General features: G+C 32.9%; 3 protein-coding genes across 3 annotated transcripts; 2 read left to right on the plus strand and 1 right to left on the minus strand.

The window, feature by feature from the left end:
- Nucleotides 1–4,810: 4,810 nt before the first annotated feature.
- Nucleotides 4,811–5,953, minus strand: LOC123467569. Its single transcript, XM_045167440.1, has one exon. The coding sequence runs from the start codon at nucleotides 5,882–5,884 to the stop codon at nucleotides 5,126–5,128; it is 759 nt and encodes a 252-aa protein (XP_045023375.1). The 5' UTR covers nucleotides 5,885–5,953; the 3' UTR covers nucleotides 4,811–5,125.
- Nucleotides 5,954–21,670: 15,717 nt separating this feature from the next.
- On the plus strand, nucleotides 21,671–24,260 carry LOC116933722. Its single transcript, XM_045167443.1, has 2 exons — nucleotides 21,671–23,365; nucleotides 23,487–24,260. Exons 1-2 carry the CDS (start codon nucleotides 21,671–21,673, stop codon nucleotides 24,258–24,260), a joined length of 2,469 nt encoding a protein of 822 aa, XP_045023378.1.
- Nucleotides 24,261–24,409: 149 nt separating this feature from the next.
- Nucleotides 24,410–25,411, plus strand: LOC123467572 (ATP-dependent DNA helicase pfh1-like). Its single transcript, XM_045167444.1, has one exon. The coding sequence runs from the start codon at nucleotides 24,410–24,412 to the stop codon at nucleotides 25,409–25,411; it is 1,002 nt and encodes a 333-aa protein (XP_045023379.1).
- Nucleotides 25,412–72,089: the final 46,678 nt, after the last annotated feature.

Here is a 72,089-nt window from a genome sequence, read left to right on the forward strand (position 1 = left end):
CGGTATCGGGACGTCCATCCATAACATAGTTTCGTACAACGGCTTAAGCCTGTTACAATGCACTAGTTGGCAGTTGTATGAATTGTCTGCTATATCCACTGTGCGGTTGGGGTATACTTTCACGACACGATAAGGTCCTCGGAATTTCGAAGTGAACTTCCTGCTGTCGCCTGTTTGAACAACTCTGACGTCTAGTAAGACTCGATCTCCCGGTTTGTAATCGAAGACTTTCGCCCTTTTGTTATATTGTTGTCTTTGTCGTTCCCTGGCTTTTTCGTTTTCCTCTCGTGCCCGGTGGAAGCTGTATCGTAGTCTTTCTAGGAGTTTGTCCACGTAACCACCTGATGAGGGTACGGCTTCGGGAACTGCCCCTAAAATTTTGTTTATGGGAAAATTGCAATCCCGGCCGTGCATCATGTAGTATGGAGATTCGTTTGTGGAAGAATGGACGGACGCTCGGTATGCAAAATAGATTTCCCCCAGCACATCTTCCCAATTAGGATGTTGGCCGTCGAGGAGTTCTTTTCTTAGCATAGTCGTTAGGGTACGATTAAATCTCTCCGTCTCCCCATTGCTCGCTGGATTGTATGCTGTGGTGAATCTTTGTTCGATGTTGAGTTGCTTGCAGAAGTATTTAAATAACCCGGACGTCGCGGGTGCGTTACATAGACCAAAAGGCATCCTAACAAATTCGTATAGATTATTTTCTACAATAAAAGCAGTTTTTTCTTTAGAGGATTCCTCTAGTTCGATCTGCCAGTATCCTGATGCCAGATCTAAGGTCGTAAAGAATTTTTTTCCATACAGCCTATCGAGGGTGCCGTCGATTCTCGGAAGTGGATAAGAGTCTTTTTTTGTTAAATTATTTAATTTCCTATAGTCAATGCAAAAACGCAATTCCCCCGATTTTTTACAACTAAAATTACTGGAGCTGCCCATGGGGACGTCGAATGTCGTATTACGTTTGCTTGCAGCATTTCTTTTATCTGTTTTTCTAATTCTTCTCTTTGGCCTTGGCCTGTGCGATAGGGTCGAAGTCGAATAGGTTCTTTTCCTTCCGTATTGTAAAGCCAATGTACTTTGTTGCTTAGCGCCGGATGCTAAGAGATGCAAATGTGCGATGTCAATGGACTTTGCCACTGTGGCCGGATGTCAGAGGACTCAAAAGCCCGTCTATGACTGGCCAGAGGAGCAGTACAATGTAGTGATTCAGTCTACTTGTTAGTGCTGTTAGTGCTGTTACTGTGTAATGCTGTGTGTGTGTGTCGTGTAAGCTGTCTATGACTGAATACATCCCTTAAACCCAGTGAATCTGTTACATGGTGGAGATGCTACTGCGTTGTTCACTGATCAGGTACACGTTTTAACTCAGGTAGGCGTTCGCTGTGAGGGGTCTCTGGAAATCGAACTCGGCAATTTATTGCCGGGCACGAGACCACAGCAACGGTCTGGGAGAGCGTGTATTTGGAAGTGGGATCGCAGCGGATCCTCGTGTGAATGTCACACGGGAGAGGTGTGATAATAGACGCTGGGGAAAGGAGCCGTAGACGAGCAGCAGAAGAGGTCGCCAAGGAGATTCAGACCTATTACTCGGGTTTGAGGGCGGCAACACCTCTAGCACAATCTTCTACAGGATTGCAGGCAGCAAGCGCTGCTTCATCTCGGTCAAAGGGCCGTTCGAGAGGCCCTCCTGGAGAAGTGAGTGACCTCACTTTGGGACAGAAAGGTACGTGGTTGTCCAGGGAAGTTTCCCTACCGCGGGAGGTTCCAGATCCGTCACAATTCCAGTCTGATTCCGAGCCACGGGGCGAGGAATTCGAGGACGCACAGAGCTGCCAGGATTCTGGGAATCCGGTAGCAGGGGGTGCTGTGACGGAAGGGGCATACGAGTCCGTAGCTGCACGTAAGCAGCACGAGGGGGCTCGTGAGGTAGGGAACGAAGGAGGGGTTAACGCACGTACCGGGGCGGGTAACGAGAAGCGACAGGAAGTGCGGGTCGTCGATCGTGATCAGGGATCGTGCACGCGTCAGGCGGAGTTCGACGACCGCGAGTCGCTTATCCCGCAGGTGTCAGTCTCCAGTGTCCAGGAAAGGATCGACGAGCAGCGGAGGAAGTCGTACGACCCAAATTCGCTCGGAACGCAGGGGTCGGTGACCGGAAACCGAGAGGTGTGGCAGGGGTCGGCGTGGGCGGAAGCCGCTGCCGACAGAAAACGCATAGTTAGCGTGGAAGCCGATACCTCTGGGGTCATCAACCGATCGTCGGGTAGCGACAGCGGACAGCCGTTGGAAGCGAGGAACGACGAGCAGCGAGGGGTGGGCTTGGAAAGAAGAAGCCTGCGCGAAGGCCTACGGTCTAGAGCGTTTAGTACTCCACAGGAAGCGGTGGCGGTGAGACAGGGACACGGCGGAGTCAGCGTAGGAGGATCGCCAAGCCGACAGTCTCTGGAAGATCCTGAACTCGAGTGGGACCCGTTTTTGGAAGAGGAGGAAGACATGGCGGAACGCCCAATGTTCCACTACAAGGAGCCGGAAAAGTTCCGGGGCACGCCAAAGGAAAACACAATTGAGTGGATAGACCGGTTCGAAAGGATTGGTCGCCATAATCGTTGGTCTAATAACGATCTTGCAAGGGCTATTGATGTATCGCTCGAGGGTGCTGCCTACAAATGGATTGTAGGCCTTGAGGCGAGAAACGCACGCCCGGAGCACTGGGAGGACCGGGAGGTCCAAGCAGCCGGAACTGACGACGAGCCAGCGCACTACAGAGAGGTGCGTGGGCTCAATACGCTTTTCCTGAAGCAGTTCGTGGCGGTAATCCTGAAGCGGCAGACGGAAAGGAAGCTGCGCATGCAGGTTCAAGGGAAGGAGGAAGACATCACGGAATACTGCCATGATGTTATGGATATGTGTCGCATGGTTCAGCCAGACATGGCCGAAGAGGTGCGCATAGACCACCTTTTCAGGGGATTGAGCCCGGCTCTCTACGAGAGGCTTTACGTGTTGGGCATTAAATCGTGTGAAGAATTCCTGGAGGAGGCGAGACTTCACGCAGATGCCGTAAAAACAGCCTATGAGAGGGGGTACGAGGACGCGCGTAGAGAGCGCGAGAAGCCGGCAGTCGGGGCGGTAGGCCTTGACAAGGTGCAAGACCTACAGCGCCAGATTCAAGAACTGAGAGAAGTGAGAGATGACCTAGCCCGGGCAGGAGATCCTTCGAAGAGTAAGGAGAAAGAAGAGGATCAAGGCCAGCCCGGCCCGAATGCAGTCGTTTGAATATTGGTGTTTAACCCGGATTAGTTTTACCAAATGGTAAAGTAGAAAACATAGGGGACTCTATTTGTTATGCCTTGTGGGGTTTGTTATCCAGTTTAGGGAACCCATGTCAGTAGGTAGGAGGGGGGATGTAGCGCCAATGTACTTTGTCGCTTAGCGCCGGATGCTAAGAGATGCAAATGTGCGATGTCAATGGACTTTGCCACTCTGGCCGGATGTCAGAGGACTCAAAAGCCCGTCTATGACTGGCCAGAGGAGCAGTACAATGTAGTGATTCAGTCTACTTGTTAGTGCTGTCAGTGCTGTTACTGTGTAATGCTGTGTGTGTGTGTCGTGTAAGCTGTCTATGACTGAATACATCCCTTAAACCCAGTGAATCTGTTACAGTATCAATAAAATGTTTTATTAATCCTGTACTCCCTAAACCAGAGTCTTTTGTCGCGAATAAATCAGTAAATTCGTTTAGAAGCGCAGCTAACGGTTTTTTATATTGTGGGTCAACATCCACATTAGTTTCAGGAACACACCCTTCAGTGGAAACGGTCTCACGAGAAGCAGAGTCTTGACCTGATGATATTTTGCCTATCAGTTGACAAGAGAATTCTACCTCACCCAGGGGACTATCTCTCGGTAGAGTGTGTGACATATTGGAATTGTTTTCTACAACAATCTGATATTTTCTGTTTTCGTTCGTAGCGTTTACGAAATTGCCTATGTATATTTCCTCTGGTAAATCCAAACTCTGGGAAAATAAAAAGAGAGAGCTAGTGCCTAATTTATCACCCTGCTCTTTTAATGTGGCCTCTACAACTTGAGAAGATCTAGGGGCAATTGAAACCTTCCTAACTAGAGTCATGGCTACGTTGACCGTTGAATCTTGGCTCGTCGGTAATAACCCGTCTTGTTTAACTTCCTGATTACCTTCCAGTTTGTCACGGGCAAGAAATATAGTTTTAGAGCGGCCATCAAAAATAAACTCGTGTTTGTCTGCGGCGTCCAGACCCAATATACATGATTCTGATATACCGTTCGTGACGATAAATTCTTGGTCTAGTAAATTGGCTCCGTAAACGACTGGTAGGGAAACTAACCCTAACGTGAACAATTTTTTGTTGTGCACATCGTATAGTTCTACGTCGGACTCAGAGCAATTCACTTGCTCTTCCAACGCTATCCGATTAAAAATATCTGTATGTAAAAGGCTCCGCGCTGCACCCGTATCGAATAATGCTTTAAACGGAATATCGTGAATTTTCACAGAAAGTCGAGGGGCTGCTGATTTACTGAAAGCTGTAATTTTTGCGACTGATGGTATGGTTTTGGGGTTTAATGACCTATTCTCCGTTAACCCCATTTTACGGCTGGCCTTTATTCGTTTCCCTGGTTCGTTGAAGCGTCAGTTACGTTAGGCTTAATTAAGTTTTTCTTCTCGGGGCAAAATTTCATTACCTACCTGTACAAAAGTAACAGGTAGGTGGCGTCTCTGGTGTCGTTTGCCGTTTTATAAATCGAAAGCAACTTTCGATGCTGTGGTTGGTGAGGCCGCAGTTTGAGCAGCCAGCGGCATTTTGCGTTGCCCTATTTCGTTGGAAAGGTTGCTGACCTGAGTTATTTTCGTTAGGCCTGCCGAAAGTGTTTCCGACTGGTTGTCGGAACCCGTTCATTGGGCCTTGGCGGTTGAAACTGTTTTGGGGGCGTGGTTTGAGAAATTTCCGTGTCTTGATTGGTTCGGGGGATAGCTGAAGTTATTTCTGAGTGGTTGACGTATCTCATTTGTTTGGCGAATGCTAGCCTGCATGATGCTGCCGAGGTTTGTTATGACGTCCGTTAAACGGTCAATTTTTTCGCTCTAGTCGGACGATGTGCTTGTTTCTTGTAGAGCAGGTTCAGTGGTGGCTAATTTCAGGCAGGATGCGATTGAGTTTATGTGTTCACTTTGTTTTTCGATTGCTTGTAGGATAGCTGTTTCGTTTTGAGTGCTAGCTACCGCGTTAACAAATATCCTTTTGTCTTTTTCTATTGTATCCGATTGGACGCGCTTTGCGTACTTCTGTGTGATAGATACAAGTTCTTCGAATGTTGATACCGATTTGTGTCTTACGATGTTTTGAAGTTCTGGTTCCAGTCCTTGCAAAAATTTTTGTCGAAGTAATCTTAGTTGCGTGGTTTTTTCTTCGGGTGTTTCCTGGTTGTTGGAGGGATAGGCACGTGTGTATAGCGTTTTAAGTCTGTAGGCATAATTTAAAATATTTTCTTTTGGCTTCCGTTGTATCTCGTCGAATTGGTTTTGATAAAAGTCAATGTCTTGGGATCCATGGTAGTTTTCTTGAAAGAGTTTCTTGATATCTTCGTATTCGTAAGTATCGCTGGATTCCAAAATATTTTGTAGTAAGTCGTATGCTTCGCCCGACATTTTAGTTGACAGCATACTGATTATTTCTGCGTTGTCCCAGTTTGACATGGCTACGACGTTGTCGAAAAGCTTAATCCAAGGATCGAAGCGAACAGCGGGGCTGCCTGAGAAATTTTGCAGTTGATTCAGCATGGTGATGGCTTCCCTGCCCTTACGGTGGTCATTTTTCCGGTAATAATTTGGGGGTGATGCCATTTCTTGGTTTTTTGTGATGTTTATGTTGTTGATTCCTTTTTCGTTAAATAAACACTCTTGGTCTTCGCTTTTCTTTTCGTCCCGTGTGACGTCAGTGGGTGAGTAATTGGTGCTGTTTACCCAAGCTTCTTTGTGTGTGCTGTTCTCGAGAGTTTGATAGCTCGCTTCTTTCGGGTAAGGCGTATATGCCTCGGTTCGTTTTAGAGTGTCAGCTGGGTTTGTATCAAACCAGAGACGGTGAGGATTTTGTGTCTTTTGTGGGGGGTAATAAACTGGTCCGTACGTATTTGGAAAACGAGGGATCGGATTCTGATCTTCAAGGGTGACGGCAGGGGTGTAACGTGGTTGAGGTCGAACAGGGGTTTGATCAGTTGACGGAATTTTGTACAAAATAGCGTGATCCCGATCCGGTGTTTTGTGTTCAGTGTTATTGCTAGGGTTTCGAGTGGCTGGATGAGAGAGTAGGTTCCTTGTCGTGTCGTGTGTTTGGTACTCGCCTCTTTCCGGAGCGCTGTGGTGTAAGTCTGCGCTACGACCGCGAATTGGCCCGTTATTTTACAAAGTGGAGAATGGATCTTATTTCGTTGACTGCAGCGGTCACAAATGCACACAAAAGGGCTGTCAGCTCGCTCGCTTCGTGCTGCCAGAGTTGTAGAGCTTTCGTGAGTTTCTTCCTTTCCGCGAGTTTGGTTAAGTTGTGCAATAGTTCTGAAAAGTGGGGCTGGAGTGGAAAGTGGGAATGATGGTCGCACGTCTCTAGATATGCACGCTGAATGGCCTGTCGGAGGGGATGGATTTGCTGTTTGGATGGGGTGCTCTTTAGCTCCGTTGTTATCCAATCGATTCTTGCACTGGCTTGTGGATACGCGGGGCGTATGTGTTTAAGCTCTTGCCGGAGTAGATGGGCGTACTGTTTGTGCAATGTCGCAATCCTCGTCGTGGTGTTCCACTTTTCCATGCGCGGAAATTGTTCTTAAAGGGTATTCTATGATATCGGGGCTTATTTCGTCTCCGCCGATAGCGTTGCTGTGTTGGCTTAGGGCTGTCAGGATGTGTTCGATTTCGATGTAGGGCGTGAAAGGTAGGGGATTATTGATGGCGTTTGTGGTGGAGTTGAGCGTGTTAGGTGTAATGTTTCCTTGGGGAGTACTGGTATTTGGTGGTGGAATATGGAGATGCCCTGTGAGACGGTCGACTAATTCGAAAAATGAGTTGCTAGTGGGCGGGGGAAGGTCTGAAGTGTTTGGAATTATGGTCGAGAGTGCTTCTTCGATAGTCTGGTTGTCTACACGATCTTGGTGGAATGTGGTGGCCTCGTTATTTATTACACAGATATTTTGTATTGGCTGGTCGGTGTTAGTTTCGTCGGATGGGTTTGTTGTCGGTGTTATTTGTTATGACCTTGCTGTTTGCTGGGGCCGTTTTTTCACTTACTGAATTGATCGTGGGCGTTGTGTTTGCACTATGTGATTCAGGGATGACAGTAATTTGCGGGGGTTGGGAAATAGTGCTTAATTGCGCATTTATGGTTTCTGTTTTAGTACTGCCTTCGTTGGAGCTTTCGGTACTTATTGATAAATTGGTTAGATTTGTCACTTTTTTGGGTGTAAAAAAAATTTGCAATCCTGGTTATAAGTGACGGATTTACGTTGTCAGTGTTTTGGATGCGTATCTTCTTAGATCGTAAAATAGCCTCAGGATTATCTACTTGCTCTAAAGGTACGTAATTTAGCGTTGAACGAGTAGGTCTCTTATGGGAAGGAGGAAAATTGTGAGGAGTGTACGTATTAGGCTGAGTCAGATCAGCCGTGAAAGGTGGAATTTCAGAGAGTTCAACGGGAGCGTTATCAGTCTTATTAGATTTTTGGAAGAAGGTTCGTCCAGTTTTAGGCTTAGCACCCGTATACAGTGACATTGAAAGTGAGTTCGAAAACCGCTGCCACCAGATGTAAAGGATTACACGATGTTGTCATGTTGTCTCCAATACGGAAAAGTTTAATTTAATGCGGCGTCTTTACTCACAATGTCTTGTATACTTAGCAAGCATAAAACAACACGCACGTAATAAATAAAAAGCCGTGTATTATAAACGATTTGCGACAGGTAGCCGTAGAATAATTAAACAATCTCGTAAATTGAGGGAAGAAGACTCATGACACTTTAAGGTTACCAATGGGTACTAACTTCAAGGCATAGACGTAATAAAGTAATAGTCAATCAGCTACTTAGTGATTACTTAAAGGGTACTTATTCTGCGGCTTGCAAGAGTTACGGTAGCGGGCTCGGCGGGAGAGCTGCAGAGGCCTAAGTTGGCACACGGAGCAGGCAGAGTAGATCTGACTGCCTTTTGGGAGTTTGCGGTGGCTTTTTATATGTTAGTCATCATCCCGTCGGGGACATACGGGACAATGTTAAGGTAAAGGCGGACAAAATCGGGCGGTATCGGGCGAATTTGGACGTCACGAAGAGGTATAGGCGGACAAATTCAAGCGGTATCGGGCGAATTTGGACGATTGTTAAAAATAGGCCGGGCAGTTTCGGGCCGTTTCGGGCAATTCCCAACAGACAAAAATATATCTATTTTTAGCTACGGCAGGTTAAGGCCGTTTTGGGCGGCTTTTGACAAATCATAAAAGTTTCTATTTATAACGGGCGTGCCGAGACTTGTTCTCTCCGCTTGTTATATTTTCTAGAAAGTCTAATAACTAGGTCAACTAGTGGGGGTATTAAGTTAAGGAGAGTTTAAGAAATAAGGTCTTAGTTTAATTAAGCAAAAATAAAAGGGGCAAGAAGGGGCTTCGCTTGGCGTTTCGTTACAATAGTATAACAGTGTATTCACATTGAATACAAGTATATTTGATGCAGTTTACATATAGAAGTAAAAACTCGTGGTATAACAGTGTATTCACATTGAATACAAGTATATTTGATGCTGTTTACATATCGAAGTAAAAACTCGTGGTATAACAGTGTATTATTATTGAATACAAGTATATTTGATGCTGTTTACATATAGAAGTAAAAACTCATAGGACAACGGTGTATTCACATTGAATACAAGTATATTTGATGCAGTATAAATATAGAAGTAAAAACTCATGGTATAACAGTGTATTCACATTGAATACAAGTATATTTGATCCTGTTTACATGTAGAAGTAAATACTCATGGTATAACAGTGTATTGACATTGAATACAAGTATATTTGATCCTGTTCATATATAGAAGTAAAAACTCATAATATAACAGTGTATTCACATTGAATACAAGTATATTTGATGCAGTTTACATATAGAAGTAAAAACTCATGGTATAACAGTGTATTCACATTGAATACAAGTATATTTGATGCAGAATACATAAAGAAGTAAAAACTCGTGGTATAACAGTGTATTCACATTGAATACAAGTATATTTGATGCTGATTACATACACAAGTAAAAACTCATGGTATAACAGTGTATTCACATTGAATACATTATATTTGATCCTGTTTACATATAGAAGTAAAAACTCATGGCATAACAGTGTATTCACATTGAATACAAGTATATTTGATGCTGTTTACATATAGAAGTAAAAACTCATGGTATAACAGTGTATTCACATTGAATACAAGTATATTTGATGCAGTATACATATAGAAGTAAAAACTCATGGTATAACAGTGTTTTTACATTGAATACAAGTATATTTGATGCTGTTTACATATAGAAGTAAAAACTCATGGTATAACAGTGTATTCACATTGAATACAAGTATATTTGATGCAGAATACATATAGAAGTAAAAACTCGTGGTATAACAGTGTATTCACATTGAATACAAGTATATTTGATGCTGATTACATACACAAGTAAAAACTCATGGTATAACAGTGTATTCACATTGAATACTTTATATTTGATCCTGTTTACATATAGAAGTAAAAACTCATGGCATAACAGTGTATTCACATTGAATACAAGTATATTTGATGCTGTTTACATATAGAAGTAAAAACTCATGGTATAACAGTGTATTCACATTGAATACATTATATTTGATGCAGTATACATAAAGAAGTAAAAACTCATGGCATAACAGTGTATTCACATTGAATACAAGTATATTTGATGCTGTTTACATATAGAAGTAAAAACTCATGGTATAACAGTGTATTCACATTGAATACAAGTATATTTGATGCAGTATACATATAGAAGTAAAAACTCATGGTATAACAGTGTTTTTACATTGAATACAAGTATATTTGATGCTGTTTACATATAGAAGTAAAAACTCATGCTATAACAGTGTATTCACATTGAATACAAGTATATTCAATGCAGTTTACATATAGAAGTAAAAACTCATAGTATAACAGTGTATTCACATTGAATACAAGTATATTTGATGCAGTTTACATATAGAAGTAAAAACTCATGGTATAACAGTGTATTCACATTGAATACAAGTATATTTGATGCAGTTTACATATAGAAGTAAAATCTCATGGTATAACAGTGTATTCACATTGAATACAAGTATATTTGATGCAGTTTACATATAGAAGTAAAACCTCATGGTATAACAGTGTATTAACATTGAATACAAGTATATTTGATGCTGTTTACCTATTGAAGTAAAAACTTATGATATAACAGTGTAATCACATTGAATACAAGTATATTTGATGCAGAATACATATAGAAGTAAAAACTCATGGTATAACAGTGTATTCACATTGAATACAAGTATATTTGATACTGTTTACATTTAGAAGTAAAAACTCATGGCATCACAGTGTATTCACATTGAATACAAGTAAATTTGATGCTGTTTACATATAGAAGTAAAAACTCATGGTATAACAGTGTATTCACATTGAATACAAGTATATTTGATGCAGTATACATATAGAAGTAAAAACTCATGGTATAACAGTGTATTCACATTGAATACAAGTATATTTGATGCTGTTTACATATAGAAGTAAAAACTCATGCTATATCAGTGTATTCACATTGAATACATGTATATTCCATGCAGTTTACATATAGAGTAAAAACTCATAGTATAACAGTGTATTCACATTGAATACAAGTATATTTGATGCAGTTTACATATAGAAGTAAAAACTCATGGTATAACAGTGTATTCACATTGAATACAAGTATATTTGATCCTGTTTACATATAGAAGTAAATACTCATGGTATAACAGTGTATTCACATTGAATACAAGTATATTTGATCCTGTTCATATATAGAAGTAAAAACTCATAATATAACAGTGTATTCACATTGAATACAAGTATATTTGATGCAGTTTACATATAGAAGTAAAAACTCATGGTATAACAGTGTATTCACATTGAATACAAGTATATTTGATGCAGTATACATATAGAAGTAAAAACTCATGGTATATCAGTGTATTCACATTGAATACAAGTATATTTGATGCTGTTTACATATACAAGTAAAAACTCATGGTATAACAGTGTATTCACATTGAATACATTATATTTGATCCTGTTTACATATAGAAGTAAAAACTCATGGCATAACAGTGTATTCACATTGAATACAAGTATATTTGATGCTGTTTACATATAGAAGTAAAAACTCATGGTATAACAGTGTATTCACATAGAATACAAGTATATTTGATGCAGTATACATATAGAAGTAAAAACTCATGGTATAACAGTGTTTTTACATTGAATACAAGTATATTTGATGCTGTTTACATATAGAAGTAAAAACTCATGCTATAACAGTGTATTCACATTGAATACAAGTATATTCCATGCAGTTTACATATAGAAGTAAAAACTCATAGTATAACAGTGTATTCACATTGAATACAAGTATATTTGATGCAGTTTACATATAGAAGTAAAAACTCATGGTATAACAGTGTATTCACATTGAATACAAGTATATTTGATGCAGTTTACATATAGAAGTAAAAACTCATGGTATAACAGTGTATTCACATTGAATACAAGTATATTTGATGCTGTTTACCTATTGAAGTAAAAACTTATGATATAACAGTGTAATCACATTGAATACAAGTATATTTGATGCAGAATACATATAGAAGTAAAAACTCATGGTATAACAGTGTATTCACATTGAATACAAGTATATTTGATACTGTTTACATATAGAAGTAAAAACTCATGGTATAACAGTTTATTCACATTGAATACAAGTATATTTGATGAAGTTTACATATAGAACTAAAAACTAATGGTATAACAGTGTATTCACATTGAATATAAGTAAATTTGATGCAGAATACATATAGAAGTAAAAACTCATGGTATAACAGTGTATTCACATTGAATACAAGTATATTTGATACAGTATACATATAGAAGTAAAAACTCATGGTATAACAGTGTATTCCCATTGAATACAAGTATATTTGATGCTAAATACATATAGAACTAAAAACTCATGGTATAACAGTGTATTCACATTGAATACAAGTATATTTGATGCAGTATACATATAGAAGTAAAAACTCATGGTATATCAGTGTATTCACATTGAATACAAGTATATTTGATGGAGAATACATATAGAAGTAAAAACTCATGGTATAACAGTGTATTCACATTGAATACAAGTATATTTGATGCTGTTTACATATAGAGGTAAAAACTCATGGTATAACAGTGTATTCACATTGAATACATTATATTTGATCCTGTTTACATATAGAAGTAAAAACTCATGGCATAACAGTGTATTTACATTAAATACAAGTATATTTGATGCTGTTTACATATAGAAGTAAAAACTCATGGTATAACAGTGAATTCACATTGAATACAAGTATATTTGATGCAGTAGACATATAGAAGTAAAAACTCATGTTATAACAGTGTATTCACATTGAATAAAAGTATATTTGTGCTGTTTACATATAGAAGGAAAAACTCATGCTATAACAGTGTATTCACATTAAATACATGTATATTCCATGCAGTTTACATACAGATGTAAAAACTCATGGTATAACGGTGTATTCACATTGAATACAAGTATATTTGATGCAGTTTACATATAGAAGTAAAAACTCATGGTATAACAGTGTATTCACATTGAATACAATTATATTTGATGCTGTTTACCTATTGAAGTGAAAACTTATGGTATAACAGTGTAATCACATTGAATACTTGTATATTTGATGCAGAATACATATAGAAGTAAAAACTCATGGTATAACGGTGTATTCACATTGAATACAATTATATTTGATACATAATACATATAGAAGTAAAAACTCATGGTATAACAGTGTATTCACATTGAATACAAGTATATTTGATGCTGTTTACATATAGAAGTAAAAACTCATGGTATAACAGTGTATTCACATTGAATACAAGTATATTTGATGCAGTATACATATAGAAGTAAAAACTCATGGTATTACAGTGTATTCACATTGAATACAAGTATATTTGATGCAGAATACATATAGAAGTAAAAAATCATGGTATAACAGTGTATTCACATTGAATACAAGTATATTTGATGCAGAACACATATAGAAGTAAAAACTCATGGTATAACAGTGTATTCACATTGAATACAAGTATATTTGATGCAGAATACATATAGAAGTAAAAACTCATGGTATAACAGTGTATTCACATTGAATACATGTATATTTGATGCTGTTTACATATAGAAGTAAAAACTCATGCTATAACAGTGTATTTACATTGAATACAAGTATATTTGATGCAGTATACATATAGAAGTAAAAACTCATGGTATAACAGTGTATTCACATTGAATGCAAGTATATTTGATGCAGAATACATATAGAAGTAAAAAATCATGGTATAACAATGTATTCACATTGAATACAAGTATATTTGATGCAGAACACATATAGAAGTAAAAACTCATGGTATAACAGTGTATTCACATTGAATACAAGTATATTTGATGCAGAATACATATAGAAGTAAAAACTCATGGTATAACAGTGTATTCACATTGAATACATGTATATTTGATGCTGTTTACATATAGAAGTAAAAACTCATGCTATAACAGTGTATTCACATTGAATACAAGTATATTTGATGCTGTTTACATATAGAAGTAAAAACTTATGGTATAACAGTGTATTCTCATTGAATATAAGTAAATTTGATGCAGAATACATATAGAAGTAAAAACTCATGGTATAACAGTGTATTCACATTGAATACAAGTATATTTGATGCAGTATACATATAGAAGTAAAAACTCATGGTATAACAGTGTATTCAAATTGAATACAAGTATATTTGATGCAAAATACATATAGAAGTAAAAACTCATGGTATAACAGTGTATTCACATTGAATACAAGTATATTTGATGCAGTATACATAAAGAAGTAAAAACTCATGGTATATCAGTGTATTCACATTGAATACAAGTATATTTGATGCTGTTTACATATAGAAGTAAAAACTCATGGTATAACAGTGTATTCACATTGAATACATTATATTTGATGCTGTTTACATATAGAAGTAAAAACTCATGGTATAACAGTGTATTCACATTGAATACATTATATTTGATCCTGTTTACATATAGAAGTAAAAACTCATGGTATAACAGTGTATTCACATTGAATACAAGTATATTTTATGCTGTTTACATATAGAAGTAAAAACTCATGGTATAACAGTGTATTTACATTGAATACAAGTATATTTGATGCAGTATACATATAGAAATATAAACTCATGGTATAACAGTGTATTCACATTGAATACAAGTATATTTGATGCTGTTTACATATAGAAGTAAAAACTCATGGTATAACAGTGTATTCAAATTGAATACAAGTATATTTGATGCAGAATACATATAGAAGTAAAAACTTATGGTATAACAGTGTATTCACATTGAATACAAGTATATTTGATCCTGTTTATATATAGAAGTAAAAACTCATGGTATAACAGTGTATTAACATTGAATACAAGTATATTTGATGAAGTTTACATATAGAACTAAAAACTAATGGTATAACAGTGTATTCACATTGAATACAAGTATATTTGATGCAGAATACATATAGAAGTAAAAACTCATGGTATAACAGTGTATTCACATTGAATACAAGTATATTTGATCAATTTTACATATAGAACTAAAAACTTGTGGTATAACAGTGTATTCACATTGAATACAAGTATATTTGATGCAGAATACATATAGAAGTAAAAACTCATGGTATAACAGTGTATTCACATTGAATACAAGTATATTTGATGCAGAATACATATAGAACTAATAACTCATGGTATAACAGTGTATTCACATTGAATACAAGTATATTTAATGCTGTTTACATATAGAAGTAAAAACTCATGGTATAACAGTGTATTCACATTGAATACAAGTATATTTGATGCAGAATACATATAGAACTAATAACTCATGGTATAACAGTTTATTCACATTGAATACAAGTGTATTCACATTGAATACAAGTGTATTCACATTGAATACAAGTGTATTCACATTGAATACAAGTATATTTGATACAGTATAAATATAGAAGTAAAAACTTATGGTATAACAGTGTATTCAAATTGAATACAAGTTTATTTGATGGTGTTTACATATAGAAGTAAAAACTCATGGTATAACAGAGTATTCACATTGAATACAAGTATATTTGATGCAGTATACATATAGAAGTAAAAACTCATGGTATAATAGTGTATTCACATTGAATACAAGTATATTTGATCATGTTTACATATAGAAGTAAAAACTCATGGTATAACAGTGTATTCACATTGAATACAAGTATTTTTGATGCAGTATACATACAGAAGTAAAAACTCATGGTATAACAGTGTATTCACATTGAATACAAGTATATTTGATGCAGTATTCATATAGAAGTAAAAACTCATGGTATAACAGTCAATTTACATATATACAAGTATATTTGATGCAGTATACATTAGAAGTAAAAACTCATGGTATAACAGTGTATTTACATTGAATACAAGTATATTTGATGCTGTTTACATATAGAAGTAAAAACTCATGGTATAACAGTATAGTCACATTGAATACAAGTATATTTGATGGAGAATACATATAGAAGTAAAAACTCATGGTTTAACAGTGTATTCACATTGAATACAAGTATATTTGATGCTGTTTACGTATAGAAGTAAAAACTCATGGTATAACAGTATAGTCACATTGAATACAAGTATATTTGATGCAGAATAAATATAGAAATAAAAAATCATGGTATAATAGTGTATTCACATTGAATACAAGGATATTTGATGCTGTTTACATATAGAAGTAAAAACTCATGGTATAACAGTGTATTCACATTAAATACAAGTATATTTTATTCTGTTTACATATAGAAGTAAAAACTCATGGTATAACAGTGTATTCACATTGAATACAAGTATATTTGATGCTGTTTACATATAGAAGTAAAAACTCATGGTATAACAGTGTATTCACATTGAATACAAGTATATTTGATGCAGTATCTATACTCTATAAAAATCTAAGGAAAAATGTGGGAGGAGTTTTGGGTCTTTTGCAATGACCGCATCCTGTGATTGGCTGTAAGTTGCCGCCGGCTACTGGCTAAGGTAAATGGCGGGATGAGGCTTTTGGACGACTAATTCTTGGATGCAGTAGACAAGGTTTTGATTAGAAATTGCTGTTTCTAATAAAAATAATATAATCTTTTAAATAATATTCTTTTAACTTTAAGAAAAAATAGTCAAGTGAATCCGAAACATGTATTCATTCAGAAAACATCAATAAATACATAACATTTAACCAAAGGGCAAAAGCATACTTTTATTGACGTGCAGATGCTGCCATCTTTTCTGATTGCTCTAAAGCAGCTCGCCGGCATCTTAGTAGATGAGCATGTTCCCTGGCCATCCCAACTAAGCTCTCCATTGTAACGGCATGATTTTGGACCCTTTAAAAATTTTAAAGTTATAGATTTTTGAAACGAGAAAGAGGTAAGTTTTTTAAGATAGCTTAGTGTATTAAGAAATGTTTTAAATAATTTTTTTTTATTAGTTAGTTAGTTATTATTATTTTTATAGTTTTTTAGTTAGTTATAAATTTCTTTTAGTAAATTAATTTTTTTGAAAGTATCGGTCTCTTGAAATTCTAATGTAAATTTAACACCAAAAACCAAGAAACCAGCAATTTCTATAGATCAAGTTTTCAAAATACAATCTTTAGTTGTGTTATTAATGAAAAACAAGGAACGGTCTCTTGAAAATTTTCTCTTCCTTCAATACTAAATAGGTAATGCAATTTTAAGAGGCCGTTCCCTGCTCTTAAACTCTAACAGAACTAAATGACATTTTTCAAAAGGAAGAGTCAGTTGAAGTTGTTAGTTTTCTGTTTTGATTGTTGATTTTATTCATTTTTTCCAAGAGACCGTTCTTAGATTTTCAGTATTAACACATCTAATTAAGATAGAAACGGTCTCTTTAAATTGTGAAATGAGTTCTACGAATAAAACAAATCAACAATTTCAATAGACCGTTCCTTACAAAAAACATAATTAATTCATGTAATTAATGAGAAATAAGGAACAGTCTCTTGACTTTAACTACATTTTCATTGTGAATAGGAATTTTATAAAAGAAATAATAAAAAAAATTTTAAGTTTGACGTATAAATTTTGATTGTATAATGTTAGTTTTTGAGGGAACGTCCTTTTTCTTGACTGTTAACACAGCTAAATGATATTTTGTGAAAGGAACGGTCCCTTAAAATTAAGGTAAGTAAATACAAGTAAGTAAGTCTAAATACAATTTTGATGGACCGTAGGAAATAATTTTGATTTAATTGAATTTTTCTAAGAATACTTACATTTGCACAGCATTCCTCGCTTCTTGATTTCTTTTCTCAAGCTCATTTAGGATGGAAATAGCTTGATTTTCAGGTAATTTCCTGTAACGTAATAATTCTGCAGCTTCTTTGTTTCTTTGTTCCTCTACATTTTTCTTCTTTTTGATTTCTCTCAACATATACTCTATTTCTCGACTTTCTAGATCTATTTTTCTTTTTTTTTTCTTTTAGTTCATTTTCCAGTTTTCTTTCTTCATTTTTAATTTCTTCTTTTAATTCTTTATTTGTTTCTTTGGTTTTATTTTGGTTTTCATTCATTTTAGGTGTTTTATAAACTTCCTCCGAGTTTATTTCAATGCTGATTTCTCCAATTGAGTCGGTCACAATATATTCGTTGTTATCTTCTGTGAAAGGTATTGGTGACAATATATTATCAATAATACTTTCGTCATCAAAATCATCGTTCGAAACATGTTTCTCAGGAGAAGAAATTACTGGTTCAAAGCTTTGCGACGCCATTATTTATTTTTTTTAATTTTTTTCTTTTCTATATTCTTAGTAAAAGATGCTCAAATTCGCGCCAAAATTCATTTTCCTCTATCGTGTAGTTTTTTTATGTCGCGCCTCATGAAATGATTACTAGATGACGCGCTGGAACGCTCTTGAAACAGGAGACAAGACAATTTACTCTCATGTTCAATAGAATTGGAGATTGATTGCCTTCTGAACACCTTATTCCATTTAAATAAATTCAATTCATTTCATTTGCAAAATTTAAATAGTATTTATCAATACTATTAATTGTCACTAAAACTTGCTGCTGATAATCATTTGGGTAAGTATTATGTTAGCCTACTAATTAATTTTTAGATTATATTTCTCTTAAATATCTATTATACTGTACATCAAATTTTTTGAACGCAGTCAAGTTATTTTTTTAAATCAAATATGAAAATGGGCTGTGTTTCTAATAACTATTGAGAATGTTCCTTTTCCAATAGTAAAACTATGATTATGGTAAATCCAGATTTGAATTATTGGTTGACTGCGTTCCTGAAAATAAAGAGATATTTTCCTTTTTTCTGCCCATATTCATTGATTAAATTACTAATAAGAGATGGTCTCATAAATTTAAAGAATAAAGTCAAGTTATTATTTTTAAGGAATATGCCAATATTGAAACATCCTCTCAAATTTCTGGAACGCAGTCACCAACTATCATTTCAATAAGTAAATTAGACATTGGACTGCGTTCTTATAAATTTGAAAGACTGTTTCTTTTCAATTTGTTTTAACTTGGAAAAATAATTTATGTAGCAATTCATTAAATGGACTGCTTTTTTTGAAAGCTGGGACAATATGTTTTATATCTTTTTTGATATAAGTTTAATTTTTGGAAATGCAACGTATTCAACTTCTTTCTCTCAAATTTTGGAAACGCAGTCATTACTTTTTATTTCAAGAAGAAAATTATGAATTAAACTTCATTCCAATAAATTTATCATGTTATTTTCTCAAGTTTATGGAACACAGTAACTATACTTCATCTAAAAAAAATTAAAATTGGACTGCGTTCCTATAAACTTGAGAGACTGTTCCTTTTCATTAGCATAGATAATAGCATCATTCATTTAGATTTAAGGTTATAAATTGGACTTTATTCTTAAAAACTAAGAAATTGTTTCCTTTTGTACACTTATATATTATACTGAAATAATTGTTATAATTGAACAGTGACTTAAATTTCAAGAACGCAGCCCACTTATTATTTTATTGTGAAATTAGAAGAGATAGGAACGGTCTATCAAATTTTGGGAAACAATCTTTACATTTCTTTTTTAAATGAAATAATATATTGGACTACACCATTACTAATGTGAAAACTGTTCTTATTCTAACGTTGCAATGAATTAAAATTTTGTGATGCTTAGATATTTAAATTTTTACATTTTTATGTTTTATAATTAAAAGTAGATGCTATTTACGAATAAATATATGTTTACATTTTTTTCCTTTATCCATATTAAATTAACAATGTATTTTATTTCCAGTTTTTGGTATTCTTATGTCAAGAAAAATCTGTTATTGGTGCATTAGCGGGAGTTCCAATACTACTACAAAGGGTCTGGATTTACGTCTCCAAAGTAAGGTAGTATTCCAACATCCTTTCCTTTCCCCACCCATCACGTCAACGGGTTAAATCAGCACTGGAGAGCTAACTTTCTTAGCTATCACCTTCCTTTTACCTTACTGACAGGTTATTAATGGCCTGCCGCGAAGCCATACGGTACGCCAAGGCTGGGAGTTCAATGGCAGAGTGAGGTAAAAGCAAAGGCAGCTAATAGAGATATAGCAACGGTGTTGGTCCAGCGACGTGCGTGTTAGTTATTTATTTTATAAGTTTTAGTCATCGTGAAATCATACGGGTAACTGACGTAAAGTGCCGTAAGGTCGAATGGCTTTTAGTATATAATACATTGCTAAGGTATATTAAAATTCTTTTAGGTTCTTCTAAGGTTCTTTTAGTCTTTTCGCTGTTTTTTACGTGTAATAAAAGTGTTTAAGGTTTTTTTGTGTCAGGTTTAATAAAAGTGTTTTAGGTTTTTTTTGTGTCAGGTTTAATAAAAGTGTTTTAGGTGATTTATGTTTTAAATTTTAAGTTCCGTTAAAAGTGTTTTAGGCTATTCTTGATTTTTTAAAAAATGCCTTCAAAACGCACCTCTCTTACCGAAGAACAAAAAGCAGCAAAAAATCTTAAATTGCGTGAAAAAAGAGCTGCAGAATTACCTGATATTAGGGAGAAGAGATTGCTGGATGTACGAGAACGAAGTAAAGTGAAAAGACAAAAATTTCTATCAGAAAGGCAAGATAGTCAGGAACCACGATTGGACGATCAAAAAAATGCCTGCAATATTGGATCTTCTGAACTGACAGCCGCCACGCGTGTGAAACATAGCTTAGAGCTTCAACATGTTTGCGACAATGAAATAATGAATGAAGCGGAAGGAAAGCGAGAAGCTAACAGACAGCAAATGATTAATGATAGACGAATTGAATCTGATAAAGAAATGGAAGAAAATGAAGAAACTAATAGAGTACGGATGGCTCAGATTCTTTTAGGAAACGATGAAGATCAAGAAGAAATGTTGAATTTACGGCAATCAAACGAGGCTCAGAACCATGCAGAAATTGTTATTGTAGAAACAGAAGAAGAGCAACAACATCGTTTGGAATATTTGGCACAAAATCGAAGTAATAAAGTAACGAAAACTCACCAGGTTGCTCAAAAACTATTGAAGAATGAAGATTCTGTTCCTGTTCATCACTGTGGGAAAATGGATGAAATTTGTAATTACTGTGGCGCAAGACATTTTAAAGGAGAAAAAGCGTCTGATCGAAAATTCAGCATTTGTTGTTCAAAAGGAAAAGTCATTCTTCCTCCTCCTAAAGATTGCCCTGAATTGTTTTACCATCTGTTTACTAACAATCATCCAAAATCACCACATTTTACTAAAATGATGAGAAATTACAACAATGCTCTTGCCTTTGCATCAATGGGAGCACAAATCGACCATCTACCAGGTCGAGGCCCGTATTGTTTCCGAATTCATGGACAGATGTATCACGATACAACAGCCGTTCGATACCAAAACGAAGACTCTTTAAATCATCCCGCTCCGAAGTAGGCACAACTGTACTTCATCGATTCTACTCAAGCGAACGAATTTCGGTCAAATAATCCTGCTAATGGTCGTTGTGACCCTTTTCTGATGGCGCAATTAGATTCTCTTCTTCGTCAATGTAATCCCTATGCTGTCGTGTATAAAAACATGAGACAAATGGAAACCGAGGAGGATCTTCTTGCTGAAATGGAGGGACCATGGACATTGGATTTTACCCATGGAAATTGGAATGATTATCCATAACGATCGTCGGACACAGGATGAAAGGCGCTACAATAGCCCGACCGCGGAAGAAATAGCTGTTGTTTTCGAAAGCATTGATGGGGCTCCACCGGAAAATACAGATATACGCGGTCATCTCCTAATTCCACAAAGAGGAAATCGATTCATTCGAATCGATACCCAAAAACCAATGTGTGATCCAATGACCTATCCGCTCCTATTTCCCAATGGAGATAATGGCTGGGATCAAAACATGATTCACAGTAACCCAGCTATTTCAAACCGCTGCCAAACTAATGAAGACAATAGCGGAAAAGAAGACATGACTGATCGTGAAGCTCAAGTTGTAAGGGATGCTTCAGAAGATACTGGACCAGACGCTGTAGAACCGGAACTGGAACCGGAAGATTCCTTTGATATAGACCCTGATGCACCTGTACTCAGAAGAAGTAATCGTCGGTCAAGAATTACACAATGCGAGTACTATAGTAGTAGAATGTCGATTCGTGGATACTTCAATGCTGCTTTATATGGTGGTCCTCTCACTCAGCAATGGATAGTTGATTCGTACGTTAAAGTTGAAGCTAATCGAGTGAAGTATCTTCAGACTCATCAGGCAGATCTACATGTCACACAGTACAATGGACTTATGGATTATTTGAATACTCGAGCTGAAAGTGAGAAAATGACAGTCGGAACATCGGTTATTTTACCATCATCTTTCATTGGAAGTCCAAGAGCCATGAAACAAGGGTACCAAGATGCGATGGCTATTTGCGGAAAATTTGAAAAGCCGACTTTTTTCCTTACTTTTACATGTAACCCGAAATGGCCAGAGATCACCGACAGCATTGAAGCTTATCAAATTCCATCTAATAGGCCAGATATTGTTTCAAGAGTTTATCAATTGAAACTAAAAGAACTAATAAAGGACATTCAAGAACGTCAAATTTTGGGGATTATTGTTGCAAGGATTCATGTCATTGAATTCCAAAAGCGCGGTCTTCCCCATGTCCATCTACTAATGTGGGTAGATGCCAGTGACGTTCCAATGACTGAAGATGATATAGACAAGACAATTTGTGCTGAGATTCCGGATCCAGTTAAGAGCCCAAGACTTCACAAGATTGTAATGAGCAACATGATTCACGGTCCATGCGGAAAAGACATTAATCGCAATTCTCCTTGCATGGATGGTGACATTTGCACAAAATCTTTTCCAAAACCGTTTGCGGAAGTAACGGTTATCAACGGAAATGGATATCCTACTTATCGGAGGAGAAATACCGGTCGCAGCTACTCGCTAAACAACAGCAGCAGCAGTCATCGAGTGGATAATAGCTGGGTCGTCCCTTACAACTCTTACCTTTCACTAAAGTTCAACTCACACATCAATCTTGAGTTTTGCGCGTCCATTACCAGCATTAAGTATATTTTCAAGTACATATACAAAGGACATGATTGCGCAAATATTCAGATAAGCAGAGGAGAAAATCAAGAAGGTCAACAACGCATTGTATGGGACGAAATAACTACTTTCTTAGACACGAGATATGTCAGTGCCCCTGAAGCCTCTTGGAGAATTTTCAAGTATCCACTTTCTTACCGTTCACACGCTGTTATTCGACTTGCTATCCATCTTCCTCAAGAACAATCAGTTTTTTTTCATCCAGGAATGGAAGAGCAAGCAGTAATGAATTCTGCCTCACAATTAACTACTTTAACTGCTTGGTTTTAAATTAAATTCCACTCATCCACCAGCTAGGTCTTACTTTTATCGTGAGATTCCTTATCATTTCTGGTTTGACAAGACCGCCCGGAAATGGAAACCGAGAAAAAAGAGGATTAACGTCATTGGCCGCATTTATTCCGTTACCGTCAAGCAAGTCGAAAGACACAGTCTACGATTGCTTCTTATCAATGTACCTGGTGCAACCAGCTTCGAATATTTGAGGACAGTCAACGGGATCCTGCATCCAACATTCAAAGAAGCTGCCATAGCAAGAAACCTTTTGGCTGATGATAGCGTTTGGGTACGAGTGATGGCGGAAGCAATCGAATTTGAAATGCCCGTCCAATTAAGACAATTGTTTGTCAACATTTGCGTTCATTGCTCTCCAACAAACGCTCGGGTACTGTTAGACAAGAACCTTTCATATCTCATGGAATATTTTACGAGACGCGGTCATGAAGATGAAATTGCGAAAAACCTTGCGCTGAAATGTATTCAAGATATGTTGAGGCAAAGTGGTCACAATCTTGAAGAATTTCAATTGGAAGTTCCTGATTTTCAAATGATTCATCGACTGATTGAAGATGGAGAAGATGATAGCTCGGACGAAATGCGTGCTCGAAAGAGGAGAAGAGGAGAACTAATGGTTGCTCAGCTGAACGTGGAACAGCAAGCAATCTTTGACCGTGTCATGACGTCCGTCAATGATAACGTTTGTTCTTCTACAAATCATCAGTATTTTTTGGATGGACCAGGTGGTACTGGAAAAACATTTCTCTACAATACACTCATTAATGTGCTTGAAGGACAAGGAAAATCGGTTATTGCTGTGGCTTCAACTGTAATCGCCTAATTCTGCTGTGTAATGGGAGCACTTACCATTCTCGCTTCAAAATCTATCCTCCCATCACGGAAACAACAACATCAAAAATAGAAGAGCACCATATTGAAGCAAACAACATAAGGAAAGCCAGTCTGATTATCATTGACGAGGTCACTATGATGACGGTACATGCACTAGACGCCATCGATAAACTTTTAAAAAAGGTTACGAAAAAGTCAGTCGCTTTCGGTGGCAAAGTTCTGTTGTTGGGAGAAGATTTTCGTCAGTGCCTTCCTGTCATTAAACACGGTAACAGCGTAAAAGTTGTTGAATCTACCATTAAAAGCAGCGGGACTTGGAGTGAAATTTTTAAGTTCCGTTTGACTCGGAATATGCGAACCGCGGACGATAGTCTCGAATTTGCTAACTGGCTCATTGAACTTGGAAATTCAGCTCATTCAAGAACTGCAGGTCTGGGACAAGATGCGATAGAGATACCTCAGGACTTTCTTCTTAATGAACATTCAGAAGAGTCATTGGTGTATCATGTTTTTCGTAACCCCGAAAATCTACTGCATTCAGAAACAGAAGAACAAATTAGCAATCGGGCTATTTTGTGTCCTAAAAACGACGACTGCTTAAAGATCAACAATTACATCATAAGACAGATGCCAGGACACCGACGAAGGTATGCCAGCATTAACTCAATTGATTCGGAAGACCCAGAGGAAATTGCAAATTTCAAAACCGAGTTTCTTGACACCTTAAAGGTATCAGGGATACCACCGCATATTTTGGAACTAAAAGTGGGTGCAATAATCATCCTTCTTAAAAACATCGATTCGCGTCAAGGGCTGTGCAATGGAACGCGTTTGATAATCAAAAGTCTAACGGACAACCTCATTCATGCAACCATAGCAGCAGGAAAAAATAAAGGCCACAATGTCTTCATCCCACGAATGAATATGTCCCCCAGTGACTGCGATCGTCCGTTCAAGCTCATAAGAAACCAATTCCCTGTGCTTTTAGCTTTTGCAATTACCATCAATAAGTCACAAAGACAGACGTTCGACAAAGTTGGTATCCATCTTCCTGAACCAGTATTCAGCCACGGACAATTATATGTAGCATTTTCCCGTGCCACTTCTCGCGCAGGAGTAAAGGTCCAATGGATGGTATGACCAAAGCAAGGGAAAATGCTAAAAGACGAAAGGGTTTTTACACAAAACATTGTGTTTAAAGAAGCTTTGTCTTAAAGTTATCATAACAACATTTTAACTTTATGACATAAAACGAGGAACTTCCGCCTCAGTCTACGGACTAAAAAGGAGCACGGGCATGGCCTAGGGGGCAGTTCCCGACGGCGCTCAACCGTGAATTCTCTTTTTTAAATTATAAACAAATTAAAAGATAGCAACTAAATTATTATCTATTATAAGTTTTAGGATGAACGAACTCGATAAACTGAGATCCACCTGTTACCGGATGTAACTGGCTCTAAGATCAGGAAAAATTATTTTCGTATATCGCGCCAGTACATTCTGTCTTACGAGTGGTACGAGAAGCAGTGGCTACGAAATACGCTAGCGCCACCTATCCCCCGGCCCTGGACGGGCCCAAAGTTACTAGTACATATAGAAGTAAAAACTCATGGTATAACAGTGTATTCACATTGAATACAAGTATATTTGAAGCAGTATACATATAGAAGTAAAAACTCATGGTATAACAGTGTATTTACATATATACAAGTATATTTGATGCAATATACATATAGAAGTAAAAACTCATGGTATAATAGTGTATTCACATTGAATACAAGTATATTTGATGCTGTTTACATATAGAAGTAAAAACTCATGGTATAACAGTATAGTCACATATATGCAAGTATATTTGATGCAGTATACATATAGAAGTAAAAACTCGTGGTATAACAGTGTATTCATATTGAATACAAGTATATTTGATGCAGTATACATATAGAATTAAAAACTCATGGTTTAGCAGTGTATTCACATTGAATAAAAGTATATTTGATGCTGTTTACATATAGAAGTAAAAACTCATGGTATAACAGTGTATTCACATTGAATACAAGTATATTTGATCCTGTTTACATATAGAAGTAAAAACTTATGGTATAACAGTGTATTCACATTGAATACAAGTATATTTGATTCTGTTTACATTAAGAAGTCAAAACTCATGGTATAACAGTGTATTCACATTGAGTACAACTATATTTGATACAGAATACATATAGAAGTAAAAACTCATGGTATAACATTGTATTCACATTGAATACAAGTATATTTTATGCAGTATACAAATAGAAGTAAAAACTCATGGTATAACAGTGTATTCACATTACAAGTATATTTGATGCTGTTTACATATAGAAGTAAAAACTCATGGTATAACAGTGTATTCACATTGAATACAAGTATATTTGATGCTGTTTACGTATAGAAGTAAAAACTCATGGTATAACAGTATAGTCAAATTGAATAGAAGTATATTTGATGCAGAATACATATAGAAGTAAAAACTCATGGTATAATAGTGTATTCACATTGAATACAAATATATTTGATGCTGTTTAAATATAGAAGTAAAAACTCATGGTATAACAGTGTATTCACATTGAATACAACTATGTTTGATTCTGTTTACATATAGAAGTAAAAACTCATGGTGTAACAATGTATTTACATTGAATACAAGTATATTTGATTCTGTTTACATATAAAAGTAAAAACTCATGGTATAACAGTGTATTCACATTGAATACAAGTATATTTGATGCATTATACATATAGAAGTAAAAACTCATGGTAAAACAGTGTATTTACATATATACAAGTATATTTGATGCAATATACATATAGAAGTAAAAACTCATGGTATAACAGTGTATTCACATTGAATACAAGTATATTTAATGCTGTTTACATATAGAAGTAAAAACTCATGGTATAACAGTATAGTCACATATATACAAGTATATTTGATGCAGTATACATATAGAAGTAAAAACTCGTGGTATAACAGTGTATTCATATTGAATACAAGTATATTTGATGCAGTATACATATAGAATTAAAAACTCATGGTATAGCAGTGTATTCACATTGAATAAAAGTATATTTGATGCTGTTTACATATAGAAGTAAAACTCATGGTATAACAGTGTATTCACATTGAATACAAGTATGTTTGATTCTGTTTACATATAGAAGTAAAAACACATGGTATAACAGTGTATTCACATTGAGTACAAGTATATTTGATACAGAATACATATAGAAGTAAAAACTCATGGTATAACATTGTATTCACATTGAATACAAGTATATTTGATGCAGTAAACATATAGAAGTAAAAACTCATGGTATAACAGTGTATTCACATTGAATATAAGTATATTTGATGCTGTTTACATATAGAAGTAAAAAATCATGGTATAACAGTGTATTCACATTGAATACAAGTATGTTTGATTCTGTTTACATATAGAAGTAAAAAGTCATGGTATTACAGTGTATTCACATTGAATACAAGTATATTTGATTCTGTTTACATATAGAAGTAAAAACTCATGGTATAACAGTGTATTCACATTGAATACAAGTATATTTGATGCAGTATATATATAGAAGTAAAAACTCATGGTATAACAGTGTATTCACATTGAATACAAGTATATTTGATGCAGTATACATATAGAAGTAAAAACTCATGGTATAACAGTGTATTCACATTGAATACAAGTATATTTGATGCAGTATACATAAAGAAGAAAAATTTAATGGTATAAAAGTTTATTCACATTGAATACAAGTATATTTGATGCAGTATACATATAGAAGTTAAAACTCATGGAATAACAGTGTATTCACATTGAATACAAGTATATTTGATGTTGTTTACATATAGAAGTAAAAACTCATGGTATAACAGTATAGTCACATTGAATAAAAGTATATTTGATGCAGAATACATATAGAAGTAAAAACTCATAGTATAACAGTATAGTCACATTGATTAAAAGTATATTTGATGCAGAAAACATATAGAAGTAAAAACTCATGGTATAACAGTGTATTCACATTGAATACAAGTATATTTGATGCTGTTTACATATAGAAGTAAAAACACATGGTATAACAGTATAGTCACATTGAATACAAGTATATTTGATGGAGAATACATATAGAAGTAAAAACTCATGGTATAACAGTGTATTCACATTGAATCCAAGTATATTTGATGCTATTTACGTATAGAAGTAAAAACTCATGGTATAACAGTATAGTCAAATTGAATAGAAGTATATTTGATGCAGAATACATATAGAAGTAAAAACTCATGGTATAACAGTGTATTCACATTGAATACAAGTATATTTGATGCAAATTACATATAGAAGTAAAAACTCATGGTATAACAGTGTATTCACATTGAATACAAGTATTTTTGATGCTGTTTACATATAGAAGTAAAAACTCATGGTATAACAGTATAGTAACATATATACAAGTATATTTGATGCAGTATACACATTGAAGTATAAACTCGTGGTATAACAGTGTATTCTTATTGAATACAAGTATATTTGATACAGAATACATATAGAAGTAAAAAATCATGTATAACAGTGTACTCACATTGAATACAAGTATATTTGATGCAGTTTACATATAGAAGTAAAAACTCATGGTATAACAGTGTATTCACAATTCATACAAGTATATTTGATGCAGTATACAAATAGAAGTAAAAACTCATGGTATAACAGTGTTCTCACATTGAATACAAGTATACTTGATGCAGTATACAAATAGAAGTAAAAACTCATGGTATAACAGTGTATTCACATTGAATACAAGTATATTTGATGCAGTATACATATAGAAGTAAAAACTCATGGTATAACAGTGTATTCACATTGAATACAAGTATATTTGATCCTGTTTCTATATAGAAGTAAAAACTCATGGTATAACAGTGTATTCACATTGAATACAAGTATATTTGATGCTCTTTACATATAGAAGTAAAAACTCATGGTATAACAGTGTATTCACATTGAATACAAGTATATTTCAAGCAGTATACAAAAAGAAGTAAAAACTCATGGTATAACAGTGTTCTCACATTGAATACAAGTATACTTGATGTAGTATTCATATAGAAGTAAAAACTAATGGTATAACAGTGTATTCACATTAAATACAAGTATATTTGATCCTGTTTCTATATAGAAGTAAAAACTCATGGTATAACAGTGTATTCACATTGGATACAAGTATATTTGATGCTGTTTACATATAGAAGTAAAAACTCATGGTATAACAGTGTATTCAGAATGAATACAAGTATATTTGATGCAGTATACATATAGAACTAAAAAATCATGGTATAACTACGTATTCACATTGAATACAAGTATATTTGATTCTTTTTACATATAGAAGTAAAATTTCATGGTTTAACAGTGTATTCACATTGAATACAAGTATATTTGATACTCTTTACATATAGAAGTAAAAACTCATGGTATAACAGTGTATTCACATTGAAATCAAGTATATTTGATGCAGAATACATATAGAAGTAAAAACTCATGGTAAAACAGTGTATTTACATTGAATACAAGTATATTTGATGCTGTTTACATATAGAGGTAAAAACTCATGGTATAACAGTGTATTCACATTGAATACAAGTATATTTGATGCTGTTTACATATCGAAGTAAAAACTCATGGTATAACAGTGTATTCACATTGAATACAAGTATATTTGATGCAGTTTACATATAGAAGTAAAAACTCATGGTATAACAGTGTATTCACATTGAATACAAGTATATTTGATGCTGTTTACATATAGAAGTAAAAACTCATGGTATAACAGTGTATTCACATTGAATACAAGTATATTTGATGCTGTTTACATTTAGAAGTAAAAACTCATGGTATAACAGTGTATTCACATTGAATACAAGTATATTTGATGCAGTATACATATAGAAGTAAAAACTCATGGTAAAACAGTGTATTCACATTGAATACAAGTATATTTGATGCAGTTTACATATAGAAGTAAAAACTCTTGGTATAACAGTGTGTTCACATTGAATACAAGTATATTTATGCTCTTTACATATAGAAGTAAAAACTCATGGTATAACAGTGTATTCACATTGAATACAAGTATATTTGATCCTGTTTCTATATAGAAGTAAAAACTCATGGTATAACAGTGTATTCACATTGAATACAAGTATATTTGATGCTGTTTACTTATAGAAGTAAAAACTCTTGGTATAACAGTGTGTTCACATTGAATACAAGTATATTTATGCTCTTTACAAATAGAAGTAAAAACTCATGGTATAACAGTGTATTCACATTGAATACAAGTATATTTGAAGCAGTATACAAATAGAAGTAAAAACTCATGGTATAACAGTGTTCTCACATTGAATACAAGTATACTTGATGTAGTATACAAATAGAAGTAAAAACTCATGGTATAACAGTGTGTTCACATTGAATACAAGTATATTTGATGCAGTATACATATAGAAGTAAAAACTAATGGTATAACAGTGTATTCACATTAAATACAAGTATATTTGATCCTGTTTCTATATAGAAGTAAAAACTCATGGTATAACAGTGTATTCACATTGAATACAAGTATATTTGATGCTGTTTACATATAGAAGTAAAAACTCATGGTATAACAGTGTATTCAGATTGAATACAAGTATATTTGATGCAGTATACAAATAGAACTAAAAAATCATGGTATAACTGTGTATTCACATTGAATACAAGTATATTTGATTCTTTTTACATATAGAAGTAAAATTTCATGGTATAACAGTGTATTCACATTGAATACAAGTATATTTGATACTGTTTACATATAGAATTAAACACTCATGGTATAACAGTGTATTCACATTGAATACAAGTATATTTGATGATGTTTACATATAGAAGTAAAAACTCTTGGTATAACAGTGTGTTCACATTGAATACAAGTATATTTATGCTCTTTACATATAGAAGTAAAAACTCATGGTATAACAGTGTATTCACATTGAATAAAAGTATATTTGAAGCAGTATACAAATAGAAGTGAAAACTCATGGTATAACAGTGTTCTCACATTGAATACAAGTATACTTGATGCAGTATACAAATAGAAGTAAAAACTCATGGTATAACAGTTCATTCACATTAAATACAAGTATATTTGATGCTGTTTACATATAGAATTAATCACTCATAGTGTAACAGTGTATTCACATTGAATACAAGTATATTTGATGCTGTTTACATATAGAAGTAAAAACGTTTGGTATAACAGTGTGTTCACATTGAATACAAGTATATTTATGCTCTTTACATATAGAAGTAAAAACTCATGGTATAACAGTGTATTCACAATTAATACAAGTATAATTGATGCAGTATACAAATAGAAGTAAAAACTTATGGTATAACAGTGTTCTCACATTGAATACAAGTATACTTGATGCAGTATACAAATAGAAGTAAAAATTCATGGTATAACAGTGTATTCACATTGAATACAAGTATATTTGATGCAGTATACATATAGAAGTAAAAACACATGGTATAACAGTGTATTCACATTGAATCCAAGTATATTTGATCCTGTTTCTATATAGAAGTAAAAACTCATGGTATAACAGTGTATTCACATTGAATACAAGTATATTTGATGCTGTTTACATATAGAAGTAAAAACTCATGGTATAACAGTGTATTCAGATTAAATACAAGTATATTTGATGCAGTATACATATATAAGTAAAAACTCATGGTATAACAGTGTATTCACATTGAATACAAGTATATTTGATGCTGTTTACATATAGAATTAAACACTCATGGTATAACAGTGTATTTACATTGAATACAAGTATATTTGATGCAGTTTACATATAGAAGTAAAAACTCTTGGTATAACAGTGTGTTCACATTGAATACAAGTATATTTATGCTCTTTACATATAGAAGTAAAAACTCATGGTATAACAGTGTATTCACAATTAATACAAGTATATTTGATGCAGTATACAAATAGAAGTAAAAACTCGTGGTATAACAGTGTTCTCACATTGAATACAAGTATACTTGATGCAGTATACAAATAGAAGTAAAAACTCATGGTATAACAGTGTATTCACATTGAATACAAGTATATTTGATGCAGTATACATATAGAAGTAAAAACTCATGGTATAACAGTATATTCACATTGAATACAAGTATATTTGATCTTGTTTATATATAGAAGTAAAAACTCATGGTATAACAGTGTATTCACATTGAATACAAGTATATTTGATGCTGTTTACATATAGAAGTAAAAACTCATGGTATAACAGTGTATTCACATTGAATACAAGTATATTTGATGCAGTATACATATAGAACTAAAAAATCATGGTATAACTGTGTATTCACATTGAATACAAGTATATTTGATGCTTTTTACATATAGAAGAAAATTTCATGGTATAACAGTGTATTCACATTGAATACAAGTATATTTGATGCTCTTTACATATAGAAGTAAAAACTCATGGTATAACAGTGTATTCACATTGAATACAAGTATATTTGATGCTTCTTACATATAGAAGTAAAAACTCATGGTATAAAAGTGTATTCACATTGAATACAAGTATATTTGATGCTCTTTACATATAGAAGTAAAAACTCACTGTATAACAGTGTATTCACATTGAATACAAGTATATTTGATGCTGTTTACATATAGAAGTAAAAACTCTTGGTATAACAGTGTATTCACATTGAATACAAGTATATTTGATGCTCTTTACATATAGAAGTAAAAACTCATGGTATAACAGTGTATTCACATTGCATAGAAGTATATTTGATGCAGTATACAAATAGAAGTAAAAACTCATAGTATAACAGTGTATTCACATTGAATACAAGTATATTTGATGCAGTATATAAATAGAAGTAAAAACTCATGGTATAATAGTGTATTCACATTGAATACAAGTATACTTGATGCAGTATACAAACAGAAGTTAAAACTCATGGTATAACAGTGTATTCACATTGAATACAAGTATATTTGATGCAGTATACATATAGAAGTAAAAACTCATGGTATAACAGTGTATTCACATTGAATACAAGTATATTTGATGCTGTTTACATATAAAAGTAAAAACTCATGGTATAACAGTGTATTCACATTGAATACAAGTATATTTGATCCTGTTTATATATAGAAGTAAAAACTCATGGTATAACAGTGTATTCACATTGAATACAAGTATATTTGATGCTGTTTACATATAGAAGTAAAAACTCATGGTATAACAGTGTATTTACATTGAATACAGGTATATTTGGTGCAGTTTACATATAGAAGTAAAAACTCATGGTATAACAGTGTATTCACATTGAATACAAGTATATTTGATGCTGTTTACATATAGAAGTAAAAACTCATGGTATAACAGTGTATTCACATTGAATACAAGTATGTTTGATCCTGTTTATATATAGAAGTAAAAACTCATGCTATAACAGTGTATTCACATTAAATACAAGTATATTTGATGCAGTATACATATAGAAGTAAAAACTCATGTTATAACAGTGTATTGTTATTGAATACAAGTGTATTTCATGCTGTTTACATATAGAAGTAAAAACTCATGGTATAACAGTGTATTCACATTGAATACAAGTATATTTGATGCAGTATACATATAGAAGTAAAAACTCATGGTATAACAGTGTATTCACATTGAATACAAGTATATTTGATGCAGTTTACATATAGAAGTAAAAACTCATGGTATAACAGTGTATTCACATTGAATACAAGTATATTTGATACTGTTTATACATAGAAGTAAAAACTCATGGTATAACAGTGTATTCACATTGAATACAAGTATATTAATCCTGTTTATATATAGAAGTAAAAACTCATGGCATAACAGTGTATTCACATTAAATACAAGTATATTTGATGCTGTTTACATATAGAAGTAAAAACTCATGGTATAACAGTGTATTCACATTGAATACAAGTATATTTGATGCTGTTTACATATAGAAGTAAAAACTCATGGTATAACAGTGTATTCACATGGAATACAAGGATATTTGATGCAGTATACATATAGAAGTAAAAACTCATGGTATAACAGTGTATTCACATTGAATACAAGTATATTTGATGCAGTATACATATAGAAGTAAAAACTCATGGTATAACAGTGTATTCATATTGAATACAAGTATATTTGATCCTGTTTATATATAGAAGTAAAAACTCATGGTATAACAGTGTATTCACATTGAATACAAGTATATTTGATCCTGTTTATATATAGAAGTAAAAACTCATGGTATAACAGTGTATTCACATTGAATACAAGTATATTTGATGCTGTTTACATATAGAAGTAAAAACTCATGCTATAACAGTGTATTCACATTGAATACAAGTATATTTAATGCAGTATACATATAGAAGTAAAAACTCATGGTATAACAGTGTATTGTTATTGAATACAAGTGTATTTCATGCTGTTTACATATAGAAGTAAAAACTCATGCTATAACAGTGTATTCACATTGAATACAAGTATGTTTAATGCAGTATACATATAGAAGTAAAAACTCATGGTATAACAGTGTATTGTTATTGAATACAAGTGTATTTCATGCTGTTAACATATAGAAGTAAAAACTCATGGTATAACAGTGTATTCACATTGAATACAAGTATATTTGATGCAGTATACATATAGAAGTAAAAAACTCATGGTATAACAGTGTATTCACATTGAAATCAAGTATATTTGATGCAGTTTACATATAGAAGTAAAAACTCATGGTATAACAGTGTATTCACATTGAATACAAGTATATTCCATGCAGTTTACATATAGAAGTAAAAACTCATGGTTTAACAGTGTATTCACATTAAATTCAAGTATATTCCATGCAGTTTACATATAGAAGTAAAAACTCATGGTATAACAGTGTATTCACATTGAATACAAGTATATTCCATGCAGTTTACATATAGAAGTAAAAACTCATGGTATAACAGTGTATTCACATTGAATTCAAGTATATTCCATGCTAGTTTACATATAGAAGTAAAAACTCATGGTATAACAGTGTATTCACATTGAATACAAGTATATTTGATGCAGTTTACATATAGAAGTAAAAACTCATGGTATAACAGTGTATTCACATTGAATACAAGTATATTTGATACTGTTTATACATAGAAGTAAAAACTCATGGTATAACAGTGTATTCACATTGAATACAAGTATATTAATCCTGTTTATATATAGAAGTAAAAACTCATGGCATAACAGTGTATTCACATTAAATACAAGTATATTTGATGCTGTTTACATATAGAAGTAAAAACTCATGGTATAACAGTGTATTCACATTGAATACAAGTATATTTGATGCTGTTTACATATAGAAGTAAAAACTCATGGTATAACAGTGTATTCACATGGAATACAAGGATATTTGATGCAGTATACATATAGAAGTAAAAACTCATGGTATAACAGTGTATTCACATTGAATACAAGTATATTTGATCCTGTTTATATATAGAAGTAAAAACTCATGGTATAACAGTGTATTCACATTGAATACAAGTATATTTGATGCTGTTTACATATAGAAGTAAAAATTCATGGTATAACAGTGTAGTCACATTGAATACAAGTATATTTGATGCAGTATACATATAGAAGTAAAAACTCATGGTATAACAGTGTATTCACATTGAATACAAGTATATTTGATGCAGTTTACATATAAAAGTAAAAACTCATGGTATAACAGTGTATTCACATTGAATACAAGTATATTTGATCCTGTTTATATATTGAAGTAAAAACTCATGGTATAACAGTGTATTCACATTGAATACAAGTATATTTGATGCTGTTTACATATAGAAGTAAAAACTCATGGTATAACAGTGTATTCAGATTAAATACAAGTATATTTGATGCAGTATACATATATAAGTAAAAACTCATGGTATAACAGTGTATTCACATTGAATACAAGTATATTTGATGCTGTTTACATATAGAATTAAACACTCATGGTATAACAGTGTATTTACATTGAATACAAGTATATTTGATGCAGTTTACATATAGAAGTAAAAACTCTTGGTATAACAGTGTGTTCACATTGAATACAAGTATATTTGATGCTCTTTACATATAGAAGTAAAAACTCATGGTATAACAGTGTATTCACAATTAATACAAGTATATTTGATGCAGTATACAAATAGAAGTAAAAACTCGTGGTATAACAGTGTTCTCACATTGAATACAAGTATACTTGATGCAGTATACAAATAGAAGTAAAAACTCATGGTATAACAGTGTATTCACATTGAATACAAGTATATTTGATGCAGTATACATATAGAAGTAAAAACTCATGGTATAACAGTATATTCACATTGAATACAAGTATATTTGATCTTGTTTATATATAGAAGTAAAAACTCATGGTATAACAGTGTATTCACATTGAATACAAGTATATTTGATGCTGTTTACATATAGAAGTAAAAACTCATGGTATAACAGTGTATTCACATTGAATACAAGTATATTTGATGCAGTATACATATAGAACTAAAAAACTCATGGTATAACTGTGTATTCACATTGAATACAAGTATATTTGATGCTTTTTACATATAGAAGAAAATTTCATGGTATAACAGTGTATTCACATTGAATACAAGTATATTTGATGCTCGTTTACATATAGAAGTAAAAACTCATGGTATAACAGTGTATTCACATTGAATACAAGTATATTTGATGCTTCTTACATATAGAAGTAAAAACTCATGGTATAAAAGTGTATTCACATTGAATACAAGTATATTTGATGCTCTTTACATATAGAAGTAAAAACTCACTGTATAACAGTGTATTCACATTGAATACAAGTATATTTGATGCTGTTTACATATAGAAGTAAAAACTCTTGGTATAACAGTGTATTCACATTGAATACAAGTATATTTGATGCTCTTTACATATAGAAGTAAAAACTCATGGTATAACAGTGTATTCACATTGCATAGAAGTATATTTGATGCAGTATACAAATAGAAGTAAAAACTCATAGTATAACAGTGTATTCACATTGAATACAAGTATATTTGATGCAGTATATAAATAGAAGTAAAAACTCATGGTATAATAGTGTATTCACATTGAATACAAGTATACTTGATGCAGTATACAAACAGAAGTTAAAACTCATGGTATAACAGTGTATTCACATTGAATACAAGTATATTTGATGCAGTATACATATAGAAGTAAAAACTCATGGTATAACAGTGTATTCACATTGAATACAAGTATATTTGATGCTGTTTACATATAAAAGTAAAAACTCATGGTATAACAGTGTATTCACATTGAATACAAGTATATTTGATCCTGTTTATATATAGAAGTAAAAACTCATGGTATAACAGTGTATTCACATTGAATACAAGTATATTTGATGCTGTTTACATATAGAAGTAAAAACTCATGGTATAACAGTGTATTTACATTGAATACAGGTATATTTGGTGCAGTTTACATATAGAAGTAAAAACTCATGGTATAACAGTGTATTCACATTGAATACAAGTATATTTGATGCTGTTTACATATAGAAGTAAAAACTCATGGTATAACAGTGTATTCACATTGAATACAAGTATGTTTGATCCTGTTTATATATAGAAGTAAAAACTCATGCTATAACAGTGTATTCACATTAAATACAAGTATATTTGATGCAGTATACATATAGAAGTAAAAACTCATGTTATAACAGTGTATTGTTATTGAATACAAGTGTATTTCATGCTGTTTACATATAGAAGTAAAAACTCATGGTATAACAGTGTATTCACATTGAATACAAGTATATTTGATGCAGTATACATATAGAAGTAAAAACTCATGGTATAACAGTGTATTCACATTGAATACAAGTATATTTGATGCAGTTTACATATAGAAGTAAAAACTCATGGTATAACAGTGTATTCACATTGAATACAAGTATATTTGATACTGTTTATACATAGAAGTAAAAACTCATGGTATAACAGTGTATTCACATTGAATACAAGTATATTTAATCCTGTTTATATATAGAAGTAAAAACTCATGGCATAACAGTGTATTCACATTAAATACAAGTATATTTGATGCTGTTTACATATAGAAGTAAAAACTCATGGTATAACAGTGTATTCACATTGAATACAAGTATATTTGATGCTGTTTACATATAGAAGTAAAAACTCATGGTATAACAGTGTATTCACATGGAATACAAGGATATTTGATGCAGTATACATATAGAAGTAAAAACTCATGGTATAACAGTGTATTCACATTGAATACAAGTATATTTGATGCAGTATACATATAGAAGTAAAAACTCATGGTATAACAGTGTATTCATATTGAATACAAGTATATTTGATCCTGTTTATATATAGAAGTAAAAACTCATGGTATAACAGTGTATTCACATTGAATACAAGTATATTTGATCCTGTTTATATATAGAAGTAAAAACTCATAGTATAACAGTGTATTCACATTGAATACAAGTATATTTGATGCTGTTTACATATAGAAGTAAAAACTCATGCTATAACAGTGTATTCACATTGAATACAAGTATATTTAATGCAGTATACATATAGAAGTAAAAACTCATGGTATAACAGTGTATTGTTATTGAATACAAGTGTATTTCATGCTGTTTACATATAGAAGTAAAAACTCATGCTATAACAGTGTATTCACATTGAATACAAGTATGTTTAATGCAGTATACATATAGAAGTAAAAACTCATGGTATAACAGTGTATTGTTATTGAATACAAGTGTATTTCATGCTGTTAACATATAGAAGTAAAAACTCATGGTATAACAGTGTATTCACATTGAATACAAGTATATTTGATGCAGTATACATATAGAAGTAAAAACTCATGGTATAACAGTGTATTCACATTGAAATCAAGTATATTTGATGCAGTTTACATATAGAAGTAAAAACTCATGGTATAACAGTGTATTCACATTGAATACAAGTATATTCCATGCAGTTTACATATAGAAGTAAAAACTCATGGTTTAACAGTGTATTCACATTAAATTCAAGTATATTCCATGCAGTTTACATATAGAAGTAAAAACTCATGGTATAACAGTGTATTCACATTGAATACAAGTATATTCCATGCAGTTTACATAAAGAAGTAAAAACTCATGGTATAACAGTGTATTCACATTGAATTCAAGTATATTCCATTAGTTTACATATAGAAGTAAAAACTCATGGTATAACAGTGTATTCACATTGAATACAAGTATATTTGATGCAGTTTACATATAGAAGTAAAAACTCATGGTATAACAGTGTATTCACATTGAATACAAGTATATTTGATACTGTTTATACATAGAAGTAAAAACTCATGGTATAACAGTGTATTCACATTGAATACAAGTATATTAATCCTGTTTATATATAGAAGTAAAAACTCATGGCATAACAGTGTATTCACATTAAATACAAGTATATTTGATGCTGTTTACATATAGAAGTAAAAACTCATGGTATAACAGTGTATTCACATTGAATACAAGTATATTTGATGCTGTTTACATATAGAAGTAAAAACTCATGGTATAACAGTGTATTCACATGGAATACAAGGATATTTGATGCAGTATACATATAGAAGTAAAAACTCATGGTATAACAGTGTATTCACATTGAATACAAGTATATTTGATCCTGTTTATATATAGAAGTAAAAACTCATGGTATAACAGTGTATTCACATTGAATACAAGTATATTTGATGCTGTTTACATATAGAAGTAAAAATTCATGGTATAACAGTGTAGTCACATTGAATACAAGTATATTTGATGCAGTATACATATAGAAGTAAAAACTCATGGTATAACAGTGTATTCACATTGAATACAAGTATATTTGATGCAGTTTACATATAAAAGTAAAAACTCATGGTATAACAGTGTATTCACATTGAATACAAGTATATTTGATCCTGTTTATATATTGAAGTAAAAACTCATGGTATAACAGTGTATTCACATTGAATACAAGTATATTTGCTACTGTTTACATATAGAAGTAAAAACGTATGGTATAACAGGGTATTCACATTGAATACAAGTATATTTGATCCTGTTTATATATAGAAGTAAAAACTAATGGTATAACAGTGTATTCACATTGAATTCAAGTATATTTGATGCTGTTTACATATAGAAGTAGAAACTCATGGTATAACAGTGTATTCACATTGAATACAAGTATATTTGATGCAGTATACATATAGAAGTAAAAACGCATGGTATAACAGCGTATTCACATTGAATACAAGTATTTTTGATGCTGTTTACATATAGAAGTAAAAACTCATGGTATAACAGTGTCTTCACATTGAATACAAGTATATTTGATGCAGTATACATATAGAAGTAAAAACTCATGGTATAACAGTGTATTCACATTGAATACAAGTATATTTGATGCAGTTTACATATAGAAGTAAAAACTCGTGGTATAACACAGTATTCACATTGAATACAAGTATATTTAATACTGTTTACATATAGAAGTAAAAACTCATGGTATAACAGTGTTTTCGAATTGAATACAAGTATATTTGATGCAGTATAAATATAGAAGTAAAAACTCATGGTATAACAGTGTATTCACATTGAATACAAGTATATTCTTGCAGTACACATATAGAAGTAAAAATTCATGAAATAACAGTGTATTGTTATTGAATACAAGTGTATTTGATGCTGTATACATATAGAAGTAAAAACTCATGGTTTAACAGTGTATTCACATTGAATACAAGTATATTTGATGCAGTATACATATAGAAGTAAAAACTCATGGTATAACAGTGTATTCACATTGAATACAAGTATATTTGATGCAGTTTACATATAGAAGTAGAAACTCATGGTATAAACGTGTATTCACATTGAATACAAGTATATTTGATCCTGTTTATATATAGAAGTAAAAACTCATGGTATAACAGTGTATTCACATTGAATACAAGTATATTTGATGCTGTTTACATATAGAAGTAAAAACTCATGGTATAACAGTGTATTCACATTGAATACAAGTATATTTGATCCTGTTTACATATAGAAGTAGAAACTCATGGTATAACAGTGTATTCACATTGAATACAAGTATATTTGATGCTGTATACATATAGAAGTAAAAACTCATGGTATAACAGTGTATTCACATTGAATACAAGTATATTTGATGCTGTTTACATATAGAATTAAAAACTCATGGTATAACAGTGTCTTCACATTGAATACAAGTATATTTGATGCAGTATACATATAGAAATAAAAACTCATGGTATAACAGTGTATTCACATTGAATACAAGTATATTTGATGCAGTTTACATATAGAAGTAAAAACTCATGGTATAACACAGTATTCACATTGAATACAAGTATATTTCATGCTGTTTACATATAGAAGTAAAAACTCATGGTATAACAGTGTTTTCGAATTGAATACAAGTATATTTGATGCAGTATAAATATAGAAGTAAAAACTCATGGTATAACAGTGTATTCACATTGAATACAAGTATATTTGATGCAGTATACATATAGAAGTAAAAACTCTTGGTATAACAGTGTATTCACATTGAATACAAGTATATTTGATGCAGTATACATATAGAAGTAAAAACTCATGATATAACAGTGTATTCACATTGAATACAAGTATATTTGATGCTGTTTACATATAGAAGTAAAAACTCATGGTATAACAGTGTATTCACATTGAATACAAGTATATTTGATGCAGTTTACATATTGAAGTAAAAACTCATTGTATAACAGTGTATTCACATTGAATACAAGTATATTTGATGCAGAATACATATAGAAGTAAAAACTCATAGTATAACAGTGTATTCACATTGAATACAAGTATATTTGATGCAGTATACATATAGAAGTAAAAACTCATGGTATAACAGTGTATTCACATTGAATACAAGTATATTTTATCCTGTTTATATATAGAAGTAAAAACTCATGGTATAACAGTGTATTCACATTGAATACAAGTATATTTGATGCAGTTTACATATAGAAGTAAAAACTCGTGGTATAACACAGTATTCACATTGAATACAAGTATATTTAATGCTGTTTACATATAGAAGTAAAAACTCATGGTATAACAGTGTTTTCGAATTGAATACAAGTATATTTGATGCAGTATAAATATAGAAGTAAAAACTCATGGTATAACAGTGTATTCACATTGAATACAAGTATATTTGATGCAGTACACATATAGAAGTAAAAATTCATGGTATAACAGTGTATTGTTATTGAATACAAGTGTATTTGATGCTGTATACATATAGAAGTAAAAACTCATGGTATAACAGTGTATTCACATTGAATACAAGTATATTTGATGCAGTATACATATAGAAGTAAAAACTCATGGTATAACAGTGTATTCACATTGAATACAAGTATATTTGATGCAGTTTACATATAGAAGTAGAAACTCATGGTATAAACGTGTATTCACATTGAATACAAGTATATTTGATCCTGTTTATATATAGAAGTAAAAACTCATGGTATAACAGTGTATTCACATTGAATACAAGTATATTTGATGCTGTTTACATATAGAAGTAAAAACTCATGGTATAACAGTGTATTCACATTGAATACAAGTATATTTGATCCTGTTTACATATAGAAGTAAAAACTCATGGTATAACAGTGTATTCACATTGAATACAAGTATATTTGATGCAGTATACATATAGAAGTAAAAACTCATGGTATAACAGTGTATTCACATTGAATACAAGTATATTTGATGCAGTATACATATAGAAGTAAAAACTCATGGTATAACAGTGTATTCACATTGAATACAAGTATATTTGATGCTGTTTACATATAGAAGTAAAAACTCATGGTATAACAGTGTATTCACATTGAATACAAGTATATTTGATGCAGTATACATATAGAAGTAAAAATTCATAGTATAACAGTGTTTTGTTATTGAATACAAGTGTATTTGATGCAGTTTACATATAGAAGTAAAAACTCATGGTATAACAGTGTATTCACATTGAATACAAGTATATTTGATTCTGTTTACATATAGAAGTAAAAACTCATGGTATAACAGTGTATTCACATTGAATACAAGTATATTTGATGCAGTATACATATAGAAGTAAAAACTCATGGTATAACAGTGTATTCACATTGAATACAAGTATATTTGATGCTGTTTACATATAGAAGTAAAAACTCATGGTATAAACGTGTATTCACATTGAATACAAGTATATTTGATCCTGTTTATATATAGAAGTAAAAACTCATGGTATAACAGTGTATTCACATTAAATACAAGTATATTTGATGCTGTTTACATATAGAAGTAAAAACTCATGGTATAACAGTGTATTCACATTGAATACAAGTATATTTGATGCAGTTTACATATAGAAGTAAAAACTCATGGTATAACAGTGTATTCACATTGAATACAAGTATATTTGATGCTGTATACATATAGAAGTAAAAACTCATGGTATAACAGTGTATTCACATTGAATACAAGTATATTTGATGCAGTATACATATAGAAGTAAAAACTCATGGTATAACGGTGTATTCACATTGAATACAAGTATATTTGATGCAGTATACATATAGAAATAAAAACTCATGGAATAACAGTGTATTCACATTGAATACAAGTATATTTGATGCTGTTTACATATAGAAGTAAAAACTCATGGTATAACAGTGTATTCACATTGAATACAAGTATATTTGATCCTGTTTATATATAGAAGTAAAAACTCATGGTATAACAGTGTATTCACATTGAATACAAGTATATTTGATGCAGTATACATATAGAAATAAAAACTCATGGTATAACAGTGTATTCACATTGAATACAAGTATATTTGATGCTGTTTACATATAGAAGTAAAAACTCATGGTATAACAGTGTATTCACATTGAATACAAGTATATTTGATCCTGTTTATATATAGAAGTAAAAACTCATGGTATAACAGTGTATTCACATTGAATACAAGTATATTTGATTCTGTTTACATATAGTAGTAAAAACTTATGGTATAATAGTGTATTCACATTGAATACAAGTATATTTGATGCAGTTTACATATAGAAGTAAAAACTCATGGTATAACAGTGTATTCACATTGAATACAAGTATATTTAATGCAGTATACATATAGAAGTAAAAACTCATGGTATAACAGTGTATTCACATTGAATACAAGTATATTTGATGCTGTTTACATATAGAAGTAAAAACTCATGGTATAACAGTGTATTCACATTGAATACAAGTATATTTGATGTAGTATACATATAGAAGTAAAAACTCATGGTATAACAGTGTATTCACATTGAATACAAGTATATTTGATCCTGTTTACATATAGAAGTAAAAACTCATGGTATAACAGTGTATTCACATTGAATACAAGTATATTTGATGCAGTATACATATAGAAGTAAAAACTCATGGTATAACAGTGTATTCACATTGAATACAAGTATATTTGATGCTGTTTACATATAGAAGTAAAAACTCATGGTATAACAGTGTATTCACATTGAATACAAGTATATTTGATGCAGTATACATATAGAAGTAAAAACTCATGGTATAACAGTGTATTCACATTGAATACAAGTATATTTGATGCAGTATACATATAGAAGTAAAAACTCATGGTATAACAGTGTATTGTTATTGAATTCAAGTGTATTTGATGCTGTTTACAAATAGAAGTAAAAACTCATGGTATAACAGTGTATTCACATTGAATACAAGTATATTTGATGCAGTATACATAAAGAAGTAAAAACTCATGGTATAACAGTGTATTCACATTGAATACAAGTATATTTGATGCAGTTTACATATAGAAGTAAAAACTCATGGTATAACAGTGTATTCACATTAAATACAAGTATATTTGATCCTGTTTATATATAGAAGTAAAAACTCATGGTATAACAGTGTATTCACATTGAATACAAGTATATTTGATGCTGTTTACATATAGAAGTAAAAACTCATGGTATAACAGTGTATTCACATTGAATACAAGTATATTTGATCCTGTTTATATATAAAAGTAAAAACTCATGGTATAACAGTGTATTCACATTGAATACAAGTATATTTGATGCTGTTTACATATAGTAGTAAAAACTTATGGTATAACAGTGTATTCACATTGAATACAAGTATATTTGATGCCGTTTACATATAGAAGTAAAAACTCATGGTATAACAGTGTATTCACATTGAATACAAGTATATTTGATGCAGTATACATATAGAAGTATAAACTCATGGTATAACAGTGTATTCACATTGAATACAAGTATATTTGATCCTGTTTACATATAGAAGTAGAAACTCATGGTATAACAGTGTATTCACATTGAATACAAGTATATTTGATGCAGTATACATATAGAAGTAAAAACTCATGGTATAACAGTGTATTCACATTGAATACAAGTATATTTGATGCTGTTTACATATAGAAGTAAAAACTCATGGTATAACAGTGTATTCACATTGAATACAAGTATATTTGATGCAGTATACATATAGAAGTAAAAACTCATTGTTACAAACGCTCACGCGCATTGGAGACGTTGTAGCAGAGATGAGATGAGGATGAAAAATAATGAAATAAAAAATATGACTGGAGGGAAAACACACGGCTTTATTCTTTGTTAAAAAGGGGAGAACAAAAAAAAAGAGAGAGAAAAATTGGGAACTCAAGTTTAGACTGGATTACGGGGGAGGTAAACGAGAGATGCTCGTTTACGACCGTTACGGGACAATACTGAAAAAAAACAACTGAACAACGGGGGCAAGGGCCACTTCCAACATGAACACACACCGAAGGCCCTTGCCACCTACAATCCTGCCCGTGAGGGCAGCACTGTAAGTGACAGCGGGCCCACCTGTCCACAGGTACTAAAACAACACAAAAAGGGAAACAACAAAAACAAAAAACAAAACTCGCCACGTTTAGCACCCACGGCCACGTTTATTCAGGGATGACTCCCTGATACACCCGCCTTGGTGCGCAGAGAATTTGGTGGTGGTCGTTGGTCCCGCACATGGCACAGAAGCGCGGGTGGGGGCAATCGGCCAGCTTCAAATGACCAGCGACGGACAGCGGGAGAAAGCAGCCAAAACATCGGTGCTGTGCGAACAGCAGCTCCATCCGCTCCCGGTTAGTCAGCAGCATGAAACCATCACACTCCCTGATCTTGCGGTCGCAGGACACCATGCCTGGCTGATTGAGGTGGGTCCTAAGGAAGCACACGATCGTCGGGGTGTGACGGGGCGCGACGAACTGTGGGGCGTTCGGCTGGACTTCGGCTGCTTTCTTTTTCTCCTTTAACAGGGATCCCACAAAGCTGTTGAGGATTGTTTCCCGTTCGGACATGAAGTGAACGTGCACATTCTTTATGTCCTTCGAGTTTTCCTCGAGTTCCAGATCGAGTTGGACGATGGCCTTTTGGTGGGCCAAAATCACGTCGATAGCCGCCGTTCGCGTCTTGAGTAAATCCTGTCGACGAAGATGAAGATTGGACGAACACTCCTCTTCACGTTCACGGGAAACTTTTAACTTCTCTTTGACGGATGAGACGGATGGGCACAGATTTTCAGCCATGATGTTGAGTCGGCAACGGTCACTTTGGTGTTTAGGGTACGAGAACTTAAGAGCAACTGTCGTCTAATGTTCGTGAAGGACTAAACAGTTTCCCTAAGTTCAAGGGTTAAACAGTAGGCGACCTAATTTTGCCTTTACCCTTTGAACTAAGTATAGGTGGCGTTGCGATCGGAAATTTTACAATGCGGTTTTGGGGTTCCCACTTTTTACAGTGTTACATATAACTATATAAACCAGTTTTACATTTGACATTTTGACATTTGACATTCTACAATTTTACAATTTTACCATTTTACAATTTATACCACTTTTTTTTACTTTCTTACAGGAATTGACTATTTACATTACATTTTGACCTAACGATCTCGATTTTTACTCAGATGACCCAATTTTTTCACTTTCTACGTAAACGTCCTGCTCTTTGGCCGTAGCCATAACACAGAGCTTAGTCATTGGACGAATACAGGGGTTTTTGTGGTTGCTGATTTGCACTTTTACCACTCGTACAACGTTATCAGAGTCACTGGGGAGAACTTCTATCACTTTTCCCAACGGCCACTGTCCACGTAGAGTATTCGGCTCAATGACGAGTACTAGGTCTCCGACGGTAACGTTTGGCCGATTTTCCGACCATTTTCTCCTTTCCGTCAGGTGTGGAACGTATTCACGAAGCCATCTGTTCCAAAAATGTTGTATGATGGCCTGGCTTTGGAGAAATTGTTTTGCTGTGACGTCCATGTTCTCAGCATCTCCCAACTTTAGCGGCACGTAGGGACGGGCTCCTCCATGAAGAAAGTGATTCGGCGTTAACGGATCGGGATCTTCGGGATCCATGCTGAGGTGGGTTAGTGGCCGAGCGTTCAAAAGGGCTGCTACTTCTGCGATCACCGTTCTTAGGACCCGATCGGTGACTAAACGATTCCCGACGCTGACCTTCATGGCTCGCTTGCACGATTGCACGAGCCTTTCCCAAACTCCACCGAAATGGGGTCCGTGAGGAGGAGAGAAATGCCACTCTATTTGTTGGCATGCCATCTTCGACTGCAACTCCTGGTGTTGTTTGACTAACTCCGTTAGAGCTTGTCGGAGTTCTTGTTCCCCAGCTACGAGATTTGTTCCGTTGTCACTGTAAACAACGTTCGGCTTTCCACGTAAACTCACGAACCGAGTGAAACATAGCATGAATTCTTCGAGACTGAGGCCGTCGGAGACTTCTAGGTGAACGGCTCTAGTTGTTAGGCACGTAAACAGGCATACCCAACGTTTCTCGTGTCTACATCCTCTTCCACCGACTCGTACCGTTAGAGGGCCGAAGTAATCGATTCCCGTATATGCGAAAGGTGGAAGATAGGGAGTAAGCCTGTGAACTGGTAACGATGCCATGAGTGGCGGAATGGGTGTCGATGATCTCCGCTTGCAAGGCCAGCAGGTGTTGACAACCGATTTGATGACGTTACGTCCAGAGATTATCCAGTAACGTGAACGTAAATCCGCCAACAATCTTTCAGATTTAATGTGGAGATTCCGTGTGTGATGATCCCATACAATCCGCTGCGTCAGGAGTTGATTGGCTGGAAGCAGGATGGGATGCTTTGTGGAATAATCAACTGGAGCCTGAAGTATACGTCCGCCTACACGTAGCTGACCTGTTTCATCCAGGAAAGGGCTAAACGTGCGTAGTTTTGACTTCAGAGGCAACTCCAAGTTCTTTTTCAAGGCGTAGATTTCTTCCGCAAATGCCAGTCCTTGGGTGCGTTTGACACAAAGCGTGAGGGCCGTCATCATTTCTTCGGCCGTCAACTCCCCCATGGTTGGCTTGTAAATTCCCATCTTAGCTCTGGCGTTGGTCGCGAACCTTTTGCACCAAGCGATAACTCTTTGGATCTTGAGCAAGCTGGAATACTTCTTTACACAGTCATCAATCGGGTGATTTTCTTCTTCCGTTTTGACTGCGAAAACTCGAATTACGTTAACGTCCCTTTCTTCCGGCTCTGTGATCTCTTCCCAAATATCCCACTCCGACGGATCGAGTTTCAGGAACGATGGACCCTCGTGGAATTTCACCAACTCGTTGACGTTCTTCGGGTCAATGCCACGACTACACAGGTCCGCTGGATTGTTAATTCCGGAAACGTGACGCCATTGTCTTCGATTCGTGTTCCGGAGGATTCTGCCAATCCGATTGTTCACGAAGGTTTCCAATCGGCAAGTGCGGGAATGGATCCAACGTAAGACAGTTTGAGAGTCGGTGTGGAAGGTAACTTCACGTAAATCGATTTCGAGCTCTCGACAGATTACTAGGGCGATATTTAAGCCTTCTACAGCAGCCTGCAACTCTAATCTTGGGATCGTGAGTCCTTTTACTGGTGTTACGTGGGTTTTTGCCTTGACAAAAGATACGTTGATCGACTGGTCTTCGAAGATGAAACGGAAGTACGCCACAGCTCCAAATCCTTTTGTGCTTGCATCCGTAAATACATGCAGGTGCTGCTGCGTCCAACGACCACGTTGATGCCGGAAACATCTTGGTACTGTTAACAACTCCAGGTTATCCAGATGCTCGTACCAGTAGTGGAAGCGTTGGCCTAATTCTTCGGGGATAGGGTCATCCCAGCCGATCCTTTTCTCGTACGTCCATATATCTTGCAGAAGTGACTTCATTAAGAAAACAACAGGAGCGACGAGTCCCAACGGTTCGTAGACACTGGAGATTATACTGAGGAAATTCCTTTTGGTGAGAACGTCATGGCTTTGCTGTTTCCGTATCTTGAACGTCAGCATATCCGTTTCTCCGTTCCACATCACTCCAAGTGTTCGCTCGATGGGCAACTTCTCCAAATCAAGGTCCAGTGTTGGTGAAGCCAAACCGAACTCACGTAGAGCCGATATAACCTTCCTTGATGAGGACGTCCACTTCGTTAGATTGAAACCGCCTAGTTGTAAGAGTTTCTTCATCTGGCGGGCCCGTTTTACTGCCCCGTCTTCGGAATCAAAGGAATCGAGGTAGTTGTCAACGTAAAAGTTTCTTCGAACGCTCTCTGCTGCCTCCGGATACTGGTCGCGATGATCGTCTGTAGTCCGATTTAGGGCGAAAATACAGGTCGTTGGGGAAGATACCGATCCAAAGACGTGGACTGTCATTTGGTACGTTAACGGTGCTTGATTACTGCCAGGCGTACGATAGACAAACCGGTAGGCCGCCTGGTCTTCTACTGGGACCTTCACTTGGTGAAACATCTTCTCGATATCTGCGCCAACTGGTACCAGGTTCCTTCGGAAGCGTAGTAGGACACCGAGTAGGCTAACGAGAAGATTGGGTCCACGTAACAGGTTCTGGTTGATCGACGTTCCCCCATACTCGGCGGCTCCGTCGAATACAACTCGAACTTTGGTCGTAGAGCTGGATGGGCTTACGACGCCGTGGTGCGGTAAATACCACGTTCTACTTGACTCCGTCCGCAACTCTTCGGTCGTGAGGAGTCTGGCGTGATCCAGGCCGATGTACTCCTTAACAACTGCATCATACTTCTGGGCGAAGTCTACATCTCGTTGAAATCGCCTCTCCAGAGAATAAAGTCTCTTCAATGCAGTTGCCCGATTGTCCAGAAGGTTTACGTTGTCGGTTTTCCACATAAGGCCGACTTGATACCGGTTACCAACATTCTTTACTGTTGACTCGAGGATACGTTGCCCACGTAGATCGTCTTCGGAGAGAACAGGCTGCTCCATGTCTACGTCTTTCGCCTCCAGCTGCCAGAATTTCTTGACTAACTCGTTGAGGTCTTCGGGACGTTCCTCTCCTACTATATGGGCGATGAACGGACGCCCATCTTGTGGCGGGCCCGTTTGACCACCCAGGCACCAACCAAACGGTGTTTTGAAGGCGATAGGCCCAATTGTTCCAGCCGGCGGCTTGACGGAATCTACGTGATCGTGGGCTTCTGCTACGTCAATTCCAATTAATACTCCAACGTCTTCGGGTTGTATGTTCGGGACATCAAGACCGCGTAGGTGTGTCCAGGACTCCATTTGACGAGGGTTGATTGGAGGGTTCGGCGTCACCTTCAAATTGTCGACGGCGTAGGCGTGTTTAACTTCAAACCGGCTTGTTCCATCGACGGATGAGAGGGAGAAATCCACAACGGCAGCTCGGACGTTTGACATGGCTCCATCATAAGAGACAACGTTGATGCGTTTATGCTGACCAACGAGTCCCAACCTTTTTACTAAATCTCTCCTGATCAGTGTGGTGTCACTTCCGGTATCCAGAAATCCGAAAGTGTCGACCCATCTTGCACCGACGCTAATACGAACGGGTACAATCTTGAAACGTACACGTCGCTTTACCGGTTCCTTCTGGGTTAGTGTCCCGAGGAATGCAGTCGATGTAGACGCTGATGGAGACATTGGATCCGATTGTTTACTCCGTGGGATGAACTCGGACCCGTGAAGCAAGGGATGGTGTCTTGATCCAGTGCATCGACCCATGGTACATTTGATGTCCCTGGGACACTCCTTGCGTTCATGTTTGCCGGTTAGGCATAGTAGACACCTCCCGGACTTAAATACGACTTCAGCCCTTTTCGTGGGCGTGAAAGACATAAACAGGTTACAGCTGGCCAAGTTGTGAGTCCTGCCGTTACAAGCTAGGCACCTCCATTGGTCAGTCTTTTCGGCCGCTTTCTCCTCCGTCTTCGGTTGTTTTCCCTTGGGAGCAGCCTCCGGAGGTAACGACGCCGTTGATTTAGAGCCCTCTTCTGTCGAAACGTGTCCAATGGTTGACGTGTGAGCAGCGTTCTGTTTCTTGACAGGCTTCTTCTCATCAAACCGTACTTTGGACGTCGACGTAGGCAAGGACTCAAATACGTTTTTACCATGTTGCTTACTCATGGATTTTACTGTTACCCAGTCGTCCAGGTCCAGAACGTTCAGCTCTGCACCCGTTCTCTTTCGTTTTTCATTCCACTTCTCTTTAAGGTATGTCGTCAGCTTTGCTTCCATGGCCATCAGAGTAGTACGGCTATGAAGCTCGTGGGCATATCTTGATTGTGACAGCGTGACCACTGCTCCATGCAACCGGTTTGCAAAAGTCTTGAGGCTCGCCGCATCTTGGCTCTTCAAAGGTGGAATCTGCAGCAGGTCGTCGAGGTACGTTTGATCCATGACTTCGGTGCGGCCGTAAACTGCATCGAGTCGTTCCCACACCACGGAGTACATAGCCTCATCAGCGAGGCACTCGCCGATCTCATTCCGGACCTCCTTCGACAGCAGCTCTTCCAACATGAACAGTAGGGCAGGAGAACCGTTGTATTCTTGTTCGTATAAGGCTCGAAATTTAGCCTTAAACCGGGCGTAGTTCTTCGGATTTCCATCAAACGGCTGGATCGTGAAGGTCGGGGTACGTGGACGACTACAGCAGCCACCATGAGGATGATTGGAACGGCCAGCGGCAGGTGGAGGTTCGGGGGTCGTGTCCGAAGACGTATCGTCCCCAGGGGGTGGGCATGGATTGCAGGTTGAAGGCATGATGGGCAAGAGTCTTTGGGTAGGATCCTGTGCAGAGATAACGGCTGGAACGCAACGATTTTACAAGTCTCTACGGTGCATTACTGTAGCCTCAATTGACTTCAAGGACGCCCGAGCAGGGATGTCTTGTGTAGCAGCGAGTGACTGTGATCGTTTTGGAAGGCGTGTCTCTTGGTCCAGAACTTGCTCTTGTATCGTTCTCAGATGGATCTTGTTGACTTCCATCGTTGTTTTTAGACCTTCAATCTGAGCATTTAGGTCCAAGTTAACCTCTTTGATCTTCTGATCCATTTCACGTAGACTCTGACGTGAATCTTTCACCAAGTTGGTGTTAGCGGCGATTTCTGATGACGTCTTTTCCGCGCTGTCAATGAGTTTGCTCAGGTGCTCACCCATGCCTTTCAGCGCCTTGCTTAACGTTTCCGTAGCCGACGTGGTGCTCGCTTCCATCTGGATTCTTGCACGTTCCATCTTAACTTCCAGTTCCAATATCTGTTTCTGGATGCACAGATCACGCTGACTGGGTTGACCAAGGGAAACATTTGACGCTGAACGGGTAGACCTCTTCCGTGATAGCGTGGTGCTAACTGTGACGTCAGAAGTTGTCGTAGCAATAGAGCTGGCTGAGTGACGTGACGACGTGGCATACCTAATGGCGAAGTTGAGGATTTCCACGTGGTCGGTGTCGAATTGTACCTCCCATTTTTCACATGCTTGACGTTGTGGATCCGTAATATCGGGCAAGCTCTCCATATACGTGTGGTGAAGATCTTTGACGTCTTCGTAGATACGAATTAATTCGTCTCGCCATGCTGCAACTTGCAACTTCTTGAGTCTGATGGCTCCCAACTTGTGATCTACCACTGCTTTTCTGAGCTGATTCGTTAACTTCGTGTGGGCCGCCTTTCTTCTCCCACGTTTCTGCTTGAGATCGTTGTCTGGGAGGAGGGGGCCTTCATTCTTCATTGCTTCTGGCTTCATTTCGTCTTCTATAGAGATATTGCCGCCCGACTCAATACTCTCGGCTTTTGCTACGGCTTCACTCATGACGTAGAAACGTTCAAAGACAAGGAAGTAGTCACACGTAAACGGATGTCGATGATTCACGTAGATACAGCGACGATACAGTCAGATATGTAAAGGCGTGGTAGACCGGGTTTTGCCTTCAGGATGGCGTGGACGTGTGTCAAAGTCTTACAAAGGGAATACCCGACAATTTTACTGAATCTAACAAGTTTAACTAGGGATAACAAGAGAAATGCACGTGTTCGTTAAATCCCGGTTTTCGGCACCATTTGTTACAAACGCTCACGCGCATTGGAGACGTTGTAGCAGAGATGAGATGAGGATGAAAAATAATGAAATAAAAAATATGACTGGAGGGAAAACACACGGCTTTATTCTTTGTTAAAAAGGGGAGAACAAAAAAAAAGAGAGAGAAAAATTGGGAACTCAAGTTTAGACTGGATTACGGGGGAGGTAAACGAGAGATGCTCGTTTACGACCGTTACGGGACAATACTGAAAAAAAACAACTGAACAACGGGGGCAAGGGCCACTTCCAACATGAACACACACCGAAGGCCCTTGCCACCTACAATCCTGCCCGTGAGGTCAGCACTGTAAGTGACACTCATGGTATAACAGTGTATTCACATTGAATACAAGTATATATGATGCAGTATACATAAAGAAGTAAAATTTCATGGTAAAACAGTGTATTGTTATTGAATACAAGTGTATTTGATGCTGTTTACATATAGAAGTAAAAACTCATGGTATAACAGTGTATTCACATTGAATACAAGTATATTTGATGCAGTATACATATAGAAGGAAAAACTCATGGTATAACAGTGTATTCACATTGAATACAATTATATTTGATGCAGTTTACATATAAAAGTAAAAATTCATGGTATAAAAGTGTATTCACATTGAATACAAGTATATTTGATCCTGTTTATATATAGAAATAAAAACTCATGGTATAACAGTGTTTTCACATTGAATACAAGTATATTTGATGCTGTTTACATATAGAAGTAAAAACTCGTGGTATAACAGTGTATTCACATTGAATACAAGTATATTTGATGCAGTTTACATATAGAAGTAAAAACTCATGGTATAACAGTGTATTCACATTGAATACAAGTATATTTGATTCTGTTTATATATAGAAGTAAAAACTCATGGTATAACAGTGTATTCATATTGAATACAAGTATATTTGATGCTGTTTACATATAGAAGTAAAAACTCATGGAATAACAGTGTATTCACATTGAATACAAGCATATTTGATGCAGTTTACATATAGAAGAAAAAACTTGTGGTATAACACAGTATTCACATTGAATACAAGTATATTTGATGCTGTTTACATATAGAAGTAAAAACTCATGGTATAACAGTGTATTCACATTGAATACAATTATATTTGATGCAGTTTACATATAGAAGTAAAAACTCATGGTATAAACGTGTATTCACATTGAATACAAGTATATTTGATCCTGTTTATATATAGAAGTAAAAACTCATGGTATGACAGTGTATTCACATTGAATACAAGTATATTTGATGCTGTTTACATATAGAAGTAAAAACTCATGGTATAACAGTGTATTCACATTGAATACAAGTATATTTGATGCAGTTTATATATAGAAGTAAAAACTCATGGTATAACAGTGTTTTCACATTGAATACAAGTATATTTGATGCTGTTTACATATAGAAGTAAAAACTCGTGGTATAACAGTGTATTCACATTGAATACAAGTATATTTGATGCAGTTTACATATAGAAGTAAAAACTCATGGTATAACAGTGTATTCACATTGAATACAAGTATATTTGATTCTGTTTATATATAGAAGTAAAAACTCATGGTATAACAGTGTATTCACATTGAATACAAGTATATTTGATTCTGTTTATATATAGAAGTAAAAACTCATGGTATAACAGTGTATTCACATTGAATACAAGTATATTTGATCCTGTTTATGTATAGAAGTAAAAACTCATGGTATAACAGTGTATTCACATTGAATACAAGTATATTTGATCCTGTTTATATAGGGAAGTAAAAACTCATGGTATAACAGTGTATTCACATTGAATACAAGTATATTTGATGCTGTTTACATATAGAAGTAAAAACTCATGTTATAACAGTGTATTCACATTGAATACAAGTATATTTGATGCTGTTTACTTATAGAAGTAAAAACTCATGGTATAACAATGTATTCACATTGAATACAAGTATATTTGATGCAGTTTACATATAGAAATAAAAACTCATGGTATAACAGTGTATTCACATTGAATACAAGTACATTTGATGCAGTTTACATATAGAAGTAAAAACTCATTGTATATCTGTGTATTCACATTGAATACAAGTATATTTGATGCAGTATACATATAGAAGTAAAAACTCATGGTATAACAGTGTATTCACATTGAATACAAGTATATTTGATGCAGTTTACATATAGAAGTAAAAACTCATGGTATAACACAGTATTTACATTGAATACAAGTATATTGGATGCAGTTTACATATAGAAGTAAAAACTCATGGTATAAACGTGTATTCACATTGAATACAAGTATATTTGATCCTGTTTATATATAGAAGTAAAAACTCTTGGTATAACAGTGTATTCACATTGAATACAAGTATATTTGATGCAGTATACATATAGAAGTAAAAAATCATTGTATAACAGTGTATTCACATTGAATACAAGTATATTTGATCCTGTTTATATAGAGAAGTAAAAACTCATGGTATAACAGTGTATTCACATTGAATACAAGTATATTTGATCCTGTTTACATATAGAAGTAAAAACAAATGGTATAACAGTGTATTCACATTGAATACAAGTATATTTGATGCTGTTTACATATAGAATTAAAAACTCATGGTATAACAGTGTATTCACATTGAATACAAGTATATTTGATGCAGTTTACATATAGAAGTAAAAAATCATTGTATAACAGTGTATTCACTTTGAATACAAGTATATTTGATGCAGAATACATATAGAAGTATAAACTCATAGTATAACAGTGTATTTACATTGAATACAAGTATATTTGATCCTGTTTACATAAAGAAGGAGAAACTCATGGTATAACCGTGTATTCACATTGAATACAAGTACATTTGATGCAGTTTACATATAGAAGTAAAAACTCATTGTATATCTGTGTATTCACATTGAATACAAGTATATTTGATGCAGTATACATATAGAAGTAAAAACTCATGGTATAACAGTGTATTCACATTGAATACAAGTATATTTGATGCAGTTTACATATAGAAGTAAAAACTCATGGTATAACACAGTATTTACATTGAATACAAGTATATTGGATGCAGTTTACATATAGAAGTAAAAACTCATGGTATAAACGTGTATTCACATTGAATACAAGTATATTTGATCCTGTTTATATATAGAAGTAAAAACTCTTGGTATAACAGTGTATTCACATTGAATACAAGTATATTTGATGCAGTATACATATAGAAGTAAAAAATCATTGTATAACAGTGTATTCACATTGAATACAAGTATATTTGATCCTGTTTATATAGAGAAGTAAAAACTCATGGTATAACAGTGTATTCACATTGAATACAAGTATATTTGATCCTGTTTACATATAGAAGTAAAAACAAATGGTATAACAGTGTATTCACATTGAATACAAGTATATTTGATGCTGTTTACATATAGAAGTAAAAACTCATGGTATAACAGTGTATTCACATTGAATACAAGTATATTTGATCCTGTTTATGTATAGAAGTAAAAACTCATGGTATAACAGTGTATTCACATTGAATACAAGTATATTTGATCCTGTTTATATAGGGAAGTAAAAACTCATGGTATAACAGTGTATTCACATTGAATACAAGTATATTTGATGCTGTTTACATATAGACGTAAAAACTCATGTTATAACAGTGTATTCACATTGAATACAAGTATATTTGATGCTGTTTACTTATAGAAGTAAAAACTCATGGTATAACAACAGTGTATTCACATTGAATACAAGTATATTTGATGCAGTTTACATATAGAAATAAAAACTCATGGTATAACAGTGTATTCACATTGAATACAAGTACATTTGATGCAGTTTACATATAGAAGTAAAAACTCATTGTATATCTGTGTATTCACATTGAATACAAGTATATTTGATGCAGTATACATATAGAAGTAAAAACTCATGGTATAACAGTGTATTCACATTGAATACAAGTATATTTGATGCAGTTTACATATAGAAGTAAAAACTCATGGTATAACACAGTATTTACATTGAATACAAGTATATTGGATGCAGTTTACATATAGAAGTAAAAACTCATGGTATAAAAGTGTATTCACATTGAATACAAGTATATTTGATCCTGTTTATATATAGAAGTAAAAACTCATAAATAACAAAGTGTATTCACATTGAATACAAGTATATTTGATGCAGTATACATATAGAAGTAAAAACTCATGGTATAACAGTGTATTCACATTGAATACAAGTATATTTGATCCTGTTTATATATAGAAGTAAAAACTCATGGTATAACAGTGTATTCACATTGAATACAAGTATATTTGATCCTGTTTACATATAGAAGTAAAAACTCATGGTATAACAGTGTATTCACATTGAATACAAGTATATTTGATGCTGTTTACATATAGAATTAAAAACTCATGGTATAACAGTGTATTCACATTGAATACAAGTATATTTGATGCAGTTTACATATAGAAGTAAAAAACTCATGGTATAACAGTGTATTCACATTGAATACAAGTATATTTGATGCAGTATACATATAGAAGTATAAACTCATGGTATAACAGTGTATTCACATTGAATACAAGTATATTTGATCCTGTTTACATAAAGAAGGAGAAACTCATGGTATAACAGTGTATTCACATTGAATACAAGTATATTTGATGCAGTTTACATATAGAAGTAAAAACTCATGGTATAACAGTGTATTCACATTGAATACAAGTATATTTGATCCTGTTTATATATAGAAGTAAAAACTCATGGTATAACAGTGTATTCACATTGAATACAAGTATATTTGATCCTGGTTTACATATAGAAGTAAAAACAAATGGTATAACAGTGTATTCACATTGAATACAAGTATATTTGATGCTGTTTACATATAGAAGTAAAAACTCATGGTATAACAGTGTATTCACATTGAATACAAGTATATTTGATGCAGTTTACATATAGAAGTAAAAACTCATTGTATAACAGTGTATTCACATTGAATACAAGTATATTTGATGCAGTTTACATATAGAAGTATAAACTCATGGTATAACAGTGTATTCACATTGAATACAAGTATATTTGATGCTGTTTACATATAGAAGTAAAAACTCATGGTATAACCGTGTATTCACATTGAATACAAGTATATTTGATGCAGTATACATATAGAAGTAAAAACTCATGGTATAACAGTGTATTCACATTGAATACAAGTATATTTGATTCTGTTTACATATAGAAGTAAAAACTCATGGTATAACAGTGTATTCATATTGAATACAAGTATATTTGATGCTGTTAACATATAGAAGTAAAAACTCATGGTATAACAGTGTATTCACATTGAATACAAGTATATTTGATGCAGTATACATATAGAAGTAAAAACTCATGGTGTAACAGTGTATTCACATTGAATACAAGTATATTTGATGCAGTTTACATATAGAAGTAAAAAGTCTTGGTATAACAGTGTATTCACATTGAATACAAGTATATTTGATGCAGTATACATATAGAAGTAAAAACTCATGGTATAACAGTGTATTCACATTGAATACAAGTATATTTGATTCAGTATACATATAGAAGTAAAAACTCCTGGTATAACAGTGTATTCACATTGAATACAAGTATATTTGATGCAGTTTACATATAAGAAGTAAAAACTCATGGTATAACAGTGTATTCACATTGAATACAAGTATATTCCATGCAGTTTACATATAGAAGTAAAAACTCATGGTATAACAGTGTTTTCACATTGAATACAAGTATATTTGAGGAAGTTTACATATAGAAGTAAAAACTCATGGTATAACAGTGTATTCACATTGAATACAAGTATATTTGATGCAATATACATCTAGAAGTAAAAACTCATGGTAAAACAGTGTATTTACATTGAATACAAGTATATTTGATGCTGTTTACATATAGAAGAAAAACTCATAGTATAATAGTGTATTCACATTGAATACAAGTATATTTGATGCTGTTTACATATAGAAGTAAAAACTCATGGTATAACAGTGTATTCACATTGAATACAAGTATATTTGATCCTGTTTAAACATAGAAGTAAAAACTCATGGTATAACAGTGTATTCACATTGAATACAAGTATATTTGATGCAGTTTACATATAGAAGTAAAAACTCATGGTATAACAGTGTATTCACATTGAATACAAGTATATTTGATGCTGTTTAAGCATATAGAAGTAAAAACTCATGGTATAACAGTGTATTCACATTGAATACAAGTATATTTCATGCAGTTTACATATAGAAGTAAAAACTCATGGTATAACAGTGTATTCACATTGAATACAAGTATATTTGATGCTGTTTATATATAGAAGTAAAAACTCATGGTATAACAGTGTATTCACATTGAATACAAGTATATTTGATGCAGTTTACATATAGAAGTAAAAACTCATGGTATAACAGTGTATTCACATTGAATACAAGTATATTTGATGCAGTATACATATAGAAGTAAAAACTCATGGTATAACAGTGTATTCACATTGAATACAAGTATATTTGATGCTGTTTACATATAGAAGTAAAAACTCATGGTATAACAGTGTATTCACATTGAATACAAGTATATTTGATGCAGTATACATATAGAAGTAAAAACTCATGGTATAACAGTGTATTCACATTGAATACAAGTATATTTGATGCAGTTTACATATAGAAGTAAAAACTCATGGTATAACTGTGTATTCACATTGAATACATGTATATTTGATGCTGTTTACATATAGAAGTAAAAACTCATGGTATAACAGTGTATTCACATTGAATACAAGTATATTTGATCCTGTTTATATATAGAAGTAAAAACTCATGGTATAACAGTGTATTCACATTGAATACAAGTATATTTGATCCTGTTTATATATAGAAGTAAAAACTCATGGTATAACAGTGTATTCACATTGAATACAAGTATATTTGATTCTGTTTACATATAGAAGTAAAAACTCATGGTATAACAGTGTATTCACATTGAATACAAGTATATTTGATGCAGTTTACATATAGAAGTAAAAACTCATGGTATAACAGTGTATTCACATTGAATACAAGTATATTTGATGCTGTTTACATATAGAAGTAAAAACTCATGGTATAACAGTGTATTCACATTGAATACAAGTATATTTGATGCAGTATACATATAGAAGTAAAAACTCATGGTATAACAGTGTATTCACATTGAATACAAGTATATTTGATCCTCCTTACATATAGAAGTAAAAACTCATGGTATAACAGTGTATTCACATTGAATACAAGTATATTTGATGCAGTTTACATATAGAAGTAAAAACTCATGGTATAACAGTGTATTCACATTGAATACAAGTATATTTGATCCTGTTTACATATAGAAGTAAAAACTCATGGTATAACAGTGTATTCACATTGAATACAAGTATATTTGATGCAGTTTACATATAGAAGTAAAAACTCATGGTATAACAGTGTATTCACATTGAATACAAGTATATTTGATGCAGTTTATATATAGAAGTAAAAACTCTTGGTATAACAGTGTATCCACATTGAATACAAGTATATTTGATCCTGTTTAAACATAGAAGTAAAAACTCATGGTATAACAGTGTATTCACATTGAATACAAGTATATTTGATGCAGTTTACATATAGAAGTAAAAACTCATGGTATAACAGTGTATTCACATTGAATACAAGTATATTTGATGCAGTTTATATATAGAAGTAAAAACTCATGGTATAACAGTGTATTCACATTGAATACAAGTATATTTGATGCTGTTTACATATAGAAGTAAAAACTCATGGTATAACAGTGTATTCACATTGAATACAAGTATATTTGATGCAGTTTACATATAGAAGTAAAAACTCATGGTATAACAGTGTATTCACATTGGATACAAGTATATTTGTTGCAGTTTACATATAGAAGTAAAAACTCATGGTATAACAGTGTATTCACATTGAATACAAGTATATTTGTTGCAGTATACATATAGAAGTAAAAAACTCATGGTATAACAGTGTATTCACATTGAATACAAGTATATTTGATGCAGTTTACATATAGAAGTAAAAACTCATGGTATAACAGTGTATTCACATTGAATACAAGTATATTTGATGCAGTTTACATATAGAATTAAAACTCATGGTATAACAGTGTATTCACATTGAATACAAGTATATTTGATGCAGTTTACATATAGAAGTAAAAACTCATGGTATAACAGTGTATTCACATTGAATACAAGTATATTTGATGATGTTTACATATAGTAGTAAAAACTCATGGTATAACAGTGTATTCACAATGAATACAAGTATATTTGATGCTGTTAACATATAGAAGTAAAAACTCATGGTATAACAGTGTATTCACATTGAATACAAGTATATTTGATGCTGTTTACATATAGAAGTAAAAACTCATGGTATAACAGTGTATTCACATTGAATACAAGTATATTTGATGCAGTTTACATATAGAAGTAAAAACTCATGGTATAACAGTGTATTCACATTGAATACAAGTATATTTGATGCAGTTTACATATAGAAGTAAAAACTCATGGTATAACAGTGTATTCACATTGAATACAAGTATATTTGATGCAGTTTACATATAGAAGTAAAAACTCATGGTATAACAGTGTATTCACATTGAATACAAGTATATTTGATGCTGTTTACAAATAGAAGTAAAAACTCATGGTATAACAGTGTATTCACATTGAATACAAGTATATTTCATGCAGTTTACATATAGAAGTAAAAACTCATGGTATAACAGTGTATTCACATTGAATACAAGGTATATTTCGATGCAGTTTACATATAGAAGTAAAAACTCATGGTATAACAGTGTATTCACATTGAATACAAGTATATTTGATCCCTGTTTATATATAGAAGTAAAAACTCATGGTATAACAGTGTATTCACATTGAATACAAGTATATTTGATGCAGTTTACATATAGAAGTAAAAACTCATGGTATAACAGTGTATTCACATTGAATACAAGTATATTTGATGCAGTTTACATATAGAAGTAAAAACTCATGGTATAACAGTGTATTCACATTGAATACAAGTATATTTGATGCAGTTTACATATAGAAGTAAAAACTCATGGTATAACAGTGTATTCACATTGAATACAAGTATATTTGATGCAGTTTACATATAGAAGTAAAAACTCATGGTATAACAGTGTATTCACATTGAATACAAGTATATTTGATGCTGTTTACATATAGAAGTAAAAACTCATGGTATAACAGTGTATTCACATTGAATACAAGTATATTTGATGCTGTTTACATATAGAAGTAAAAACTCATGGTATAACAGTGTATTCACATTGAATACAAGTATATTTGATGCTGTTTACACATAGAAGTAAAAACTCATGGTATAACAGTGTATTCACATTGAATACAAGTATATTTGATGCAGTTTACATATAGAAGTAAAAACTCATGGTATAACAGTGTATTCACATTGAATACAAGTATATTCCATGCAGTTTACATATAGAAGTAAAAACTCATGGTATAACAGTGTATTCACATTGAATACAAGTATATTTGATGCAGTTTACATATAGAAGTAAAAACTCATGGTATAACAGTGTATTCACATTGAATACAAGTATATTTGATGCAGTTTACATATAGAAGTAAAAACTCATGGTATAACAGTGTATTCACAATTGAATACAAGTATATTTGATGCAGTTTACATATAGAAGTAAAAACTCATGGTATAACAGTGTATTCACATTGAATACAAGTATATTTGATGCTGTTTACATATAGAAGTAAAAACTCATGGTATAACAGTGTATTCACATTGAATACAAGTATATTTGATGCAGTTTACATATAGAAGTAAAAACTCATGGTATAACAGTGTATTCACATTGAATACAAGTATATTTGATGCTGTTTACATATAGAAGTAAAACTCATGGTATAACAGTGTATTCACATTGAATACAAGTATATTCGATGCTGTTTACATATAGAAGTAAAAACTCATGGTATAACAGTGTATTCACATTGAATATAAGTAAGTATATTTGATGCTGTTTACATATAGAAGTAAAAACTCATGGTATAACAGTGTATTCACATTGAATACAAGTATATTTGATGCAGTTTACATATAGAAGTAAAAACTCATGGTATAACAGTGTATTCACATTGAATACAAGTATATTTGATGCAGTTTACATATAGAAGTAAAAACTCATGGTATAACAGTGTATTCACATTGAATACAAGTATATTTTATGCTGTTTACACATAGAAGTAAAAACTCATGGTATAACAGTGTATTCACATTGAATACAAGTATATTTCGATGCAGTTTACATATAGAAGTAAAAACTCATGGTATAACAGTGTATTCACATTGAATACAAGTATATTTGATGCAGTTTACATATAGAAGTAAAAACTCATGGTATAACAGTGTATTCACATTGAATACAAGTATATTTAGTGTTTACATATAGAAGTAAAAACTCATGGTATAACAGTGTATTCACATTGAATACAAGTATATTTCATGCAGTTTACATATAGAAGTAAAAACTCATGGTATAACAGTGTATTCACATTGAATACAAGTATATTCTGATGCTGTTTACATATAGAAGTAAAAACTCATGGTATAACAGTGTATTCACATTGAATACAAGTATATTTGATGCTGTTTACATATAGAAGTAAAAACCTACATGGTATAACAGTGTATTCACATTGAATACAAGTATATTTGATCTGTTTACACATAGAAGTAAAAACTCATGGTATAACAGTGTATTCACATTGAATACAAGTATATTTGATGCCAGTTTACATATAGAAGTAAAAACTCATGGTATAACAGTGTATTCACATTGAATACAAGTATATTTGATGCAGTTTACATATAGAAGTAAAAACTCATGGTATAACAGTGTATTCACATTGAATACAAGTATATTTGATGCAGTTTACATATAGAAGTAAAAACTCATGGTATAACAGTGTATTCACATTGAATACAAGTATATTTGATGCAGTTTACATATAGAAGTAAAAACTCATGGTATAACAGTGTATTCACATTGAATACAAGTATATTTCCATGCAGTTTACATATAGAAGTAAAAACTCATGGTATAACAGTGTATTCACATTGAATACAAGTATATTTGATGCATGTTTACATATAGAAGTAAAAACTCATGGTATAACAGTGTATTCACATTGAATACAAGTATATTTGATGCTGTTTAAACATAGAAGTAAAAACTCATGGTATAACAGTGTATTCACATTGAATACAAGTATATTTGATGCAGTTTACATATAGAAGTAAAAACTCATGGTATAACAGTGTATTCACATTGAATACAAGTATATTTGATGCAGTTGTTTACACATAGAAGTAAAAACTCATGGTATAACAGTGTATTCACATTGAATACAAGTATATTCGATGCTGTTTACATATAGAAGTAAAAACTCATGGTATAACAGTGTATTCACATTGAATACAAGTATATTTGATGCTGTTTACATATAGAAGTAAAAACTCATGGTATAACAGTGTATTCACATTGAATACAAGTATATTTGATGCAGTTTACATATAGAAGTAAAAACTCATGGTATAACAGTGTATTCACATTGAATACAAGTATATTTATTCCATGCAGTTTACATATAGAAGTAAAAACTCATGGTATAACAGTGTATTCACATTGAATACAAGTATATTTGATGCTGTTTACTATATAGAAGTAAAAACTCATGGTATAACAGTGTATTCACATTGAATACAAGTATATTTGATGCTGTTTACATATAGAAGTAAAAACTCATGGTATAACAGTGTATTCACATTGAATACAAGTATATTTGATGCTGTTTACATATAGAAGTAAAAACTCATGGTATAACAGTGTATTCACATTGAATACAAGTATATTTGATGCTGTTTACATATAGAAGTAAAAACATGGCAGTATAACAGTGTATTCACATTGAATACAAGTATATTTCATGCAGTTTACATATAGAAGTAAAAACTCATGGTATAACAGTGTATTCACATTGAATACAAGTATATTCTGATCTGTTTACATATAGAAGTAAAAACTCATGGTATAACAGTGTATTCACATTGAATACAAGTATATTTGATGCAGTTTACATATATAGAAGTAAAAACTCATGGTATAACAGTGTATTCACATTGAATACAAGTATATTTGATGCTGTTTACATATAGAAGTAAAAACTCATGGTATAACAGTGTATTCACATTGAATACAAGTATATTTGATGCAGTTTACATATAGAAGTAAAAACTCATGGTATAACAGTGTATTCACATTGAATACAAGTATATTTGATGCTGTTTACATATAGAAGTAAAAACTCATGGTATAACAGTGTATTCACATTGAATACAAGTATATTTGATGCTCGCATTTACATATAGAAGTAAAAACTCATGGTATAACAGTGTATTCACATTGAATACAAGTATATTTGATGCAGTTTACATATAGAAGTAAAAACTCATGGTATAACAGTGTATTCACATTGAATACAAGTATATTTGATGCTGTTTACATATAGAAGTAAAAACTCATGGTATAACAGTGTATTCACATTGAATACAAGTATATTTGATGCAGTTTACATATAGAAGTAAAAACTCATGGTATAACAGTGTATTCACATTGAATACAAGTATATTTGATGCAGTTTACATATAGAAGTAAAAACTCATGGTATAACAGTGTATTCACATTGAATACAAGTATATTTGATGCTGTTTACACATAGAAGTAAAAACTCATGGTATAACAGTGTATTCACATTGAATACAAGTATATTTCATGCTGTTTACATATAGAAGTAAAAACTCATGGTATAACAGTGTATTCACATTGAATACAAGTATATTTCATGCAGTTTACATATAGAAGTAAAAACTCATGGTATAACAGTGTATTCACATTGAATACAAGTATATTTGATGCAGTTTACATATAGAAGTAAAAACTCATGGTATAACAGTGTATTCACATTGAATACAAGTATATTTGATGCTGTTTACATATAGAAGTAAAAACTCATGGTATAACAGTGTATTCACATTGAATACAAGTATATTTCATGCTGTTTACATATAGAAGTAAAAAACTCATGGTATAACAGTGTATTCACATTGAATACAAGTATATTTCATGCAGTTTACATATAGAAGTAAAAACTCATGGTATAACAGTGTATTCACATTGAATACAAGTATATTCTGATGCTAGTTTACATATAGAAGTAAAAACTCATGGTTATAACAGTGTATTCACATTGAATACAAGTATATTTGATGCTGTTTACATATAGAAGTAAAAACTCATGGTATAACAGTGTATTCACATTGAATACAAGTATATTTGATGCAGTTTACATATAGAAGTAAAAACTCATGGTATAACAGTGTATTCACATTGAATACAAGTATATTTGATGCTGTTTACATATAGAAGTAAAAAACTCTCATGGTATAACAGTGTATTCACATTGAATACAAGTATATTTGATGCTGTTTACATATAGAAGTAAAAACTCATGGTATAACAGTGTATTCACATTGAATACAAGTATATTTCATGCAGTTTACATATAGAAGTAAAAACTCATGGTATAACAGTGTATTCACATTGAATACAAGTATATTCATGACAGTTTTACATATAGAAGTAAAAACTCATGGTATAACAGTGTATTCACATTGAATACAAGTATATTTGATGCAGTTTACATATAGAAGTAAAAACTCATGGTATAACAGTGTATTCACATTGAATACAAGTATATTTGATGCAGTTTACATATAGAAGTAAAAACTCATGGTATAACAGTGTATTCACATTGAATACAAGTATATTTGATGCAGTTTACATATAGAAGTAAAAACTCATGGTATAACAGTGTATTCACATTGAATACAAGTATATTCCATGCAGTTTACATATAGAAGTAAAAACTCATGGTATAACAGTGTATTCACATTGAATACAAGTATATTTGATGCAGTTTACATATAGAAGTAAAAACTCATGGTATAACAGTGTATTCACATTGAATACAAGTATATTTCATGCAGTTTACATATAGAAGTAAAAACTCATGGTATAACAGTGTATTCACATTGAATACAAGTATATTTGATGTTTACGTATATGAATAAAAACTCATGGTATAACAGTGTATTCACATTGAATACAAGTATATTTGATGCTGTTTACATATAGAAGTAAAAACTCATGGTATAACAGTGTATTCACATTGAATACAAGTATATTTGATGCTGTTTACTTATAGAAGTAAAAACTCATGGTATAACAGTGTATTCACATTGAATACAAGTATATTTCATGCAGTTTACATATAGAAGTAAAAACTCATGGTATAACAGTGTATTCACATTGAAATACAAGTATATTTGATGCTGTTTACACATAGAAGTAAAAACTCATGGTATAACAGTGTATTCACATTGAATACAAGTATATTTCATGCAGTTTACATATAGAAGTAAAAACTCATGGTATAACAGTGTATTCACATTGAATACAAGTATATTTCGATGCTGTTTACATATAGAAGTTAAAACTCATGGTATAACAGTGTATTCACATTGAATACAAGTATATTTGATGCAGTTTACATATAGAAGTAAAAACTCATGGTATAACAGTGTATTCACATTGAATACAAGTATATTTGATGCCTAGTTTACATATAGAAGTAAAAACTCATGGTATAACAGTGTATTCACATTGAATACAAGTATATTTGATGCTGTTTACATATAGAAGTAAAAACTCATGGTATAACAGTGTATTCACATTGAATACAAGTATATTTGATGCAGTTTACATATAGAAGTAAAAACTCATGGTATAACAGTGTATTCACATTGAATACAAGTATATTTGATGCTGTTTACATATAGAAGTAAAAACTCATGGTATAACAGTGTATTCACATTGAATACAAGTATATTTGATGCTGTTTACATATAGAAGTAAAAACTCATGGTATAACAGTGTATTCACATTGAATACAAGTATATTTCCATGCTGTTTACATATAGAAGTAAAAACTCATGGTATAACAGTGTATTCACATTGAATACAAGTATATTCCATGCTGTTTACATATAGAAGTAAAAACTCATGGTATAACAGTGTATTCACATTGAATACAAGTATATTTGATGCTGTTTACATATAGAAGTAAAAACTCATGGTATAACAGTGTATTCACATTGAATACAAGTATATTTCATGCAGTTTACATATAGAAGTAAAAACTCATGGTATAACAGTGTATTCACATTGAATACAAGTATATTTGATGCTGTTTACATATAGAAGTAAAAACTCATGGTATAACAGTGTATTCACATTGAATACAAGTATATTTGATGCAGTTTACATATAGAAGTAAAAACTCATGGTATAACAGTGTATTCACATTGAATACAAGTATATTTGATGCTGTTTACATATAGAAGTAAAAACTCATGGTATAACAGTGTATTCACATTGAATACAAAGTATATTTCATGCAGTTTACATATAGAAGTAAAAACTCATGGTATAACAGTGTATTCACATTGAATACAAGTATATTTGATGCTGTTTACATATAGAAGTAAAAACTCATGGTATAACAGTGTATTCACATTGAATACAAGTATATTTGATGCAGTTTACATATAGAAGTAAAAACTCATGGTATAACAGTGTATTCACATTGAATACAAGTATATTTGATGGCAGTTTACATATAGAAGTAAAAACTCATGGTATAACAGTGTATTCACATTGAATACAAGTATATTTGATGCTGTTTACATATAGAAGTAAAAACTCATGGTATAACAGTGTATTCACATTGAATACAAGTATATTTCATGCAGTTTACATATAGAAGTAAAAACTCATGGTATAACAGTGTATTCACATTGAATACAAGTATATTCCATGCAGTTTACATATAGAAGTAAAAACTCATGGTATAACAGTGTATTCACATTGAATACAAGTATATTTCATGCTGTTTACATATAGAAGTAAAAACTCATGGTATAACAGTGTATTCACATTGAATACAAGTATATTTCGATGCTGTTTACATATAGAAGTAAAAACTCATGGTATAACAGTGTATTCACATTGAATACAAGTATATTTCATGCAGTTAACATATAGAAGTAAAAACTCATGGTATAACAGTGTATTCACATTGAATACAAGTATATTTGATGCAGTTTACATATAGAAGTAAAAACTCATGGTATAACAGTGTATTCACATTGAATACAAGTATATTTCATGCTAGTTTACATATAGAAGTAAAAACTCATGGTATAACAGTGTATTCACATTGAATACAAGTATATTTGATGCTGTTTACATATAGAAGTAAAAACTCATGGTATAACAGTGTATTCACATTGAATACAAGTATATTTCATGCAGTTTACATATAGAAGTAAAAACTCATGGTATAACAGTGTATTCACATTGAATACAAGTATATTTGATGCTGTTTACATATAGAAGTAAAAACTCATGGTATAACAGTGTATTCACATTGAATACAAGTATATTTGATGCTGTTTACATATAGAAGTAAAAACTCATGGTATAACAGTGTATTCACATTGAATATACAAGTATATTTGATGCTGTTTACATATAGAAGTAAAAACTCATGGTATAACAGTGTATTCACATTGAATACAAGTATATTTGATGCTAGTATATATAGAAGTAAAAACTCATGGTATAACAGTGTATTCACATTGAATACAAGTATATTTGATGTTGTTACATATAGAACTAAAAACTCATGGTATAACAGTGTATTCACATTGAATACAAGTATATTCGATGCCAGTTTACATATAGAAGTAAAAACTCATGGTATAACAGTGTATTCACATTGAATACAAGTATATTTCATGCCAGTTTACATATAGAAGTAAAAACTCATGGTATAACAGTGTATTCACATTGAATACAAGTATATTTCATGCTGTTTACATATAGAAGTAAAAACTCATGGTATAACAGTGTATTCACATTGAATACAAGTATATTTGATGCAGTTTACATATAGAAGTAAAAACTCATGGTATAACAGTGTATTCACATTGAATACAAGTATATTTGATGCTGTTTACATATATAAGTAAAAACTCATGGTATAACAGTGTATTCACATTGAATACAAGTATATTTCATGCAGTTTACATATAGAACTAAAAACTCATGGTATAACAGTGTATTCACATTGAATACAAGTATATTTCATGCAGTTTACATATAGAAGTAAAAACTCATGGTATAACAGTGTATTCACATTGAATACAAGTATATTTGATGCAGTTTACATATAGAAGTAAAAACTCATGGTATAACAGTGTATTCACATTGAATACAAGTATATTTGATTTGCATTTTATATATGAAGTAAAAACTCATGGTATAACAGTGTATTCACATTGAATACAAGTATATTTGATGCTGTTTACATATAGAAGTAAAAACTCATGGTATAACAGTGTATTCACATTGAATACAAGTATATTTGATGCTGTTTACATATAGAAGTAAAAACTCATGGTATAACAGTGTATTCACATTGAATACAAGTATATTTGATTCTGTTTAAACATAAAAGTAAAAACTCATGGTATAACAGTGTATTCACATTGAATACAAGTATATTTGATGCAGTTTACATATAGAAGTAAAAACTCATGGTATAACAGTGTATTCACATTGAATACAAGTATATTCCATGCAGTTTACATATAGAAGTAAAAACTCATGGTATAACAGT

Source organism: Daphnia magna, unplaced genomic scaffold (assembly GCF_020631705.1).
Source record: "Daphnia magna isolate NIES unplaced genomic scaffold, ASM2063170v1.1 Dm_contigs197, whole genome shotgun sequence".
NCBI classification, from domain to species: Eukaryota; Metazoa; Arthropoda; class Branchiopoda; order Diplostraca; family Daphniidae; genus Daphnia; species Daphnia magna.

What these genes read in the sequence shown, in the direction of transcription:
- LOC123467569 (XM_045167440.1), bottom strand. Translation starts at nt 5,884, where the DNA reads ATGGCATCACCCCCAAATTATTACCGGAAAAATGACCACCGTAAGGGC.
- LOC116933722 (XM_045167443.1), top strand. Translation starts at nt 21,671, where the DNA reads ATGGAAATTGGAATGATTATCCATAACGATCGTCGGACACAGGATGAA. An exon ending in CAGGAATGGAAGAGCAAGCA is followed by an intron (nt 23,366 to 23,486) that starts GTAATGAATTCT and finishes TGGTTTGACAAG; the next exon opens with ACCGCCCGGAAATGGAAACC.
- LOC123467572 (XM_045167444.1), top strand. Translation starts at nt 24,410, where the DNA reads ATGACGGTACATGCACTAGACGCCATCGATAAACTTTTAAAAAAGGTT.